At 45.7% G+C, this 70739-nt stretch overlaps 3 protein-coding genes across 3 annotated transcripts in view; all 3 read left to right on the top strand.

Moving 5' to 3' along the window:
- The window catches only part of LOC116628012 (protein disulfide-isomerase-like protein of the testis), a 33783-nt gene extending 13957 nt beyond the window's left edge, over nucleotides 1-19826 (top strand). The window contains exons 3-11 of the mRNA XM_032398038.1: nucleotides 4832-4965; nucleotides 5870-6007; nucleotides 8926-9036; nucleotides 9120-9245; nucleotides 12001-12198; nucleotides 14526-14646; nucleotides 16707-16885; nucleotides 18270-18359; nucleotides 19590-19826. Of these exons, the coding sequence (XP_032253929.1) occupies nucleotides 4832-4965; nucleotides 5870-6007; nucleotides 8926-9036; nucleotides 9120-9245; nucleotides 12001-12198; nucleotides 14526-14646; nucleotides 16707-16885; nucleotides 18270-18359; nucleotides 19590-19826 (1334 nt within the window). The remainder of the gene's footprint in view (nucleotides 1-4831; nucleotides 4966-5869; nucleotides 6008-8925; nucleotides 9037-9119; nucleotides 9246-12000; nucleotides 12199-14525; nucleotides 14647-16706; nucleotides 16886-18269; nucleotides 18360-19589) is intronic.
- A 6003-nt stretch (nucleotides 19827-25829) lies between these two features.
- Nucleotides 25830-40171, top strand: LOC116628022 (uromodulin). Its single transcript, XM_032398062.1, has 11 exons — nucleotides 25830-25840; nucleotides 27351-27548; nucleotides 28912-29688; nucleotides 29790-29897; nucleotides 31139-31347; nucleotides 32304-32452; nucleotides 34346-34591; nucleotides 37113-37275; nucleotides 37867-37948; nucleotides 38659-38700; nucleotides 39848-40171. The coding sequence occupies exons 2-11, from the start codon at nucleotides 27455-27457 to the stop codon at nucleotides 39907-39909; spliced, it is 1932 nt and encodes a 643-aa protein (XP_032253953.1). The 5' UTR covers nucleotides 25830-25840; nucleotides 27351-27454; the 3' UTR covers nucleotides 39910-40171.
- A 5202-nt stretch (nucleotides 40172-45373) lies between these two features.
- Nucleotides 45374-61880, top strand: LOC116628020 (pancreatic secretory granule membrane major glycoprotein GP2-like). The gene is made up of 10 exons (XM_032398059.1): nucleotides 45374-45507; nucleotides 48971-49357; nucleotides 50226-50336; nucleotides 52499-52710; nucleotides 53199-53347; nucleotides 54541-54786; nucleotides 55842-56004; nucleotides 56863-56947; nucleotides 58156-58200; nucleotides 61347-61880. Exons 1-10 carry the CDS (start codon nucleotides 45408-45410, stop codon nucleotides 61403-61405), a joined length of 1557 nt encoding a protein of 518 aa, XP_032253950.1. The 5' UTR covers nucleotides 45374-45407; the 3' UTR covers nucleotides 61406-61880.
- Nucleotides 61881-70739: the final 8859 nt, after the last annotated feature.

Here is a 70739-nt window from a genome sequence, read left to right as displayed (position 1 = left end):
AGCAAGTCTGCAATAAGCCTGTTTGAGTTTTGTTGCAAAAACTAAAGGGCCGAGAGAGAGCTACCACCTGCAGGGGCTGCAGTTCTCATAGCGGACACAAGGGGGCATGAGACACAGGCCAGACTTGCAGGGGAAGGAGCCGCAAAAGCGCCAACTTCAAGGCGGATTACGTACAAAACCAGGCAGTGCAGTGGCTCCCAAGGGACTTGTGGGACAATGGTGGCCTGGGGGGTGGGGGTGCGGGGGGGGGACGTGAGGTCTGACTCCTCTTTGAGGCAATAAAGGTGACAATGTGGCAACTTCCAGACTGTCTGAGCCCCTTTTGGTAGGAGCCAGTGCCCGGGACCACCTCTGCAATGCAGGAAAGCTACATCACCGCCTCCTCCAGGAAGTCCCCTTTGACTGCCCGGATCAGGATGCCAGCCCTCCTCTGGAGTCCCACAGCACCTATGCTTCCCCCTCAAGGCCCTCATTTCACAGAACTGATTCTGTTCTTCGTTGTCTAGCAAGAGCACAGGGCAGGAGCCAATGTCACTTCTTCTCCTGGGTCCTCGGAAGAGGCTGCCCAAACTGGCAGACACCACCTGGCTTTATATCCTTACCACATGCCTGAAGGAAGGACCATCGCTTCCCTCTTGTCAAATCTTACTTTTCTCCTCTGTGAAATGGAGATGGTGGAAGTATCTCCCTCCTAGGGTTACTGATGAGGTGAAACCAGTCTGTAAGGCACAAGCCCTGACACGGATCTGAACCATTCACTGTGCTCCATCACTCTTCTGGGCCCCTTTACATGTCACAACAACCCAGCGTGGCAGGTGCTTTTACAGATGGGAACCTGCAGAGAGAGATGGAACGACTTCCTCGAGGCCCCCCAGCTAATAAGCACTGCGACCCACAAGTGTTTTCTGCGAAGGGCCAGATAATAAATATTTTAGGGCTTAAGGCCAAGCAATCTCTTTCCCAACTACTTAACTCTGCTGATACAGTGGAAAAGCAGTCCCACATAAACCATTGGGTGTCAATAAAACTTTATTTATAAGGTCAACTGTCAGGTCAAAATTGGCCCATGGGCTGTCATTGACCAACCCCTGCTCTACGTTGTGCTGCACTCAAAATAAATGGCCAATGTGGCTCTTGTTATTATCAAACTATTAGTTTTCTGACCCTTGTGCAGTGCCTGGAACACTTAGGTTCTTCATGAATAGTTTTTGAGTTTGAATGGGATGGAACTGCAAGGACCCACTGCAGGCAGACTTGGGGTAAGGAACCAGCCCATATTTCTACTAGGCTTGCCCATCCCTCCTCCTCTTCAGTGTTACCTCCAACCAGGGAGAGAGGCAATGGGGTGCTGGGAGGGAGCCAGGGCCTGGATTTAGGACAAACACTAGTTATGAGAATTTGAGCCAGCCTTCCAATTTCTCATTTCCTAAACAGGATGAATAATGCCAGTTCTGCCAACTAGACAGGGCTTCCCTGAGCTAAGAGGGGCGACAGAGCTTTACTGGTCCCCTGCACCAGCTTTTATGAAAACCTTCCCAGGAGGCAAGTAGGGTTTAGTCCTTGTTGGGTCAAAGCTAGAGTTCTGATTCTCCTCTAGTCTCCCAAGGATTGATGATGGGAAACTTGGTCATGCCCCTCTCTCTGGAGGGAGGGAAACTCAGGTTGGCTCCAGGGCCTCAGTTAATGATGCATTCCCAGCTTGTGCTTGGAAATATGCAGTGGAGAGACAGCCCCAGTCAATCATTGACATAGCGTTCACACCTCAGTTGTTACCGCGTCCTCTGGCTCAGAGCCAAGTGCCAGGGGAGACACCTGCCCAACGGGGGCAGTGACCAATCTGCAGGCATTCAGGAACAAATTATTTGTCAAATTCAGAGCTACCTCAGCCCCACGGGGTTCAGAGGGGCAAAGAGAGCTCAGACATCCCAGAGAAGATGGCCCAAGATCAAGTTCCTTCAAGCCAGCTTATGGTATGATTCATCCACCTCATTCATCCTATAATTATTTCTTGAGCACCTAGTATGAGCCAGACATTACAGGAGCTAGTGAACAAGCGAGCCAAAAATCATAATTTCAGAAAAAGATTCAGTGAAGAAAATGCAACAGGTCATAAACTAGAGAATGATAGGATTGATGGGAGGGGGGTGGTGGTGGTAAGAAAAGTCCAAACCTCAAACGAAATAAGCCAGAGGAGTTGCCCTGACCACTGAGGAAAAGGTAGCTCAGGCAGAGGGCCTGGCGGACACCAAAGCCCGGTGTGCTGGAGGATGGGGGTGTGGCTGCATTGTGGACCGCAGGAGAAGTGGCACAAAATGAGATCAGAGTGATGGTTCTGATGACCTGAAATTCAAATGCATTTGGAGGAGTTTTGTTCACCTTTTTTAGTATTTTCAGGACTTTGGAACCTGTTCCTTCCAGAACACTTATAATTTTTTTTTCAGACAAATGCCTACAAGAGAAACTGTTTCCCTGCTATGTGCTTGTTTCTTCCTGAAAGATGGCTGGGAACACTGAAAATAGAAACTCAGCTTTGGGGCTGAATCCAGGAGGAGAGGGGGACTGCAGCAGGGTGGAGTGCTGTGGTCTGGGGGTGGCATGAAGCCTCCCCCACCCCTCTCTGTCCCTTGAGGCCAGGACATCATCCTTCTATGAACTTCTATGGGCCTGACTCATTGTGGCTTTTAAGATGGCCTGATCGGTATCTACTAAAGCTGAATGCAGCATCCCCTATGACCAGAAATTCTACTCCTGGGCATGTACCCAACAGAAATGCATCCAACGTGCCCCCAGAGACATGCACGAAAATTAATTCTTAATAGTCCCAAACTGGAAACAACCCAAATGATCACCAACAGAGGATGGATAAGTAAATTATAGAATATTCACACGACAGAATGCTACACAGCACATGCAACAATATGGATGAATCTCACAAACGTAACAAAGCCAGACCCCAAAACACATACTGTGTGATTCCACTTGTGTGAAGTTCAAGAGCAGGCAGACTAATGCCTGCTGTTAGAAGTCAGAAGAGTGGTTACACTCAGGTAGGGGTGGGTGAGGGGCTGGCAGGGGGCACAATGGGACTTCTAAGAGCCTGGTAATGGTCTCTCTTGATCTGGTTGGTACTCAGGTGTGTTCATTCTGCAAAAATTCACCAAACTATACATTATAATTTGTACACCTTTCTGTATGCAAATACACTTCATTGTAAGTTTTTTATTTTTAAAAGATTTTATTTATTTATTTATTTATTTGAGATAGAGAGCGAGAGTGAGAGAGAGAGCGAGCACAAGCGGGGGGAGCGGCAGGCAGAGGGAGAAGCAGACTCCCCACTGAGCAGGGAGCACAATGTGGGGCTCGATCCCAGGGCCCTGGGGTCATGACCTGAGCTGAAGGCAGACGCTTAACTAACTGAGTCACCCAGGCGCCCCTCATTATAAGTTTTTTAAATGGCCTTATTAAGTTCTTAGGAAGTGTAAGCAAAGACACTGAAAATAGAGTCCTTTGCAGTTGATTTACCCACTCTCATTCATCAAGCCCCATGCAGCAATTTGTCCTGCACAGGCTGCTTGCTCTGCCTGGAAGCCTTTCGCTCTCCTTCCTTCTTCAATTCCGTTCTTCTTATTGTTGCCTACTTATTAACTCCTATGCATCCTTCAGTATTCAGCTCATAAGTGATCTCCTCCAGGAAGCCCTCCTTGACTTCACAGTCTAGGTCACGTATCTTTGCTACAGACTCATTGAACTTTGCTTTTGAATACTTACTTTGGGTGTGATTATATACTTGTTTGTGTAATTACTTGACAACTGTCCTACTCAAAAGAATGAGAGCTGCAAAACAGTGGGACTGTGTTTGCTTCTGCTTACCATTATATCCCCAGGACCAAGCACAGTACTTGATAACATAATAGGCACTCAGTACATATTTGTCAAATGAGTGAATGAGTGAAGGAATGAATGATGAATGAAGGAATAAAGTCCTATAGATGAAGTCCAAAGCTACTCACAATAAACATTGCTTTATCTCAAAAATTCAGTTTAAATCCTCCATTCTATTCTATAGCAGTCTTTGATAGAAAATAATATTTTACATTATCTACCATCATGTGGAATTGATGATCCTAACAAACACATGTCCATCTGTAGCTTAATGTAATTCTAGCACACTGTTACATCTCCCCAGATATGGTATATGTTTCCCAATTTTAAAAGCTAAGATTTTTGTGTGCTTGGCACCTCCCATATGATACCTGAGAAATGGAAGTCAGGATCTATGACCTTAGTGGACATCTGCATCTCAGCTGAGGAACTGGAAGCAGGATAATAACAGGCGATAATGTAATTTCCCCAAGGTCACAGAGCTAGCTGGTATTTTTATTTACATTTCATCCATTTATATTTCTTAAAATAAATCCACCTTCCTGTCACTTTGGAAGGGGTAGATAAGAAGACTGAGCATGCTTCCTTCTGGGTTTAATTCCGAGGTTCACTAGTGGGTGGCTATTGGCAAGTCTAACCTCAATTTCCTCATCTGCAAAATGGGGAGAGTAAGAATATCCCATAGGGTAGGGTTGTTGCGGGGATGTAATATATGCAAATGGCTTAGCACAATGCCTTGTCCTTGGTAAGTGGTCCGTGAAGTTAGCTGCTGCTGTTAATGTTCATGCCTTGGGGCTGGAGCGGGAAGGAGTGGAAGGACTGACCTTGGCCTTCAATGGGTGGGAACCCAAGACCAGAGGCTTCTGCTCATTAAACTTGGAGAAAACAGGCCTTGGTCCAATTCAAGAGGAAACTGCTATGGGATCCATTTAACTGTCTCTCTCTCTAGGAGTGGTTGAATCTACTGCCTTGGTCGTTTGGCTGAGAAGACAAATTAGCCAGAAAGCATTTTTGTTCAATAACACCCAGCAGGTGGTAGAGTTTGTGAAATCTAGGCCTTTGGTCATCATTGGCTTCTTCCAGGTACTGGGGTCAAGAGGTGGGAGGTGGCTTTTTGACTGGTGAGGAGTCCTGTGTCTGCGTGGGGGTGGGGTAAGGAGAGGTCTTCCATTTGGGTTAATACCATACCCATTTTTCCTTTTCCAATGAGCTGGTTTTCCAAGTAAATGCAGTGTTAAAATGAAGAAGGAAAGAATGGAAGGTGACGTGGTAGGAGAAGCTAACCAGAAAGGTGGACAGGAATGCAGAGAGAGGAGAGGAGATTGACGTTTATTAAATTGGTTTTGATAGTATAACTGATCTTGTGGAGGTCCATTTAAAATATCGCTGAATAATAAATAATTTGCAAATCGCTTTTCCTTGTGGAGAATGAGTTTCTTATACATCTTTACTCATTTCCTGTAACTTGGATGGCTCCTCCCTTCCCCCAGCGGAAGTCAGAACTTTGGCATTATATTTTTACACAGGGAGTGTATGTACCTCTTTCTGTCTCATCTCACTTTTTGACAGCCCCAATTTTCTTTCAAGTTATAGAATGAAGGCTGTGACTACAGCCATATCTTGATACCAAGTTTATATTTGGTGATCCATGTGGTCAAACCAGCTGCCTTTTCTGAAAGCAATTAAGGAATAAATGTTTAAAAGTCTCAACCTGTGTTAGAACAGCCTTACTCTAGATACTTGGAAAAACTTGGATTTATCAATTCTTTTCATTAATCTCTGTGGATTTGCCTATTTTGGCTTTAGTCATAGCCACAGAAGTATTCTGAGTATGTAACATTCATGAAAGGGGACTTAGGGAACCCAGGAAAACCCTAGAACTTGGAAAGGTGAGGAGATAAATTGGTCACCATTTCCACCTTGACCTTAAATAAGCCAGACGTTTTGCTTTCTACCAAAACCTCACCAAACATCCTTCCCCAAACAGGATTTAGAGGACGAAGTAGCAGAGTTGTTCTATGATATGATCAAAGACTTCCCAGAACTAACGTTTGGAGTGATATCAATTAGCAATGCTATTGGACGTTTCCACGTCATCCTTGACAGTGTTTTGGTGTTCAAAAAGGTAAGACTTGGATTTTATTGCTAGTGAAGGGTCTCCAGCTCAAAATAGTGGACTATGCATGTATCTACAGGCTTTGGGTACAAATTCTGGTTCTGCCACTTGTGAGCTAAGTGGCATTGGACTAGGCAGCTTTTGTGAGATCACAGTCTCCCAGAGTTTCTCTGGCCTTTCTAGACATCTTCCATTGTTAGCTCCTCCTCTTTTCTGAGCCAGTAAATGCCATTCATTAAGGCTCAGTCCTCTGCCCTGTGTTTTCTTCTGGTCCCTGCTCTCTCACCCACCCTCCATCAGCAATTACCACCCATACACCTATGACTTACAAATCTCCCATTTCCAGCCAGACTGCTCTATCTCCAGACTTTCATATCCATTACCAGATGTCTCCACATGACCAAGCCTAACATTATAATCTCCCCTCCAAATCCTCTTTCAGTGTTTTTTCTTTTTCTCTCAATGAATGGTGTCACCATTTCTCCAATGTCCCATCTGAGCAAAGCCAGAATACCCAGGCATTATTCTAACCCCTCCCTCTTCTCCATCCTTCACAACCAGTCCATCACCCCAAACCTATTGGTTTTAAATCCAAACTATCCCTTGAGTCTATTTCTCCTGCTACCATCCTAAGTCAAGTGACCATCATCTCCCATAGCTTAATGCAACATCCACCCAACTGGTCTACCACATTCTCTCTTATCCCCTAAAGAGTAATCTTTCCAAAACTCAAAAGTGATGGCCACCTACCTCCTTCCCACCAAAAGCCCTTTAATGGCTTCCTATTATTCTTAGGATAAAGACTCAAGTCCCTAATAAGGCCCACAAGTCCTTCCTCAGTCTAGCCTCTATTACACTTCTTCCTTCTCTCCCTCTCTGGGATCTGAGAATAGATCATCCGAGCTGTCTAATAGGGCAACTACTAGTCACATATGACTATTTACATTAAAACTAATTAAATCAACATTTTAGCTCCTCAATCAAACTAGCTACATGTGGATAGTGGCTACTGTATTGGACAGCATAGATTTACAGAGCATTTCCATCATCACAGAAAGTTCTATTGAACAGTGTACTCTAGAAACTGTAGGCTGGTTCCTGGAACATGCCTTACTCCCTCAGCACACAAAGCCAAATCCTTATAATAATCATGTTATTTATAGATATGGCTTAGAGAGGTTAGGTTACTTGCCCAGGGCCACATAGGAGGTGGGTAAAGTGATACCCAGACCTGCTTAAGACTGTGAGCCACTTCATTTTTACTTGGGCTCTTAGAATTAATTACAAGGTTTTAAGTTGAGAATAAATTAACCTGATTTGTGTCTGGGAATGGGACAGCATAGAGTCCCAAAGGAGATCCAAATACATATGGAAATCTAGTCTATGATAAAGATGATATTTTAGATCAGTAGGGAAAATATGTTATTCAATGACTAGTGTTGAGAGGATTGGGTAGCCATCTAGAAAAAAAAAAATAAAGCTAAATCAGTATATCCTCCTTCCACAGAGTTAAATCGAAGACTGATTTCCGATTTAAAAATATAACAAAGAAACAACAGGGGACTTTGCTTTCTAAACTTGGAGCTGGAAAGTCCTTTTATAAAGCATGACAAAAACCCCAGCAACTATGAAAAGAAATACTGATAAATTTGGACCACATAAAAAGTTAAAAGTTCCACAGAATAAACCTCATCACAGTATCAAAAACCAAAGAGCAAACTTGAAAAATGCACTTAGGACAGAGTCAGTCTATTTTAATGGTTAAGAGCATGAGCTCTAGAGTCAGGCCACTGGGTTGGAATCTTGGCTCCCCCTCTCACTCACTTAGCAACCTTGGGCAAGTCACTTCACTTTTCTGTGCCTTGATGTCCTCAACTGTATAATGCGAGAAATAATGATTCATAACTCAGTGGAATATTATGAGGATTAAATGAGTTCTTGCATATAACATATTTAGAACTGTGGTTGGTACAATATGAGCTCTCCATAAGTCGGATTAACATTATCAGACTATTGTCATGACCAGAAAAGAGTTTCAGCTTTGTCCAAAGGACAACAGGGGCTGTGAAGTATTTGAGCAAGACAATGACATGAGTTGCTTTCTAAGAGCATCACTCTGGCTAAAGGTGGGGGGTGGGTTGGAGGGAAGCAAGGGGAGAAACTGGAAGACCATTAGGCAGATTTTGCAGGAGTCCAGGAAAGAGGTTTGGACTAGAGGGTAGGCTCTGTGAAGGTGAAGAGAAAGAGACAGCATAGGGAGAAATCAGCCGGAGAGAGCTCCTTCCCCCACAGATTCCCTCCTTCTCCTTCCCCCACAGATTTTGATCCCGAGCTACAGAGAATTATTTCCTTCCCTGTGTTAATCCCAGTCCTTCTGAGAAGCAGTCATCAAGCAGGATTAGACATGCAAAAGATTAGGGGGAATGCCTGTGAAAGGAAACAGAGGGAGCTGGGGGAGACTCATCAGGCCACTATGTAGGTCTGACCCTTTGGAAGGAAGGAAGGTCCCCTGCCTGCAGAGAAGTTCTAAGAAAGCTGGTCAACGTCACCTACCAGAGAAGTCCTGCATCTCCCAGAAATGGGCTTGCCTTAGTATCACTGACACAGGGTCATTGGTTAGGAGCAGTGTGTAAGAAACTGCATCAGCACAACTATTTGGATGGATTTCAAAACGAAGCAACTGGCTACCCATTGACCACACTCCCTGCTTTGTAGATTGGAGATTTTCACAGCCGCCACAGACCCATATTCCACTGACAGGCTAATCCGCCAGGCCGTTCATATTTACCAAGTACCTAGATTATGGATTACACTCGTCACTATGGTGTTCTCCTTTTGTCCATGGGGAAAATTGTGCTATTTATATTTATTAAGTGCCTACATTATGGAAGCTACTACCCTCCAATACTTTTCTCCTTTTGTCCAAGGGAAAAATTGTGAAACGCGAGGAGCTTATTAATGACATTACCAACAAACATGTCCTCAATCAAGTCATAAAAGAGCACCTCACAGATTTTGTTATTGAATACAACACCGAGGTCAGTGAGCCAAAGGGTTCCTGGGAGAAGGGTAGGGTGGGGCAGCTGTGTGCATAGATGACCTGTTTCCCTGGTAATTTCAGAACAAGGACCTGATTTATGAATTGCACATCCTGAATCACATGCTGCTCTTCGCCTCCAAAAGCTCAGAGTCATTTGGTATGATAATGCAGCATTATAAGTTGGCATCAAAGGAATTTACAAACAAGGTTTGTAGAAAGTGCTATTGCCCTTGTTGGATGGGTATCCAGGACCCAGAGACGCTAATGTCATTTGCCTGCCCTGCTGATTGTAAATTGAGCCCAGGATGATTTGTATATCCATTTGCATACCAGTTTCCTTATTTGCATATTGATGCTACATATTATTTCCTACTTAATTTTAAACCAGGCTCCCTCCCTTCTTCCTGCCCAGTGTCTCTTCCTTTTTTTTGCCATACCTATGCTTCTTCTTTCCTCATCTCTTTGGGTTTTTTTGTTTGTTTTTTAAGATTTTATTTATTTGACAGAGAGAGACACAGCGAGAGAGGGAACACAAGCAGGGGGAGTGGGAGAGGGAGAAGCAGGCTCTCCACGGTGTAGGGAGCCCGATGCGGGGCTTGATCCCAGGACCCTGGGATTATGACCTGAACCAAAGGCAGACGCTTAATGACTGAGCCACCCAAGCGCCCCTTTCCTCGTCTTTTTGAAAAGTCTACTATGGGAACATGGATAGTTTGGCTGCTTTTTTGATGGACGATGCTCTAGCAGGAGTGAGGGGCTGTAGTGTGGGTGGTCTTTGGCCTGGACGTGAGGGGGAGGCGAGAACACCCCTGCCTGAGGTCAGGGAGTATGAACAGCCTACAGGTGTGAAGCAGCACAGGTTGTCTGATAGTAACTGCTGAGACAAAAGGCTTTAGCATTGCACAGACCTGGTTCAAATTCTCTTCCTCTTAGAAGCCATTTTGTTCGTGAGTTTCTTAGCCACTGAGTTTCAATGTAAAATGGAGAACTTCATGGAAGAAGTAGAGGTGTCACAGGTAAAGCAATGAGCAAATGTACAGTGAACAGTGCTATCATCGTTAGAAACAAGTCTGTTTTTCTCAAGCACCATACCTATATGTACCACCACCTGGACTATGGGGGGAATTTACTTCACTTTTCTCTCTATTTTTTGTAAAAAGTACAGTAATGGCATATTATTTTCCTTTTGATGAAAATTACTCTAAAATTCAAATGAAACAATTAAAAACTTTGAAACCCAAAATAAACACACAGTAAAGCCACTAGGGTGTGAACATAGTTAATGTTCATGCTACATCCCACCACACTATTCTCTAGGGAGTTTGTTCCAATTACAGAAATACCTCTTGTAAATAAATTTCCTGGTTTATTCAATTTTAAATTTTTGATGTAATTCAGCTGATCACGATCTGATTGCTTCCATCTATTTCTCTTATAGTAGTCAATATGTAGACATATTTCTTCCAGATTATTATTTTTTTATTTAACTCTTTAATCTAGGTGGAGTTTGTTTGGGCATATATTGTGAGATAAGGTTCTAAAATAGCCTTTACCCCAGCTATCTACCTTCCTGAATGCCATTTGATTGTAATCAATTTTAGAGCCAAAGATAAATGGATGAATATTATTCAGACAGGTCATTCCCCCATATCTTATCTTGTTCATGGCTAGTCAATATTAGTTGAAAGTATACAAGGATGGTTCTAATGCTTTGCTTTGTTTTCCACTCCACAGCAGAGGGAAGAGCATTGGGCACATAATAGGGCCCTTAATATTTTGATGAATGACCTGAGGGTATCAGTGTTTGCTGTGGCCTCCCTGCTTCCTCTCTTACTTCTTCTCTGCAACCAGAGTCATCTTTTAAAAATTATCGTAGCACTTTCTGGCTCTCACTATTCTTTAGTGGTCTTCCATCTTATTCAGATAAAAGCCAGCCTCCTTACTGGAGCTCTGATCTCATCTCACACATCTCTAACTTTGTCTCCCTTGACTCTCCCTCATGGTGCTGAAGCCACACTGGTCTTTCCTTTCTATTCTAGAACATTCTAAGCTCCCCGACCCTAGGCCTTTGCATTGACAGTTTCCACTGCCTGATTCATGTTCCCCTGACTTGTTAACTCATCACCCAGGTCCCAGCTAAAATGTCACCTCCTCAGATACTCCTGACCTTCCTACCTAACAACAGGCTCTGACCTCACTCCACCTGTATGGTCATTCTCTATCATGGTGCTCTGTTTTACTGTCTAATTGACACTCATTGCTATCTGAATTTATTAATTTTTTACTCCTTTGTTGCCTGTCTTTTCCACTAGAACATAAACTCCATGAGGGCAGATCTTATCTGCCTTGGGCAGTTTATATCCCCAGTGCTTAGCAAAATGCCTAGTAGGCACTCTGCGAATATTTGTTGAATGATGAGTGAATGAAGTCATGAATTTCCTTGACAGAAGAATAATCTAGAATAATAATGAGCTGACATGTATTGAGCATTTTTACCTCCCAGTTACTGAACCAAGCCTTTATACACATTGTCCTGTTTAATTCTCTCAGCAACCCTATAAGGTGGATACTCTTATAATCACCACATTACAGGTAAGGAAACAGGCATAGAGAGGGTCAGTGACTGTTTTGCCCAAGGACCTTGATGAAAGCTCAGGACACCTCCTGACTTCCTATGGTTGTGTGGATGGTACCCTGCACAAGGATGGTGAAACCAGGCTGGTGGCCAATCCCTGTCTGTGCCCTGGGGCACAGGGCTGCCCCTGCCTGATGGAAAGGAGCCTCTTTGTTCTGTCTTTCAGATGCAAATAGCCATAGACCCTGCTATTCGCATTCCCTTAGTGCTCTCCCAAGGTTTCCCAAGTTTCTCTCCCTCAGTAAGGGATTCCTTAGCTAATTTCAATCTTTACCCTTTTCATGACCTCCAATCCCAGAGAGACTCAGGTTTTATTTTATTTGGTAGATCCTTTTCATCCTTGTGGATGCAGATGAACGCAGAAACGGAAATATCTTCAAATACTTCAGGATTACAGAGGTTAATATGCCATGTGTCCAAATCCTAAACTTAAGCTCTGATGCAAGGTACAAAATGCCTTCTGAGGAGATAACCTATGAAAATCTCAAGAAATTTGGCCACAGCTTCCTGAATAGAAGTGCCAAGGTACGTTTGTTTTTAGACAAAGTTTACTCAGAACCTCAAAATTTCGTAATTTTGCTGGCTTTGGTCATCTGAATGGGGAGGCAGAATCTCATGGTTCAAAGTGGGGAAATACCTGTATCTCTCCATCGCCAATCTTTTCAACTTTTGACCTCTCTTGACCCTATAATTCCACCATTAATTCTTTATTTTGAAAGGCATTTCCTTTGCAGGAACTCCCAACTGAAATGCAGGAGCTCCCAGGGCCAACATTCTCTGAAAGAAGACACTTTTCCTCCTTCCTTTGAAGGATAGATAGATTTTTGGGGAGAGGAGATAGGGTGGCGAGGTATTAAGCAATCAGGATTTAGCCTCAAAGGTTTCATGTACCTCTTATTGGGAGATTAGAAATGAGCCTGTTTTGCTAAAAGGGAGGAGAGGCTGTAGAAGGATCAGACATAACACAGTATCTCCTGTTTATGTAGCACTTATAATGTCCCCCAGCCACCCTGCTGAATTAGATGACCATATTTTTTATTTTCCAAATGGGACCACTTTTGAGACTAATGGGGGGGGGGGGAGTGTGCATTCTTTAAAAGTATTCTGGAACAACAGGAATAAATTGGAACTTTCCAAGCAAATCAGAATATTTGGTCACCTTCCCTCTGAGGATTCCCATTACCTTCTGCCCATTCCTGTACAGATACTCCTTCTCAAGTGAAAACCGTTTTTTCTCTGATGCACAACATCATCACAGGCCAAGTGGTGAGGCTGGTATCTTCCATGTCATTTCTTCTCCTCCTCCCTTCAAAACCCCAGATCCCATGCATTTGGACTTTAGATCGCCTGCTCCCTCCCTCCATTTCTGTCCTCTAGTCATGTCCCTTTCACTGTCGGGGGACTTAAGTTCCTCATTGCAGACTTGCCCTCCATCTCTTCTCTGCCATCATTTCCAGAGATGCCAGTATCCAAAACCCTGGTTTCTCTCTTTTCTCATAATTGGTGTGTCCATGCCATCCCAGCCACCTGCCTGTGGCCACACACTAGAGATGGCAGCCCCTCTGAAAATCTGATTTCAAGCTTCCCATCTTCTTAATTCTTTTTTCTAATATCCACATCGCTACAATTCTTTGCGCTTCTCATGGCCTCCAATCTCCTGATCCCCTTTCACAATCTCTTTTCTGCCTTCCTTCATGAACTTGGGATTCCACGGTTCACAGCTCTGCTGATGATTCCCTTAACTTCCTTATTCCTTTATCCACCTTCTACCTTCTTTACACCCTGTAGAATTTACAAGGCAAAACCACAACTCTGGTTGAACTGACTTAATGTCCCTATTTCTTCCAGGCCAATGCTGGAGAAAAAGAACACCACCATGAGGCAGGCTGGCCTCATAGAATCACAAACCTCCCATGGGCTCTCTGAAATGTCCTGACATCTCTGTATAAATTTCTCTTAGTGTGTTCATTCTCTGAATCTCCGAGTCTTTGTCTTCATACCCCATTCCTATTCCAGTCTCAGCTGAGTACAAGACCATGTATCATTAAGACAGGGGCCCCTCATTTTCCATAACCACATCTACAAACCTACCTGGAGCTCTACCTCAGGAGGTGTCTGTCTCCTCCTCCCATGCTCTTGCAATAGAGATGACCCTTCACATGACTTACAAGATGTCACATGCCTGATCTGGCCCATTTCTAATTTCCATCTTTTTCATCATTTCCCATCTCCCATGCCCAGCCTCCACCCTCCTTTATGCTCCCTCAGAAAGAATCTTCCCTTCTAAAGGCTGGTGTGGGGATGAGGGAAGTATTGTAAATCTGAGTTAACTGGATAAAGAACAGAGAGCAGGAATGAGGAGTGGGGAAGGCCCTCCAGGCAGAGGAATGGCATAAACAAAAGCCTGAGGTGGAAGAAGGCTAGCCCTTTGGGTAAATAGAAGATCAGTATGGTTGAAGAAAGCAAGGAAAGAATGGTAATGAGCTTGGTGAGGCTGGTAGGAGCCAAAGTGTGATAAAGGCTTTATAGGTCATGTAAATTATCTTGGGTTTGATTCTGGGAGTAATTGGGAACAGCTAAATTTGGGGGGGAGGGAGGGACAAACCAGTTAAGATGTTGAAGACATGAACCCCACTCTAGAATTCATCCCAGTTTGAAGCCCTGCCTCCTCCCCAACCCTCTGATCTCAATTTGCCCTGAATAATCCAGTCTGGACATCAAGCATTTCAAACTCTTTCCCAAGGTGGTTATAAGAACAAGAGAAAATTTTCCATTGTTTCCTGTCAGGGCAGAGAGCCCCAAATGCCAACCCCTTTCTGGAGACTGTTAGACCTCTCAAATTTGCTTCCTAGAAACATCAATCCAGTGAAGACATTCCAAAATATTGGGACCAGGGGCCAGTTAAGCAGCTCGTTGGGAAGAACTTCAACATAGTGGTCTTTGACAAGGAAAGGGATGTATTTGTGATGTTCTGTAAGTATCTCTGCAGAGGCCATAGAAGGCAATGGCCCAGACATTACTCTTCAAGTGCTGTTCCTGAATTCTGGGGCCTCCAAATCTCCAAAATCTATCAAAGCATCATGCCAAGGATGGTCTTCAAACATCCAAAGAGTTTGGATCAAGATGCTATCAGCTACAATGCAACTCTCCCCGAAAATCTAATTCTTGGAACATACCTTCCATATAATCCAGTCCTGTGGCTTTTATAGCAATAATAATGCTGATGGCTAACAATGATTCGATGCTATGGTATACCAGGCCTTTTGCTAAGCCATTCTATACTTTATCTCATTTAATCCTCACAACATGCTTTTGAAAGTAGCTACTATTATTGCTCCCACTTTGCACAGGACTAAACAGAGTCTCAGGGAGGTGAAGAAACTTCCAAAGTCAGGCAGCAAGTAAGTGCTGCAACTGGGATTGGATCCTGGGCAGCCTAACCCCAGTGCCTCGGCTGGTCACTGCTGTAAAGAACAGCAGTTCTGGCTTTATGTAACTTATCAAATGGCCCATATTTAACCTACCTGAGTTGGTGTGGCCAAGCCAGAGACTCAAATCATGCAGGTAAAGGGCTTAGCAGTGTCTGGCATATTGCAAGTACTTGATAAATGACAGCTATTATTATTCCTATTGTTGTAATTATTTCCAGTACTTGCCTAAGAACTATTGCCCTTTCTCTGCTGTTTCTGATTTGCACATGAGAGTCATAGCCAGGGACCTCTTTCCCACCCTGAGACACAGAGAAGGATAATGCTGAAGTTACTTCAGACATCTCTTGTATTTTACCATTTATCGAGCACTGACATTAAGCCGGGCATGAGTTGGCTGTGTACACACCTGCTCTTATTTCCTCCTCAAAACAAGCCTCTTAGGAAGGTCCAGTGTATTTCCCCACGATACAAATCAAGGAACTTAGCCTCGGAAAGATTAATTACCTTACCTCAAGTCACACAGTAAATAACTTGAAGGCAAAAGTTCAAATCAAGCTCTGATGTCATTCCTTCCTGAGGGCTGCACTGCATCATGCAGGCCTTTAAAAATCTCATTGAAATGGACTCTCATCTACAGGGCGAGGTGTTTAAAGTCCATGTGGTTGAATAACCATGATCTGTTGCCTTTAAGTGAGAGGAAGGGCAGCTTTTCTATACTTAACTGACACCAGAGCTAGGAGAATGCCCATTTGGTTCTGGTAAAAGGCAAAAGGAGCCTCATTTTCTTGGAAGTAGGCTTGTCAGATTGGCCCCCTGGGACTGCGACCATTATGCCCCCTCCTGCTCCAACCCAGGCCCATCCGGCTCCAAGGGAGCTGTGGGGAGAACAGATGGTCATGGAAGCACTTGGTTTCTAAATGGAGGGATGATCATCCAAATGTAGAGTGTCGGGGCCCTTGAGGCCACCCCTCCCATAGAGCCAGAAACTTTAAGGGGATGATGAGCAGGGAAGGTTAGAGCTGGTCCCTGATTCTCTCCAGAGGCCTAGGTGCCTGGGCCTGACTCAAAGCTAAAGGAATGGCCCCTAAAGACTAAAAGGCAGTGTGGTATAATGGTCACCAGTCAAAGCAGCCTGACTTCAAATCCCACTTCCTCTGCTTAACTACCTGGGTGACCTTGGGCTGTGAGCTTAACCTCTGTTGAAAAACTCTTGTGTTCTCTCTCTCTCTCTCTCTCTCACACACACACACACACACACACGATTTCTGGCAGAACATGAGGAATTGTCTAGTGTAATGTTTTTTCCTTCAACTGGAGTGGAAAGCCATGTTAAAAAAAAAAACAGAAGAAAACGTCCCAGCATGCTCAAAGTGTTAGTGGCTGGGTAGCGGGGACAAGATTATTTTTTTTTCTAATTTATTTAATAATGACCAGGTACTGTGGTTGAAATGTAAAATAAGGTAATATACTATTCAAAGAAAGACGGAATGCAATTTGCAAAATAGCAGGACCATTAGTAGAACACGGTGACAGTGTTTCTGGGGTAGCGCTGGCTTTCAGTCTTTATTAGTGTGAGCTTGCACAACATCCCTTCTCTTCCAGATGCACCCTGGTCGGAAAAGTGTAAGGCACTATTCCCAGTGTTGGAGGAATTGGGCAAAAAGTATCAAAACCACTCGACAGTCACCATTGCCAAGATGGACATCACGGCAAATGACATTCAGCTGATGTACCTAGACCGGTACCCCTTCTTCAGGCTCTTCCCCACTGACTCTCAACAAGTGAGGGGCTCTTGGGACCCACATACCTGAAAATATCATTATGTCATTATCATGGACCCAGTTTCTCCTGATCTCCAGCTCTGCCTTCTACCAAATCAGCTTCATTCTCAGCTCCAGCCCCCATTATCCTCTCGTGTTCAATTTGAAGAGTGTTTTCCATTAGCTTCCCCCAAGGTCCCAAGACTTCCTAGAATTGGGTCCAGCTTGGGTCAGCTGTTCTTCCCTGACCCAGTCATTGTTATCAGGAAGATGTGGGTGTCTTGATAAGTCAGGCCTGGTTCCCTCTGGTACTAGGGCTGAGCTCTACCCAGACTATGGAATAAGATGGGGGTGGGGGGAACTCCACGTGAATCTTGGGGGTGGGGTGCTATGAGAAGAAGGAAGAACACATGATAGAAAAACAGGTCAATGTCTTTTACATACCAGTATCACAATCACCAAGCTTTGCCAGTGTCATGGAACATACTCTCTGTGCTGCTTTGGCACCTGGGGAAGGGTGTCCATCAAAGCACTGCAAGCAAAGGTTCCTGCCCCAAGAAGAGTATGACTGAGAGTGGAAGAGAAGTCATGATGTGGGCCCACTTCCACTTGCAACTGGAATTGAAGGGGATAGATTCTGGAGCGCAGATATTCCATGCAGACATGGAATTTTAAAGAATGCTGAAGATTTAAATCAGATTAGCAGAGGGGTGTGAACTATAGGCAGGAAGTATAATAGACATGAGAAGGTGGGCAGAAGGGTGGCCACAGCACTGTGAAGGAGAGGCCATCCTTCTGGTACAAAACATGCACGTGGGTGAGTTGTGGAAAATGAGGCTGGGTTGAGAGGGTGGAGCTGTCACAGATCTCCCATTATCTGAAAAGGAGTGTAGACAACCAGTGGGTGGTAAGCAGCTTCATAATCTTCTTAAAGACTGAAAGATGAAAGGGAACTAGGGATGGCTAAGCAATGATCATGTATCAGAAGCTTTGTAAAATAATAACTAGTCATAATAATAATAATAACTATATGTAGTGCTCACTGTGAGTCAGGTACTGTTTTAAGTGCTTTTCATATAGTAACTCATTAAATTCTCATAATAACATATGTCGTAGGTAATGTTATCATCTTTACATTCCAGTAGCGAAACTGAGTCATAGAGAGGTTACACAGGGTTTGAGCCCTGACAGTGTGGCTCTGAGGTCCGTGCTCTGAACCTATGATGGAGGAATTTTTATTACCCTTATGTTAGAGCCATGCTAATGGAGGCTCGGAGAGGCTAAGGAATCTGCTCATTGTACTCAGGTTGTTAGGAATTTGACCCTGGATTTATCTTATGTAGCAATCCCTGAATATTTTGCAGGAAGAAGCTACCATTTTGACCTTGTTCTGTTTTCTTCCTAGGCTGTACTGTATACAGGAGAACACACCCTGATGGGCTTTTCTGATTTCCTGGAAAGTCAAATCAAGATCAGGATTGAGGATGAGGATGAGGTAAGGCAAAAACGGCAGTACCCAGGATTATTCTGTTCCACAAAGAATCATCAAGAACTCAAACAACTAGGGAAGAGTGTGCCAAGAGTCCCATAATCTTGTGCTCTCTGGAGCTCTCTGACGATGGGTGAACAATGACCTATACTGAATGACTTTATTTCAAGGGCACTTACTACAAGGAAGCAGAAATAGCAGACTTTAGAAACAGACGGAAAGACTGTAAGGTCTCCTAAGGCTGCTTCCCTGGGTCCACTGTTCCCGAGTTGGTAACCAGATGTCTTGATGGATCCAGCTCTTTGGCATTATTTTCCTGATGGATGGGATAACCATCCCCATTCTCTCCGAATCCCCAATCCCATTCATGCCTCAGTGAGGCCATCTGCAGGAAGGTGCCATCTATATTAGTTAGGACCCTTTCAGTTGCAAATGTCAGAAACAATACTCTTTGGTTTAAGCAATAATGGGAACTTCATCCACATAACTGGTAAGAACATCAGGCACAGGTGGATCCAGGAGCTCAAACTCATTTTCTGTCTATCCATCTCTGCTTTCCTGTATGTTGGCTTTATTCCCAAGCAGTCACTTCCCCACGGACGATCAAAGATGGCCCCACAGTTTTAAGCTAATACCCTCCCAGCTTAGAAAGCAAGCACCTGGGGTGCCTGGGTGGGTCAGTCGGCTAAGTGTCTGCCTTCTGTTTGGGTCATAATCCCAGGGTCCTGGGATCAAGCCCCGCTTCGGGCTCCCTGCTCATCGGAGAGCCTACTTCTCCCTCTGCCTGCCTCTCCCCGTGCTTGTGGGTGGTGGTCTCTCTCTCTCTCCCTCTCTCTGTAAAAAAAAAAAAAAAAAAAAAAAAGAGAAAGAAAAAGAAAAGAAAGCAAGCACCTACTTCTTCGTAGTCCTAACAAATGTCCTGGATAGGGATTTCATGAGAGGCCTGGGTCACACATCCAGCCCTGGAGCTAGACCTGGGGCAGCCACACGTGTGGCCTTCGAGTGGAGGAATGGGGTTTTCCAAAGGCCCTATTTCTGGAGGGGCAAAACCATGGTTGGGAACTTCTTCACCTAAGCCAAATGGGCCTTTGCATCTATGAGGATCCTCCAAGTGCCTCTCTCTGGGCATTTCCCGTAAAAGAAGGCTTGGTAATTACAATCACAATTATCACATATTTCTTGCCTCTTTATTTCTTTATCCTATTTCTTCCCTCCTTCCCTTCTTTTCTTGAATAGCTGTTGTCTGTTGAGCAAAGTGAAGTGACAGAAGAGGAGGCATTAGCTAAGGAAAAGAAGGTACCTTTTATCAAGGAAGAGTTACCTGACCAGAAGTTGCCTGAGCTAGAGAATGTGACTGTGCTGGAAGAGCCAGCTGGACAGAAGGAAACAGCCGAGGAGGAGAAGGAGAAGGTGGCTAAGCCAAAGGGACCTCCAAAACAAGGGAAGAAACCAAAAGTGAAGGAAGAACTGTAGCTTCTTCAAAGCCAAGAGCCATTTCCCAGATGCTGGTATCATTTTCTAAGGGGAATCTACTCCAGAAAAATTATATATCGTTGTGGTGGATGGAGGCTAGATGATTAAAAACTCCTGAATGTCTTTGGCCCTGTTCTGCTCATTGCCTTTTTCCTGGTTGGAGCTACCTTAGAAGAGCCATTTGGTCTGGAATTCATACAGGGTTGCAAGCAAAGCCATAACTGCAACAATTAATGAGTATTTACAGCATGCTGCTCAGTCATGCAATTCTCACAACATCACTTTCATTACCCCCATTTTACATATGGGGAAACTGAGGCAGAGAGGTTAAGCAACTTGTCAGGATCACACAAGTTAGGAAGCCCTTGAGATATGATCCTAGGCACTCTCACCCCAGAGACTGCATTTAACCACTATGCACACACCATCTCCACTAGGTTGGAGTCCCCAGGGTGGGGACTGATTTATTTATGCTGCATTTTGACACAGTAAGAAAGAGATCCAGCCCCAAACATGTCCCCAGTCTTCTATATCTCAGTAAGTGACGCACTCTCTTAAGCAGCAACGTGCTAGCATAATGCTCAAGTCCCTTCGTTTACTACCATAAAAGTAACTCCACCAATTGGTGTGACTCCACCCACTTGCACTGACTCCACCCCTTCCATCCAGTGACGTGCCCCACGCATCTCCGCATGACTCCACCCACTTCTTTCCATGTGACTCCACCCACTTCCCTCCACCTCCTCCCACCATTCTCAGCCCTGGAAGTCTCCCGAATTGTGTGCTTCTACTGCCATTCTGTACCTCCCTGCCCAACACCCATCCATATTCCATAAAGTTGCTGAAATGATCTTTTAAAAAGCCATAGTCTTGAAGGCTTGCAACACCACCTGTTTTAACTCTATAATGGAATCTTGATCGCTTTTAGAATAAGATCCAGTCTGTTTTACCATGCCTTCAAGGCCTGGAAAGTTCTGGCCCCACAGATCTCTTCTCCTTTTTCTTCTCTCCCTCTCATTTTCTAGGCTTCAGCCATGCTTCCTGTCTATTCTTTGAACAGTTCAAGTGCTCTCTCTCCTCATGGTTGTTACTTCTGCCTAAATGCACACGCAATACACTCCCACAGATCTTCATGCAGATGTATTTTTCATCCTTCAAACCTCAGTTCAAATGTCACCACCTAAAGAGGCCTTCCTAGATACCAATATTTGAAAGCATCTTATTTTGCTGTGCACTAATATACTGCTTGCTTCCCCCACTGGTGGGTAAGTCCCTGGAGAGCAGATATATCTATTTTATTCCACTGTATTTCCAATGCCTAGAACACTGCTTAGACACACTAGATGCTCAGTAAATAAGTATCCATAGATCAAATGAAATTTCATATCAGGCAGCACCCCACCTCTGAGATACATGATTTCACTGTCATCCCAAAAGGGGGAGGTGCTGACAGTGTTGCCTGGAGACACAAATTAGATTCTGTATTAGTTTCCTATTATTGCTCTGATAAATTGCCACAAATTTAGTGGCTCGAAGAAGTACCAACTTTCTTATAGCTCTGAAGGCCAGAAATCAGAAGTCAATTTCACTGAGCTAAAGTCAAGGTGTCATCAGGGTTGGTCCCCTATGGAAGAATCCCTTGACTTGCCTTTTCTAGCTCTGGAGACTGCCTGCATTCCCTAGCTCACAGGCCTGCCCAGACAACCTTACATCACGATCCTGAACTTAAATCCTACTGCAAGGCCCCTTTTGTCATGTCAGGTACCATTCACAGCTGCTGGGGATTAGGACGTAGACATACTGGGAAGTCATCATTCAGCTGACCACAGATTTCATGCTGCTGATTTGTGATAATCATTTTGGCCAAGTGATAATAGGGCTCCTCTTGGGAAAAGAGGGGCCTATTATTTTACAGACCAAGGTCTCTACAAACCGTCTGGGCCTTTCTACTTTCCACCCGTCATGTAAGAGAAAGGCTGTTTGTACTCCTTCAGGCCTCCTGACCCAGCTCCTGGGCCTCCCTCTTCCCCCCCTAAACCTGGCCTGTCCACATCCAGATGAAGCCCTGGGGCGCTGGAACTCACCTGAGCCAGACTGCCCCAACAGGGGCAGGTGTTAGTATTCAGGACATGGTGTGAGGCTCACCTGCCTCAGCCTTCAGGCTATGTGGCTGCTAGTCAAAGGAGGGGTTCATGGGGACTGTTAAGAATAAATCACGCGGAACAGAGTCCCTGACTGGCCACCAGCCAGAGAATGCATGTGCTACCTGCAGGTCCCCCATATGTATCTAGGGCCTCAGGAAGTGGGGGCTCAGGTTGGGATAAGCAGTTATAGGTAAGTAAGGCCAATGATGACCCTTCTGTTGGGAGAGTTGTCTCCCTTGGCTCATTTTTGACCCTCCCCCCCCGCCCCGCCCCAACACACACTACTCTCACAAAAATCCTTTCTATTCTGTTGAGCAAATTTCTCCACACCTTAGCTTCACTCCCTCAAAAAAAGACCTGAAACCATTTATCCCTCATGGCTGAGCACAGAATGCTTTTTACCCCAAGGAGTGCAACGCATCATAGAAGTAAATCTGAATAAGATAAGGGCTATAGTATAGATTTACCACGGGCTAGCTGGGTAATCTCATGGAAGCTACTCAATATTTCTGAACTACAATCTTCTTGGTAACGTGTGTTGTGGCTCATTATCTGAGACAGTAAATGTAAAAGCATTCAACATAGTCTCTGACCCAAGAGAGGCACTCAGTAAGTGACAACTGTCAAGATTATTAAGATCAAGTTTCTTACCCATGTTTAAAAGTTAAGAGGGGAAGAGCATTCCAAGAAGATGGGAACTTTTGATAAACTGAGTAAGGTTTGTTCAGAAACAAATATTTTTTGGCTACTTTTCTGGAAGTAAGCTAAAGAAAAAAAAACAGCTATTGAATTTGGCAACGTGGATGTCTTTGGTGATCCTGATGAGCAAGGTCAACGGAGCTGGCAGTTCAGGAAGCTTACCAGCGTGAATGTGAGTGGAAAGTGTGCAGATAAATCTTTTGTGAAGTTCGGCTATGAAAGGATGGAAAACACGATGGTGGCTGGAGGGAGTGTGGGGTCAAAGGAAGCTTTCTACAGAAGGGACTAGCAGAAAAAAATAATTAAAAAAGGAAAGAAGAAAGAAAGAAAGAAAAAGAGAAAGAAAGGAAAAGAAAGAAGAAAAGAAAGAAAGAAAGAAAAAGGAAAGATAGAAAGAAAAAAAAAAGAAAGAAAGGACTAGCAGATGAGAATACTCCAAGTGCTTATGAGAAGAGGAAGTTACAGGAGGAAGGAGTAGGTGAAGGTGAGGAAAAAAGGTTATCAGCCCAGGAAGAAGGATGCTGCTTCCATCAGGGGCGAGGAGAAGTGGAAGATGAATCCAGAGACAGGAAGACAGAGAAGTTGAGGGAGGCAATGCTTAGTGACTCCAGTGAGAATGCCATGATGTCATTAAATGTGTGGGGCTGGGCGACGGTAGGAATTTTGAAGAAAGAGTGGAAAAACAACCAACTAGAGGAACACCACAGGATGCTCCAGCTGTGTTGAGGGCAGGTGATGCTTACTGTTTTAAAATGTAAGTTTTGTTATTATTATATGACAAGGCTAACAGATGAGAAGATGAATGCCATTGAAAACATAGTTGATTAGATTCCCAGATCACAAGAGGAGGGGGCACACGAAGTACCAGGGTCAGTCAGGAGGCCAAGGGATAGGGGAAACATGAGCAAGAGCCTTTCTTGTGGTTCCCATAGGAAGGAACAGGAGAGGCAGGGAAGCAGGTTGAGGACTGGATAGTTTGAATAATTTCAGCAGGTCTTGGGATGAGGGACCGGTCCCGGTTGTCTGGTGCCTGGCCCTGGGGTGATGAAGGCAGGGGAATAGTGGCCCTGAGTGTGAGAGCCCCCAGCAAAGGAGGGCTGGTGGTGGTGGTGCGGGGGGCCCTCTGGGTGGTCGGTTTGCATACAGAAGGCAGATCTCTAGCCAGCTGTTGGCAATCTCTAGGAATTAGTTAGCCTGGGAGGGGCAATCCCTCCAGGGTCAGCAAAGCCCCAAGATGTACAAGCATCAAATACAGAAACTGGAAAATGTGGTTATTAGACTTATGAGTAATCGATAACACAAATGCCCCATATTCCTGCCTATGGCCTTTGCCCAGACAACTCCAGGAGCCACCCGGAGCCTCCATTTTAATCCTTTAAAGACACCCGAACTCGGGTTTAGACAGGGCCTCATATGCACCAACCAGAAATTATATTCACCATCCAAAAATGGAGAAAAAGAATATTAAGAACTTTTATTTTCTTCTTAAGCAGTAGGGGGAAAAAAAGAAAGAAAGGACACAGCCAATTCAGAAAAGAAGAATAAGTAACACACATGAAAAGATAATGATTTCCCTTTTCACTGAAGAATTACAAAAGTAAGCAATGAGATTTCTCACTTCTTTTTTTTGACAAAGATGAAGGAAAATGTACAACGCTCAGGATTGGTACTATGGGATTGTAAACTAGTTTATTTTTTTTAAGATTTTATTTATTTATTTGAGAGAGAGAGAGAGAGAGAGAGAGAGCGCACGAGTGGGGGGAGGGGCATAAGGAGAGGGAGAAGCAGACTCCCCGCTGAGCAGGGAGCCCAACACAGAGCTCCATCTCAGGACCCCAATATCATGGCCTGAGCCGAAGTCAGATGCTTAATTGACTGAGACACCCAGGCGCCCCTAAACTAGTTTATTTAAAAAAAAAATCTCTCTCTGGGGGTGCTGTTTGGGAAGAGGTATCAAACTTCTTAAAACTGCACCACCTCTTTGACCCAGAAATTTTACTCCTACAAAATTATCCTGAGGAGATGACTGCATAGTGCTGATGGTTACCCTACCACTAAATGAGACAGGATAAGAAAGATCCTGAAAAAGTAAATGCAATGGGTCATTGTTCTATTTCCTGCTCAGCCCAAGTTTACACATACTCAATTTTTCTCTATGGGACTGACTCTTAGACTGGATTGCCATCTACATGGGACTGGGTCAGGAGCCATGGGGTTGAGCCCAGTCTCTGCCATTTCGACCCCTGTGACTGTACATCAGCAAAGCAGCACTGACAGTGACTTCCACGGGTAGAATTGTTACATCACCTCTGTTCTTGCACCTTCTCCTTTAACCACCATAACAACTCTAAGAGATGGGTGCTTTCCTTTTACAGACAACAAAAATGACCTCAGGAAGATTATTAAAGAAATGAGTCCTCTGGCACACAATAAATGGCTGATCAGGAGCCAGGCGGACGGACTCAAAAGTCAGTCTACTCAGTCACAAAGTTACCCACCTCCCAAGGGGGCCTATACTCATGGGAACTCAGATTCTTTGTTTCACAGAGTGGGTCTGGTCTGGTGATGTCTCAGTTATCTTCAGGCTTTGACTTTCAACCATTGTCACCTCCTCTCCTGCTCATGTCCGGACCATAGAGGAGCTTGCTGAGCCCATGAGGATGGAGTGTGCTTCAGCAGGGTGCCCTCCCCAGGGCAGGAAACCCAAATGGCCACAGGTGCATGTCCTAATGGGGGCAATAAAAACCCCCTTTTGCCCCAGCGCAGCCTGGCTTCAGATACTGGCCTCTGCCTGGCTCCTTAGGTCCACCTTGTCCTTCTCAATGACCAAGAAAACGCCTAGTACCTTGGCACTGCTTTTCCGGTTAATTTCTAACTAAGGAATCTCTTTATATCAAAAGGTGCAAAACAGAGGCCTTATATTTGCGGGCACAAGTTTGACCCCCAATGTCAGTCATTTGGGGCGTCCACATATTAGGAAAAAGAACAATAATCTGACAGCCTAGGAAAGGAAAACACTGTGCCCACAGGGGAAAATATTCTACCCTCAAGAAAACAATCTCAAGAAACAGAACCAGAGAATAATTGGAGGAAAGACTGCCAGCCAGGGGCAGATGTATATATAGGAGGCACACACTTGGAAACGGACTAATTCTACCTCTCTGGCTTCAGGTAAGGCTATCTATGGCTCTCTCTTCTCCTAGCCACTTCTCCCCCACCTAGTTCTCTGCTAATTCCCATTCTGTTTGGGAGAGGGGGGGAAGGAAATGAAGAGATTGGACACCTGGGTCAGACCTAGATTGGGTCATTGCTCTGCTGACTATTGGCTTCATTATCTTCAGTTGGTCAATCTCCCTCCCTTCGAGGCTGCGCTTTACTAATAACAATGACTACTATTTCTTCACTCATTCAACAAATATTAGCAAAGTGCCTACTGTGTACTAGGCACTGGGGATATAGCAGTGAACAATAGCATTTGCTGTGTGCCAGGCCCTGCTTTGCTTATATCATCTTAGTTAATCCCCATGACAATATGCAGTCAGTTATCATCTGCCACAGTGTTTTCACGACCCATTAGTAGATCATGAAATCGTTTGTGGGTTATATCCAAAATTTTCTTTTAATTAAATGTTAGAGACTATGTCAGTAAGCAATGCATACAATACTAAGATTTTTATAAAACTTATATTTTGTGTGTGTGTGTGTGCATGTGTGCGTGCATGTGTGTACCCATGCACATACACAAGCAACTACACCAGGTTATGGCAAAAAGTATTTTCCTTATAGCAGATCGTGATCATAAAGGCTTGGAAAACACAGCTCCAGAACACAAGTTCTCTGATCACAGGGACTTCAAACTGAGCCTGGCACATCATAGGCACTCAGTTTGTGAAAGCAATGATCCATATTTCATAGATAAGGAAACTAATTATTAGCAAGTTGAAATACCTTGCCCAGTGTTACACTGTCAGTGATTAATAAAACAGGGATTTGGATCCTGGTGGCAGGCTCCAGGTCCCACACATTTAACCACCACTTACTACCCTAGTTTGCTGCTGTAAAAATTGAGGCAATAGTAATACCCACCTAGGATTATTTCACCAATTGAGTGAAATAATAAGTGACTGCTCTGGAAACACCAAAATCCATTGTGAAGGTTAATCATCTCTGGAGTTGCTTATCTAAAGCAACTTCTTTACAATATGGGTTGCATGAAGTCAGGGATCTTGCCTGTCCTATTCATGGCCTTCCTCGGTGTGTAGCTCCCTGTTTGGCACATGGTAGCTACTCAGTAAATGTTTGTTGAATGGATAAATGGATCTGGGCAAGTTGAAAGTATCCCAGCAGGGGATCAGGAGTGGCTGTGAAAACCTAAAGCTGCCTCCAGTAAGATGAGGAGTCCAGAACACACTACCCCATCTTGCTGCTTCCTGTTCCAAAGGAGACTCCGTTCTTCCAGATTCGCTGAGACTGGGGGAGCAGAGGCTAATATGGGGGTGGGAGGATGGGTGGGGTCACAGAAGGGAAAAACAACAAAGCAAGGGCCACAACACTGTACACTTCTTGTAGTTCATATAAATGGCATCTTCTGGAGTTGTGCAGTGCAGGACCTAAGCACTCCTCCCAACTGTGGGGAAGTGAGTTAGATCATGCATTTATCCCATCCATCTCTGTTCCACAGGACTCCAGGCATCACAGACAGGGAGGAAATCCCAAGGGGTCAACCTGTCCTTGCCTTTGGGCAGGTTCTCCCCAGACCAGAAGAAGCTGTGAAGAGCAGAAAGAATGGGGCAGCTTTCCTCTCTGATCTCGGTGTGGATGGTAGTCATGGTAACCTCTTGGGTCATCACAGCTGCATCCACTGACACCTTGGAAGCAAGTAAGTGGGGGGGAGGGGGGTGTTTGTGTGTGTGTGTGTGTGTGTGTGTGTGTGTGTGTGCAGGGAACAATGCTGCTGTTAACAGAGGAGGTCTGGCTTCCTCTCCTATCATGCTTAGAATTTATTTTTTTTTTAAAGATTTTATTTATTTATTTGACAGAGAGAGAGACACAGCAAGAGAGGGAACACAAGCAGGGAGAGTGGGAGAGGGAGAAGCAGGCTTCCCGCCGAGTAGGGAGCCCGATGTGGGGTTCAATCCCAGGACCCTGGGATCACGACCTGAGCCAAAGGCAGACGCTTAACAACTGAGCCACCCAGGCGCTCCTCTAAATCCATTTTTTATACTTTAACGTATACAGGATTCACATGGGAGTTTTGCTAAAATGCAGATTCTGATTCAGTAGGCCCTGCATAGGGCCTGAAATTCTGCATTTCTGACAAGCTCTCAGGTAATACTGATGCTGTGGTCCTTGGATCACACATTGGAGGCAAGAGACTACCACTAGGTCCCCTGGCAATTTACTGGAAGGTCAAGATCTGAACACACCAAAGTGGCTCCCAAACACCTCCCCCTGCATTCTTAAGAGGTCATTCCATTGGGTCTTGCATTATCTAGCTTTCAGCTTCTCCCTGGGGAAGGGAGCTGGGCGTCTCCCCTGAGCTGGAGTACTTTGGGGCACAGTAAATGCCATTTCAGTGTCATGGTAAAGAGGTTAAGAGCATATACTCTGTGGTCCTGCCACCTAGGTTTCTGTCCTGGCTCTGCTGCTTACTAACAGAGCAAGTGGCTTAAACCCTCTGAACCTCAGTTTGCTTATCTTTAAAATAAGGGTAAATACAAAAGCGATCCCACAGGGCCATTGGGGAGGATTCAATGAGATAATGAGTGAAAAGCATACATCCCAGTGTCTGGCATATTGTAAGTGCTTAATAAACGACAGCTCGTTATCTTCACTGTGTTTATTGTCATGGAGGATGTCACACAAAGTGCTACTGTCAGGGAGAGTTGGGGAAGTCTTCAGAGGGGAGGCAGGGAAGATCTGAGCAAAAGGCATTAAATGTTCAAAGGTGGGGAAGGGGCGACAGGGTCACCTAAATCCTACCAAAGTGTCAAGAACTCTTTATTATTCCTCTGGATGTGGAAGCGTGGATATTTTAAAAGAAGACATACTTTGAAAGCAATGCTTAACAGAGAAGAATGCACAGTGGAAGCATCGGGGGAGTTTTGTTTAGTTGTTTTGGAGGGAGTCATCCAGGGACCAAGTCTTAAAAGAACATGGTGCCCTAATGGATGCAGGAGGACTCTCTGAGTGACCACTGGCCCAGCTGCCCCCACTCTGAGGCCGGACTCTTCTGTCCACAGGAAACTGCTCTGAATGTCACAGCAATGCCACCTGCATGGAGGACGGGACTGTCACAACATGCTCCTGCCAGGTGGGTTTCACTGGTAACGGCCTTGTGTGCGTGGACCTGGATGAATGTGTCATCCCTGGGGCCCACAACTGCTCCGAGGACAGCAGCTGCGTGAACATGCCGGGCTCCTACTTGTGCACCTGCCCTGATGGCTTCCGACTGACGCCCGGGCTGGGCTGCACCGACGTGGATGAGTGCGCTGAGCCCGGGCTCAGCCACTGCCACGCCCTGGCCACCTGTGTCAATAGCAAGGGCAATTACTCGTGTGTCTGTCCTGAGGGCTATCTGGGGGACGGGAAACACTGCGAGTGCTCCCCGGGCTCCTGTGGGCCGGGACTGGACTGCGTGCCCGAGGGTGACGCGCTGGTATGCGCGGACCCATGCCAAGAGTACCGCATCCTGGATGAGTACTGGCGCAGTGCCGAGCACGGGGCGGGTTACACCTGCGACGTGGGCCTGAGCGGCTGGTACCGCTTCATGGGGCCGGGCGGTGTGCGCCTGGCGGAGACCTGTGTGCCGGTCCTGCACTGTAACACGGCCGCGCCCATGTGGCTCAATGGCACGCACCCGTCCAGTGACGAGGGCATAGTGAGCCGCACAGCCTGCGCGCACTGGAGTGGCCACTGCTGCCTGTGGGACGCGCCTGTCCAAGTGAAGGCCTGTGCTGGTGGCTACTATGTCTACAACCTGAGCGCGCCCACCGAGTGCTATCTGGCCTACTGCACAGGTGAGTGGGCGTCTCCCCCTACCCCCCACTCCAGACCTGGGTGGGCCCCACGGGAGACCGGGGAGCATCCCTGTTGACTGACAGTGTCTGTGATCCTGCAGACCCCAGCTCCGTGTTGGGGACATGTGAGGAGTGCAGTATAGACGAGGACTGCAAGTCAGATGATGGCACATGGAGCTGCCAGTGCAAACAGGACTTCAACATCACTGGTGAGACCAGTAGGAGGAGGGCAATGTGTTGAGAAATGTCAGCAAGTGGGGGAGGCACACATTCCTATGCGTGAGTTGGGGACATATGGGGATGATGCAGGGATGCATATCATCCCATCTGAGTGAAAAGTGGGTCCAGTAATATCTGTTAAAACCAGGAGAAGCTCTCTGGGCTCGTGGGATCCCTTTAGTGGACCCCAAAGCTCCCAGAGCTTGAGGAACCTCCTTAGCCCCAGCCTTCTTCCTGAGGCTCCCACACCATAGTACAGGTGGCTGCCACTTGTTGGCCAAAGGCTGCCTAAGCTGGATTTCTGCAGCTCAAGAACACAGGACTGGTGACCAGCCTGCGGTTTCTAGGGCTGCGCCCTCCTCTGATCAGCAGAGGATCCTGAGCAGGGCTCTGTGGGTCTCCAAGCCTCAGTTTCCCCATATGTACAATGACTGAAGCAGGATAGTATTTCCCAAACTTCAGTCATGATTTTAGTACCAATTTTATAATTTCGTTTTATCCAAGTACTACCTAGACTGTGGTTTTTATTATTAACTTGTTCTTCTTTAAATTGGTTGAATCCTTCTTCTTTTAAATAAACTTGGGACACTTACGGCCACTGCTGCATCTATCTGTGGCAAGTAACTCTTACCTTAGATAGAAGGTAACAGTAAAAATGAATACAATGAAAGAAAATTATTAAATTCCAGCAGCTGTGTAATACTTCAATTTAAAAAAGTTAAAAAAAAATCCACCTGGATGTCACTGTGTGCCCCAAACACTTAGCCTGATGTCTGCACTCCATTGTTTTAAAAGGGAAATTAGCAAGTATATAGCATTAAAAACATTAGTAGCTAGTGTGGACTATCTCTTTGATATAGAAAGGATGGAAAGATACTGCGATTAATGTGTTAGTGTGTTTGTTGTTTTGTTTTACTGAGATTCAGTGTATTTAATGCTGGGGGTGGGGGGCAGTGAATGACCTGAAAATAATACTGTTTTTTGCATACAATCCACACTTAGGGTAACATGGAGCTGATGGTTGGCTATTTGGATCCATCCAGTGATGCTGGGAATCCAGTCTTGCGTCTCCATCCCTCTGAGAGAGGAGACCACAGCAAGATGAGACGGGGCTAAACTGAGTGCCCCCAGCTAGTGGTCAGCCTGCCCAGCTGGGCCTGGGCCCCGGGGATGTGCTTGATGCTGAACTGTGGTCCCAGGTTTCCAATCCTGCCTTCCCTGCCCATTTCAGATCTCGCCCTCCTGGAGCGCAGGCTGGAGTGTGGAGCCAATGACATCAAGGTGTCCCTGAGCAAGTGCCAGCTGAAGAGCCTGGGCTTTGAGAAGGTTTTCATGTACCTGCGTGACAGCCAGTGCTCAGGCTTCCGTGAGAGGGGCGACCGGGACTGGATATCTGTGGTGACCCCAGCCAGGGGTGGCCCCTGTGGGACAGTGATGATGGTATGTCCTGGCCAACATGGGACAGGGTTGGAGCACTGCCTGGTTCAAGCCCCAGCTTTACCACTTCCTAGTCATATGAGCCTGGCTGTGCCTCAGTTTCCTCAACTGTAAAATGGAATAATGATACTAGTACCTACTTCACAGGGTTGTTAAGAGGATTAAATGAGTTAATGTGTGTGAAGTGACTGAGACACCGGCAGGCACAGTGTAAGTGCTCAATAAATGTTAGCTTTAAATAAAGAGAATGATCCATAGTGACAGTGCCCCATTTTACAGATGGGAACGGAAGGGCCCAGATAGGACAGTGATTCTTCTCAGCCAGGAGGTATCAGCACTGGGCTCAGAAGCAGGTCTGCCTGTCTTGGGTGGTCCTCAGAGGCAAGGTCTGCATCACCACTGTTCAGACAACCAGGACCTCACCTCCAGAAACTTCCTCAAAAGGGACCCAGAGTTCAATATTGGAGTGGAATACTGCTTCTACAACTCCCTCATCCCCCAGAAAGAAAAGGAAAGAAGACAAAAGAAAGGAAGACAGAAATTGTTATTTGCTTAGCACAGCGTTTGAAATTCCAGCATTAATAACGAGTCTGGAGGTGGTTTTTAGTGTTTTTAGTGTTTGAGAGGAAGCGTGGCCTAATTTGGAGAGCCCAGGCTTATTAGATCCCACATACTGTGGGCAAGTTACTCAAGAGTTACTCAGCTTCTATGAACCCCCATCTCCTCATCATGAGGCAGGGAGATAGTAGCCCTGCCTCTTAGGGTCATTGAAGAGGCTAATGCAGTCATGCAGGAGGAGTGTTTAGCTCAGGGCCTAGTTCATAAATGGTTGCTGTCCTTGTAACTTTTGATTATGACAGCTGGGAGGGCAGCTCACAGGTGGCCATAGAAACCCCTTTGACTTTGAGTCCTACTCAGATTCTCATGCCCCTTTCTCCCACTCCCACCCCCCAATACAGAGGAATGAAACCCATGCCACATATAGCAACACCCTCTACCTGGCAGATGAGATCATCATCCGTGACCGCAACATCAAAATCAACTTTGCGTGTTCCTACCCCCTGGACATGAAAGTCAGCTTGAAGACCTCCATGCAGCCAATGGTCAGGTGCGGCCAGAGAGGGTCCCCAGTGCCCCTGGCCATCTCTACCCCCACAACCTCTTAACCACCACGCCCTCAGCTTCCCTGTTAACTGCCATCCATATGTTGCTGGGTGGGGGAGTTGGGAGGCAGTATTTTCCAATGGAGGAGCCCAGTCTGGAAGGAAGGAGCCCAGATTCAAATCCAGGCTCTGTCACATACTAACCAGATGGCTCTAGAAATTGACAGCCCCACTCTGGGTGTCAGTCCTCTCATCTGTGAAATGGATTTAACAGTACTCGTACTGCCTTTCTTAGAAGCGCAACAGTGCTTGGCATGTGTGAATTAAATATTAGGGCCTCTGGCTTATCAGAGGGGCAGGGTGGTTGGACCAGATGGAAGGAGGGAGGGCTCTTGGTCCAGACCTGCTATTTATATGATATATAAATCATGCCATATTTGGACCTTAGTTTCCTTCCTTCTCTATAAATAGGAACTTGATAAAAAAAGGGGTTTATAAATTATGCCTCTTAGAGTTTGAGGGTCTTTAAGGAAGTACGTTTGGGGAGGCCTACAGGGTGAACCAGAGAAGTTCCACCCATATTGGGTGTCACATGAGATTTTATTATTAAAAAAAGTAGTAAAAGGATCCTGTTGCTAAATAAAATTGGAAATCTCTGACTAGGACGAATCACAGGCCAAAGATGCGAATGTGATGTTGGAAAAAATTACAGTTGTAACTATAACAAGCACTTATCAAGAGCTGACTGTATGTCAGGCATTGTGTTAACTGCCCTACAGGAAACCTCTCACTTAAATCTTAAGAGTACCTTAAGAGCTGTAAATATTACTATTATTAGTAGTGTTCCCATTATACAGATGTGGAAATTGAGGCTCAGAGAAGACTGAGTAACCTGTCCAAAGTTAGAGTCTAGTAAGTGGCAGAGCTGGGATTCAAACCTAGGGCATTGTGCCTAGAGCCCCCACTCTACCATGACCTTCATTATGAAGCTCATCCATGGCTACACGTTCTTTGGGCCAACCAGACTAGGGGAGGGCACTAGGCACTGATGAGGGTGCATGGCTGACCTGGGGGAAGAAGGTTGCTCATTGTCTGCCTTTGGCTGGAGAACCACCTGGCCAAGCAGTGCCCTGGAGCACTGTGGCCGTGTCTCAGGCCTGACAGACTTCAAGGAGCAACACATCTATATGGAGATGTCTCTCCGGTTTGAGCTGGAAATCTTGCCCTAGTCCAAATCTGAGTCCAAACCAATAACCCAGTTCTCACCTGCAAAATGGACTTCTACATTACTGAGTTTTTATCATGTGCCTTATTTCCTAGCATTATCAGTCTTACAGTGTCCTTTATTGGCTCATTCTGTGAAGTCTCATCAGTGTAGCTGTTTTCAATGTGGTGAAAAATAACCCATTTACAAAAAACCCCTATCTTCTGCTGTAGGTGGACCCAGAACTCTGACCTAGGCCTGTAGGACTGATAGCCATCCCTTTTAACTGCTCCAGGTTAAGACCAAAGAAGGAATGTAGGTGACTCCCTTGAGAATTTGTTTATTGGACTCCTTGAAGGCAAGGGCCCCCAAGTGAAGGGGATGGGCATGCTACAAAAAATGTGGTCTGTGAATCAGCAGCAGCAGCATCCATGGGAGCTTGTTAAAAATGCAGAACCTTGAGCCCCACCTGAACCTACCAAACCAGAACCTGCATTTCAACAAGATCCTGAGGTGACCCATGTCTGCTCATCACAGTTGGCAGCCATTGCAGTGGTTGGCGGGTTCCAGTCCTCCTGCTAAATAAACACGCAGAGAGCTGCCAGGGATGGCCTGGGACTGCAGACCAGAAGGGGTGGCCCATCTGTTGCTGTTCTCAGCTCTGGTTTTCTCACCAGCTCCTCTCCCCCTGTAGCGTCCTAAACATCAGCGTGGGAGGGACAGGCATGTTCACCGTGCGGATGGCACTCTTCCAGAGCCCTGCCTACACACAGCCCTACGAAGGTTCCTCCGTGACCCTGGCCACAGAGGCCTTTCTCTACGTGGGCACCGTGCTGGATGGGGGTGACCTGTCCCGGTTTGCACTGCTGATGACCAACTGCTACGCTACACCCAGCGGCAATGCCACAGACCCCCTGAAGTACTTCATCATCCAGAACAGGTAAGTTCCATAGATGGAATTCTGGGGCAGGAGGGGGCAGCCTTTGGATTTGGATTTGGGGGAAAGCACATCTTTATATTCACAATGTCTAGCTGAAATTTAGCATCACCATCCGTTATGAACATAGGCAACAAACCACAGTATTAGCAGGACACGTGAAAACATTTACACATGTCAGTACTTTTTAGTTACTAGAGTATTAGAGTTTCTACTAGAAATTATTATTTAATGTATTATCAAATATACATCCTTATAAATATATGTGTTTATATATAATAGATACATAAACATAAAATGCATATATCAAATGCTCTAATATTTTAAGAACTATGCTTCAGTTGAACTGGTTTCCTTTATAATCTTAGGTACTTTATGTACTTAAAACATTATTTTTGAAGAGGGAGGCATGGGCTTCACCAGAAGGTTGGAGGTGTCCAGGACTCAAGAAAAGGTTAAGAAACCTGATTGAAAGGTGCACTCACCCAGGGTAGGAAGCAAGATGGCACTTGGCTGGGAGGAGTGAGCTGGAGACACAGTTAACCAAGGACCAGTTGTAAAAGGGGGGACACAGGTGGCACTGGAGAACCGTGGACCACACTGTGAGGAAGTAATTCACGTCATTCAAATCAGAATAGATGTCTTTGGAAGCTTACTGTGTGCCAGGCTCTGTGCATAGCACAGTGAATAGAAGGGACAAAACTCTCTGCCCTCATACAGCTGATATTCCAAGAGGGGGGACCAATAATTAAACAAGAGAAATCTGTAGCATGTCAGATAAGTGGTAAGGGGGCTATAGGAAAAACCCAAAGCAGGGAAAGGGGAGGGGCATATGCTATTTAATAGCATAGTCAGAAAAAGCATCCCCCAAAGGCACTGACCTATTCCTGTTTCGGTTCTTAGAACCTGCCTGGTTACATCAAGGGAAGAGTTATCAGTTGGGTGCTCATCTGACACTTATACCTCTCTGTTATTGCTCATTCCCTTTGCAACAGAAAGAAGTCTTTTTAGGGCCTTCTGCTGTGACGGGAGCTAAGATTTAATAGCACTGTTTTACTTTGTATAAATAAGATTTAATAGCACTGTTTTACTTTGTATTTATCTATAAATGGTCATGTTGTGCTTATGGCAAGTGATGCTGGTTTGCTATTTGTGGTCAGGATCTAAAGATTCTTCTAAAAAATAGATGTATTCCAATAAAAATATATGTATATTTAAAGCAAATAGCAAGTAAATTATAACAATACAGATGCTGGGAAACACAGGAAAACATACACGAAGATGGTTTCTAGGTAAGGCCAAAAAAGCAAATTTGGAAAGGGGCATTGATGGAGATTGGAGCATCATGGAGATTTGGGTCCACATCTTGGCTTTGCTATTTCTTAGTCTGGAGACACAATTCATCTCATCTCTCCAAATATTCATGTTCTCATATGTGAAATGGACATAAATAATACCTACTGTGCAGGGATTTGTAAACTTTTTTTTCCTGAGTAAAAACATTGAGCATGTATGTTGTGGGACACTTGGAAAGTTTTGGAAAAGAAGCAGGAAGAAATGCTGAGTGTGCCTGTGTTTTTCTGTCTGGGCATGTGTGGGAGCTGGGTTGGGGACCACCAGTCCAAGAGGGGTGGCGAACATCCCAGGACGTGTAAAGAAGAGCCGGCTGAGGAGACAGCAAGGGGCTGGAGGGGACACTTGGATGCCCTGCTCAGGTTGCGTGCATGGGGCTTTCAGGGGGTGGGTCCCCTGAACCTCAGAGCTTCTATTGTGCCAAGTGGAGTCTGCACTTTTACAAACAGATCTGAATTGTTTGCACAAAGCAGGGAGTTCCCTTCCCATTCTTCGTCTGTGCAGTCAGCATTCCACCCCTCTCCTAAATCTATTTTGAGCAAATCTTATGTAAAATAGTGGAGAAAATGCCCAATTTGCCTGCCCTTGTACCCTGATCCAGCCCAGCACACACACGAGTCTCTTCATGTGCAATTTTGAGTTTCGGTGCAATTGTGTATGTCTATAGATGGGCACCGCGTGCGCACGCACACGCACACGCACACACACACACACTCACTCCCTTTTGGTCACGGCCCCTCAGGACTTAGAAGTGTCCACTGTTATCATCAGAACCGGGCACATAGGAGATAGCCAACAAATGGTAGCTAATGATCCTGAATGTCATTTCCTGGGAAATCAGAGGTGCTGACTTTATAGCATAGTTTCAACCCTGTGCTGATGACATTTTTATTTCAGCGTTATATATATGCATTAAGATATGTAGCATCTACTATGTGTCACATACTGTAGTACGCTCTTGGAAAAGTTAACTCATTTAATCTTCCCAGCTATCTTATGATATGGGTTACAAACAGTATTTCCTGTATATAGATGGGGAAACTGGGGCACAGAGAGATTAAGTTGCTCAAGGACACATAGCTAATAGGTGGTGGAGTGAGATTTGAACCCAGGAAGTTTGGCTCCAGAGTAGCTGCTTAACCAACCACGTTATATGACTTAACCCTCCCAGATGTCCACGCACTAAGGACTCAACCATCCAGGTGGTGGAGAACGGGGAGTCCCCTCAGGGCCGATTTTCTGTTCAGATGTTCCGTTTTGCCGGGAACTACGACCTGGTCTACTTGCACTGTGAAGTGTATCTGTGCGACACCTTTACTGAAAAATGCAAACCTGTGAGTTGCCTCTCCTCCCTCAGGCTGCCTGCCATGATTTCCCCCTTGCCCGTCTCCCATAACCAGACATTTGGCCACAAGGTCTAAAAGAAAACAAACATTTCTGCTGTGTTTCTCTTTTAGTCCAGGAATAGAATGAGCAGTAAGAAGGGGTGGGCAGAGCACGGTAGGAGACCTAAGCTGTTGGGAAATCAGGCGGAATCGGTGCAGTGTGACAGGCTGGTAAATGCTCTGGCTTATCTGCAGGCTTGTGTTCTGGTAATAGCAGCTGACATTTTAAAGCACCAGGTGCACCTTATCTCTGTTAACTTTTTAATTCTTTGCAGTAACTAAAGGGGAGGCATTTTATTAGCTCCCTTTTCTATACGGGGAGAGCAGCTCAGAGAACTTAAGTGACTTTCCTAAGATCATAAACCTAACAGAAGGTAGAGGTGGGGCATGAGCCCAAGTATACAGATCTCCTGACAACTCCTGCCTCGACCCTCCTCAAGCCCCAACCTGAGGCAGGAGGAGGCCCCTGTGAGGAGTGCAGCCCACTCCCCATGGCAGTCTCCCTCATGGAAGGCTTTCTTTGTTGCCCTCTTCCTGCAGACCTGCTCCGGGACCAGATTCCAAGGTGGGGGCAGCATAGATCAAACCCATGTCCTGAACCTGGGTCCCATCACACGGAAAAGTAAGAGAGCCACTCCCTCCTCCATGTTTCTGGTGGGGAATATTCTCTGGAGATGATAAGGGATGACAGAACCTGGCACGTGGAACTTACTGGGTTCTGAAGAAACTGAACAAGTGGATTCTGTGGGGCAAGGTGGACTATAAGCTGCCTTCCAAAATTTTACCAGTTCCTAGTCATTCATTCATTCCATTGCGCAAATTTGTTTTTGTACCTCCTGTGTGCTAGGCCCTGTGCTAGTGTTTGGGGATCTTGTGGTGAGCAAAAGCAGAGACAGACCCGGTTCACATGTAGCTTATAGACCAGTGGAGCAGTCATTATTCAGACTGAGGAGAGATTAACCAAGAGGTGTCAGGGAAAGGGAGTGAGGGGAAGGGTGGTGGGGCTAAGGGGGTGGGTAGCCCAGCCTGCTAGAAGAATTGAGAAAAGGCCAGGCAGGCTGGAAAGGGGAGGAGATTGGTATGGGATGAGCTGATGCAGGTGGGCCCAGACCATGTGGGGACATATAGTTGTTGCTAAAGTTTGGGGTCTTTCTCCTGAAAGTAGCAGGGAACTCCTGAAGGGTCCAAAGCAGGGAAGTGACATGATCGGATCCGGGTTTCAAAAAGACCACTCTAGCTGCAAAGAGAAGAGCAAACTGAAGGGATATCTCTCAGGCTTCTTGCCATCTGCATGCCCTCTCCTTGCATTGATCCTTCTCTTTCCCTTTACAGGTGTCCAAGCAGTAGTCTCGAGGGCTGCTTCCAGCAGCCTGGGTAAGTTCAGGTCCTCTTTCCAGGGAGACCTCCACTAGAACCTTTCTCTGGGGCTTTTATATGTGGGCGCAGAATGTGCTGGAGTGCCTGGCCTGCTTGGCCTGAGCTCTGAAGAGGTGACTGCATCTATAGAAACGCCTGGTTCTGGGGCTGTCCATATGCACATACACCTGTGCAGTCCCACAGTAGTACATATGTGCACACACACACAGGCGTGCCCAGACGCAGAATGTATATCATCCAGACATGTTTGCACACATACACACACCAGGTCACATGCATATGCTCATATTTGCACACAGATGCACAGATAGCTGGAGTTGCATGCATGCATATTTGCAGGGACAGACATACACATACTTATACAAACTTATACCCAGTAGACATGCACACACTAGGTCTGTACCTTGAGCACTTCCTGAAGCTTTGTGATTCATCTCTAACACCTTTTTTAGGATTCACTCAACAGGTGACAAATACATGTTGAGTGCTACTACATGCCAAGGACCAGGCTTAGTTCCGGGATGAACATCACAGACAAACAAGAAACCCTGTTTCTCTGCCTCTCTGACCACAAAGGCTAGGGACAGGTGGCATTTTATGGCCTTTGATTTTCACAGACACTGACTTGTCTGAAAATCTGGATGAAAAGTGAATTCATGTAACTGTTGCCCTTCTTGGCTCCTGGCATCTAGATCTGAAGGAGTTGTTATACCAACCTAGTGTTTTACCTGAGCTAGGCCAACTCTGTACCAACTCTGTAGTGAGCTTGGAGCTGAAGATTCAAGATGTTCCTAAGAGGCTTGTCCTCTGTGAATATCCCAAGGTCACCAAGGATGGTTGAGTAGGTTGGGCACTGTACATGAATGTCCTTTTGAGGGGCTACCAATCCTAGTGCTAGAAGAAAGGCTGTCTTCTTCAATCTGGTCCACCTGGGAGGGCACCTTTTTCCTATTTTTCCACCCCAAGTGGCACCTTGTTCTAATTGGTTTTCAGGGCAGATAAAGAGAAAGTTTCCCTTTTCTAACTGATCAGTCCAGACAGGGTGTCCTTTCCTAATTGGTCGGTCTAAAGGTGGCATCTTATGTTAGTTTTGCACACAGGCACATCAGTGCTAGCAGCAGCCCTATAATTGCTTTCTTTGCAGGGTTCCTGAAGGTCTGGCTGCCTCTGCTTCTGTGGGCCACATTGACCCTGATGTCTCAGTGACTGGCAGCTGGAAACCCTGTGCTCTGTGGCTTCATTTCCTGCTGGCTGGGAATGATGCAGCTTAGTGCTCCAGCCACAGAAAAGGGAGCTCATACTTCAGTCAACCTGCTCCTCTTTCCCCCCTTTTAATCCTCACTGTCGCAAAATATCCTGTATCTTTAAATTCTGCCTTCTCTCAAAATGGGACTTGTGACGTGTCTGCACATAAGGTCCCATGTCTCCTTAAAGAATGTGGCAAAATAATAATAATTTTAAAAGCTCAGTCTTTGAAGTCATTCATTCATTCAGCAAGTATTTATCGAGCACCTACTATATACAGGAACTGGTCAGAGTGCTGAGGATCCTGTGGTGAGAAAAACCAGACTGCATCCCTGCACTCATGGAGTTCACACCCTGGTTGGAGAGACTGGCTTCAACTGGTTCTGCTGTGTAGTCAGATAAAATACATGATGTCTCTGAGTGTCATCCATCCAGTCTTTCATTCATCCATCCATCCATCCATTTATTCAAGAAATATTTGCCGAGCATCCTATGCGCCAGCCCTGTGCTAGCTGCTGGGGATATAGCAGGGGATGAGCCCCACACAGCCCCTCCCCTCCTGGAGCTTACAGTCTGGCAGGAAAGGGAGAACTTGAATGGTGATTACAATGTGGCAGGCGTGGGGGAAATAGCAGACGTGGAAGGTGTAACTGGGGGCCGCTGCTGTTGTATAATGGGGATAATAATGATGCTTTCACAGGGTCCATTCAACTTTGCAGAGACATTTATGTGAGCACCCAGTATGTGCCAGGTACCGTGACAGGTGCTGGGGAGACACTAGTGAATAAGACAGACACAGTCCCTGTCTTCAGAAGTCTCACAGTCTTTAGAGGTGATGTACTGACCCGTCCTAGGGACCTCCTCCCTCCACTGCACTTGTCCTTCTCCATCCAGAAGATGGAGGCCTGTGTATAGAGCCACAGCAGCAGTGGAGAGCAGACCCACTACCCACATTGGGCAGGGCCGCTTCATGAGGGGGCCTCCAGGAGGCTCACTGAAGGCACAGTCAGAAACCAAGAGGCTGCTGGGCCCAAGAGACCCAGATATTCCAAGGGACTTCTTTGTCAAGGCCAGCGGAAGCCGATGCTGATGGGAAATGTCTGCCCTGACACCAGCTGCTTCCCAGGACTCCAGCTGCGGCTTTCCAGGACAGACCAAGGCCCTGTTGCGTTAGTTGAGTCTTCTGACCTCAGGGAAAACCACACGTGTGTATCAGCAAACAGGGGCTATGGGGACGTGTATCTGGAGTTAAAGGACCTCACAGGCGGACACGCAGACATGCACCGAATCCCCATACCTGCTGCCTTTACAGAAGAGCTTTATGTAGGAGGACTTCGGTGCTGAGCCCCACCCTGTCTATGGTCAATCTGTGGTCAGTGGAGCCTGGCTGGATTGTGTGCAGATTCACTTTGACCCAGGTACACTAGAACATGAAGAAAAATAAAAACAAGGGCCAAAGGCAAGAGCCAGGGAAAAGAAAACATCAGAATTAATCCCTTTGTCCCTCTGTTACTTTTCTTTTCTTTTCCTTTCTTTCCTTTTTCTTTACTTTCTTGTTTTTTTATCCTTTAGGTATTCAGCTCAATATTCAATAGGTATTTTAAACATAAATTCAATGCCAGGCACTTTTATAGGCACTACGGAAAAAGCAAGTAATCAAAACAGAGACCTTGATGGTAAAGAGCTCAGGTTTAAAAGGGGGGAATACATTTAAACAATATGTGAAATGTCAGGTGGGGACAAGCACTTTGGGGAAAAAAAAACAAGGAAGAGAATAGAGCTACGGGGTGTTATTTTATATAGGATGGTCAGGGAAAGTCTCTCTGATAAGCAGAAGCTGAGAGAAGTAAGAGAACGAACCAGGGGGTTATCTGAGGAAGAACATTACAGGCAAGTGCAAAGGCCCTAAGGCAGGATCTTGTGTCTTCCCAGCAAGGTTTCACTGAGACTTGGACAACCATAAATTTTGAGGCATCACTCACAGGAGAGGCTCTGATGCACGTATGTTATTTTTTTTTCCATTTGTTTACTCAACAAGTACTTACTAGGTGTTGGTTAGAACTGCAGACAAGATCCCTGTCCACAAAGAACTTACAGCCTTCAGAGGGAGACAGATAAATTAGTAGGTAATTGAGTGGGATTGGAATCAGCCCAGAGAGGAACAGGAGCAGAGAAAAGATGCACCAGCAAGCCTGTGGTGTTCAGGAAAGTCTTCCTGGGAGAGGTGGACCTAAATATGTGGTAGGAGGCCGGGCATAGTATGATCTAGGCAGAGAGAATAGCACATGCAAAGGTCGGGAGGTGGGGAAGAGTTCAGAGAGCCACAGATTGGCTGGAGCATAGAATGTGTGGGGGAGAAGCTGTAGGTGAGGTAGGAGCTGTGGCCAGGGGTCAGATCCCAGGAAGCATGAAATGGCGGGAGTGGGGGATAATGCTGAGAGGTGATGCTATGGCATCTGGTTGCAGGAGAGGTAACAGAATCAAAGGGGGACAAAGAATGAAAGCAAGGAGACCCACTAGGCACCTGTTAAAAATCACCCTCATAAGATGACGGTAGCCTGAATTAGGGTTGGTGAAATGGGGCTAAAGAAGGAAAGACAGATTCAAGAAATACTTGAAAACTGAGTGACAAGTTGTGGTAATTACTGGAAATGTGAGACTGAGGGAGAAAGGAAGGAACCAGGTTTCCAGCTTGGGTGACCAGGTGCATAGCGGTGCCATGGATTAAGACAGACGATGTAATGAAAAGGGAGAGATTTGGAGAATGGATGAGTTCAGATTTGAACCTGCTGAGTTAAAAGTGCCTCAAGCATCTCAGCCCAAGGAGAGAAGTCCAGCAGGCAGCTGGGTGGATGGATCCGATGTTCAAGGGAGTGGTCCAGGATGGAGATACAGATCTGAAACTCACCAGCCTGTAAAAGGTACTAGAAACCAGGAGATAACTTGACACCTTCCAGTGAGAGTTTATGGAGTGATGAGAAAAATGGGATCTATTGAGGACATCTGAAGGAAGAGGATAATGACAGAGCAAGAATATCCAAATCAAGAAAACAATAGCACAGGGGAGTCAGGGAGATGCAGAGTGTCTGGAGGAAGTAGCAAAAAAATGTACTGACAAGGGGCCAGAAAAAAATGCCTTAAGACATGGCCTTAGCAAGGCAGCTCTAACCACATGGTTTAGACTGGAATGGAGGAGTTGGAAGAGGGAAGGAGGAACTGATTGTTTTGTGGGCCCAGATGAATTTTGGAATCCTGCATTTGTGGTGGTTATAAGTTCCACATTTAGGGGATTTGTCTCCAAATGCACTAGGAGTAGAGAAGGTGGCTTGTAGCACCTTTTCTTTGCCCAGGCTGGGGTTTTGCTGAAAAGTGTTACCAATGCCAGGACTCCTGTGCTCCCTGCCTTCAGTAGCCTTGGCTCCTTAAGGAGTCCCAGAGAAACAAGAACAGGCAATGACCACTTGTTCTGCAAAAGCTTCGACTCCCTTATTAATGCCACAATACCATGCCATGGAAGCCAGGTCCAAGCCTGACATTTCCCAGTCCAAGATCTACGGCTTCCTCTCTGTTCCATACCTTCCAATCTCTAGGGTAGCCCACATATTAGGAGGGATTGGAGGAGAGGTGATTCTGACACTTATTTGGTCTGTCCTTTGGTATTATTCCATGATTCAGCATCACCAAACTGGCCCTTCCCATACTCCTCAACACTGAGTATCTGAAGGTGGGTAGAGTCTACGGACCAAAAATAGGAAAACACCCATCTCCCACTTCCTTATTTATTCCCTTGCTCTAACTAGCCCCAAGTGGAGTGGCATCCAGACAGAAGCAGAAGTGTTCTAAGGTGATTAGCTAAGAACACAAGGTACAATTGGAAATCTATTGTGCAAACAGTGCCTGTTTGATTTCTCTCACTTCCCTTTGGGTGTTAAGCTCCCTTTTGATTAGTGTTTGGTTTCTGGTAATGAATATGGCACCAGCTTCACTGGTTTATGGAGGGGGGCATTCTTCCGCTCTTTTCTGTGGTAAATCACTTATCTTACCTACGCCCAACAAGACCAATGTATACCTGGGAGATTAACTCCAGTCCTATCTGGGCACCAATCATGGAGAGCCACGTGGGTTGGAAACTGCAATAAAAGTATGGTACACAGCAGGCTCTCCCACGGCTGACCAGAGGAGGACAGCTCTGTGTTCTTATCACAAGGTAAGTCCTATTGCAAGCCCCAGCAGGCTTTTCTTCCAATCTTGGGGGCTCCGCCACTTCCCTTGACCCACTGGATGTGCTAGGGTTGTTTGTTTCTGGAAACTTTCAGAACTTTCAGCCCGGTCAAGTGCTCCAGATGTCACTCTGTGTCCAGCTCAACCATGATTCCCACCACCTGCTGGCTACTCCAGGTCTAAAGATGCCCCCTCACCCTGTCCCTCCTCCAGGAACATAGGCACCTACTTGGGATCTCATCCCTAAGAATTACCAGCCCTGGGTGCTCTCTCCTAACATATTCATGGTATCCCCTCCAGAAACAGATGTCTAGCTTGAGTCTTCCAGAGGCTTTAAGAAGTCATCAAAGATTTGCCCGTTGGAGGGAAGTTTCCCAGAAGGGGGACTGTTACTAACTTGAGTGTTGGCAGGCTCTTCACAGCTCTTCGTTTCTGCCCTCCCCATCCCCATTTACTTATTCATTATTGCTCAGACCTTTATTGAGCACCCCCTGTGTGCCAGACACCATGCTAGGAACAAGCAATGGGGGCACAGTCTGACATGGTCCCACCCTCACAGGAAATCTGTATGCATCTAGGACACTTCAGGAGTCTCTTAGGACAGTGCCCAATACACCAGAACTAAGAAAGCAGCTGTTACTTTTGTCTGTAGATATTCATAGCACTGTAACTTTCCCTCTGTCCAGTCTCCCAGAACCTATACCCCTACTTGAGTTGGAACCAACCTGAGGGATTCTAGGATGTCCTGCAGTGCCAGCCAGCTCTAAGCTTACCTTTGGTTTTCTTGCTGTCAATCTCATCCCCTTGGCAAGCCTCCTACCCTCATTACCCCACCTCCTCTCTGCAAGTCACGCCTGCTTTAAAACAATACAGCCCTTCACGAAAGAAGTCATGGGTCCATTTCTGCAAACATGGGCCTGTGGCCTTAAGCAAGCTATTTAACTTCGAGCATAGTGCCTGCATGTAGAAGGAGCTCAGTCAATATTTCTGGGATTGATATGCTCTGAGTCCCATCTCCCTCTTTATCTGTAAGTGGGAGCAAGAATAGTACTTTCCCTGGTGGGGGGTTCAGAGCCTTAAATGAGCTAACGTATCCGAGGGGCTGAGTACAAGTCATGGTGCTGAACTGATGTGAATTCCCTTCTTAAGCTTATCCCCAGAGGAATGACCTCTGTCACCCTCATTGTATCTGAGTCTCTCCCTTCCCCTAGCTGCATGGAGAGTCTGCACGCTGCTGAATGACCTGCACGTCTCAGCTTATGGAAAGGATGGGCTCTTATGTCTTGTGGCTGGCCTTGGCCTCCTGCACTCTGACCCTGTCATCTACAGAACAGCAAGGTGTGTGCTCTGCTCACCTGGAATCTCAGATGCCCCGTAATACCTGGGGAGAGGGGGAGCGCAGAGAGGGCAGTTCAGGGTCAGTGAGGGGAACAGGGACGGGACATGTCTAAAGCGAAGATTTAGCAGCTAGAAGTCAAGGGGTGCAAAATGAGGGAAACTAGAATACAGCAATAAACTCTCAAAGAGCCAAATCGGAAATCCCCCATGCAAGGACCATGGAGTTGGTTAACGTAACTTCCCATGCCCAGAATATGTACAGCTCAGAGAGCCCAGATTCATGGGGACATGAATCACCTAGTCACTCTGTGCCTTTGCTTTGGCAAGCACCTTCTCCTTCATCTGAAGGTTTGCTCATACGTACAAAGAAAGGACTAGAGGTACTGATCTCTCCATGATCATTTCAAAGATCTGTGGACTGGGCATCTTAGATGCTTGTAGGAAGGGTCCTCAGGCTTAACACCAGGCTGAAATTTCTGCCTGTGTCACCTGTGGAGGGGGCTGTGGGGAGGGGAAGGAGGGACTCAGCTCATGGCCTCCCTTGGGAAAACACAGTGTGTGTGTGTGTGTGTGTGTGGGAAATAATCCAAGAACAACAAGTACAGTGACTCCTTTCCTTAAAATAAGTACATATGTAAGCAAGGCTTGAAAATCTCTTTTTCAAAAAAGTCCCTCTAATGTGTATTACAAGAATGTGATCCTGTGTGTGTACTCGGTCCATAATTCAGGCGTTCACATTGTTCAATAAATCAGAACTGGAGAAGAGAACCAGCCTGAACTCCTACTAGGCCTCAGGGGCTGTGTTTGGCATTTTATACTTATTATCTCATTTAATCCTCTAGCAATGCTTTAGGGCTTTATTTCTCTAAAACGGGGGATACATCCTGAGAGGAGTACAGTGGTGCATGGCAAACTCTTAAAGAATTTTTTAATGGCTATGTATATTTTTTCATGTGTATCAGAAATGTGTAACTAAAAGGGGAACCCTCCTACACTGTTGGTGGGAATACAAGCTGGTGCAGCCACTCTGGAAAACAGTATGGAGGTTACTCAAAAAGTTGAAAATAGAGCTACCCTATGACCCAGCAATTGCACTACTGGGTCTTTGCCCCAAACATACAAATGTAGTGATCCAAAGGGATCATGCACCATCAAACATGCAGCCCAATGTTTTTAGCAGCAATGTCCACAATAGCCAAACTATGGAAAGAGTCTAGATGTCCATCAACAGATGAATGGATAAAGAAGATGTGGTATATATACATATATATATATATATACATACAGACACACACACACACACATACACACACACACACACACACACACAATGGAATATTATGCAGCCATCAAAAAAATGAAATCTTGCCATTTGCAATGATGTGGATGGAACTGCAGGGTATTATGCTAAGCTAAATAAGTCAATCAGAGAAAGACAATTACCATATGATCTCACTGATATGTGGAATTTGAGAAACAAGGCAGAGGATCATAGGGGAAGGAAGGGAAAAATGAAACAGGATGAAACCGGAGAGGGAGACAAACCATAAGAGACTCTTAATCTCAGGAAACAAACTGAGGGTTGCTGGAGTGGAGGGGGGTGGGAGGGATGGGGTGGCTGGGTGATGGACACTGGGGAGGGTATGTGCTATGGTGAGCACTGTGAATTGTGTAAGACTGATGAATCACAGACCTGTACCCCTGAAACAAAAATATATTATATGTTAATTAAAAAAAAAGAAATGTGTAACTAGTATATCATACCTACGGTATCACAGATATTATGCCTTAAGATGAAACAAATTTATAGAGAGTCATTGAAAGAAACATATTAAGCAGATAATTGGACAGGCGGACACAGATGTGGCAAACATTGTGACTTGAGGCTTAGGAATGGAGGGAGTTTGGGAACCACTAACTTGCAGGTGTTGTTTTGCAGACGAGTCTCAGGGGAGTCAAATCACCTGTCAAGGTCATCCTTGATGACCTAAATCCAGCAGGTGTGGAGCTGGATTTAAACCCAGACTGACCAATACACCCCTTCACTTCTCAGCCTCCTCATAGATCATAGTTCCTGAATCTGTTAAAAACCATGAGATCGGGGTGCCTGGGTGGCTCAGTTAGTTAAGTGTCTGTCTTTGGCTCTGGTCATGATCCCAGGATCCTGAGATAGAGCCCCACATCAGGCTCCCTGCTCAGTGGTGAATCTGCTTCTCCCTCTCCCTCTACCCCTCCCCCCAACTCCTGCGCTCTCACTCTCACTCAAATAAATAAATAAAATCTTAAAAACAAAAACAAAAAACATGATATCAAGGGCTCCTGGGTGGCTCAGTCGGTTAAGAGGCCAACTCCTGATTTCGGCTCAGGTCATGCTCTCAGGGTGGTGGGATCGAGCCCCGCATGGGGCTCTGTGCTCAGCGGGGAGTCTGCTTGGGATTCTCTCCCTTCCCCTTTCCCTCTGTCCCTCTCTTCTCCTCTGTCTCTCTCAAAAATAAATAAATAAATCTAAAAAAAGCCCCATGAGATGAGCAAAATCAGAAATGGTCCTGCTAGAGCAGTGGTTCTCCACTGGGGGTGATTTGGGCAATGCTTGGAGATAATTTCCAGGAGGAAGGAACTACAGGAATCTAGTGAGAAGGGCCCAGGAAAGCTGTTAAACATCCTGCAATGCACGGGACAGCCACCCACAACACAGAATTATCTAGCCCCAAACATCAGTAGGGCCCAGGTTGAGAAATCTTGTGTTAGATCTATATCTATTAGTAAGGGGGAAATGTCTATGATGTATTAAGTAAAATATGTAAGTGGGAAAAAAAAGTTGTACAGCATTAAACCCATTTTTAAAAATCCCTATATTTTAAACATATGCATAGAAAGAGTCTGAAGACTCTACAGCAAATTTATGGTTAAATGACCATAAATTTGCTGCATAGAAAGAGTCTGAAGACTATACAGCAAATTTATGGTTAAATGACCATAAATTCATGACCTGAGCCGAAGGTAGATGCTTAACAACTGAGCCACCCAGGCGCCCTGCCCTTGGTGTTCTTAATGCCTATAATATATCACACACAAAGTCCTCATTATTATTCTGACCCTAAGGTGATGAAGGCCGACATGTGATGAATGGGTTGTGTGCCTCATTTCTTCATTAGGGTCCTTATGCACCTTTAAAATTCAAAACAGAGTGTGTGGGGGACATCTGGGTGGCTCAGTGGCTTAAGCATCCAACTCTTGATTTCCGCTCAGGTCATGATCCAAAGTCGTGAGATTGAACCCCACGTTGGGCTCCGCACTGAGTGTGGAGCCTGATTGAGATTCTCTCTCTCTCTCTCTCTGCCTGCCCCCTCCCACTCTAAAACAAAACAAAACGAGAATGTGTGTGTATGTGTGGAGGGGGAGGGTTAAAATCCTGTGGGCTCTGAGGATGCTCAGTAAACCCAAGCGCACTGTTGCTTTCCAGATGACAGAAACTCCACCCACATTCGTTCCTATGACCCCTGCGAGAGTTACACCCGCCTGGATGAACCCTCACGGAGTATGGAGTACACAGGACAGGGCCAGCTGTGTGACAGGGACAAGAATGGCTGGTACCGCTTTGTGGGAGACGGAGGAGTGAGGTTGCCAGAGACCTGTGTCCCAATGTACCGATGCCAGACAGCTGCCCCTATGTGGCTGAATGGGACTCACCCCACCCTGGAGGAGGGCATTGTCACCCGCACCGCTTGTGCCCACTGGAGCGGCAACTGCTGTCTCTGGAAGAGTGAGGTGCAGGTGAAGGCCTGCCCGGGCAAGTACCATGTGTACCAGCTGCAGGGCACCCCCGAGTGTAATCTGAGGTACTGCACAGGTAAGTGGCCAACAGCCGGGGATGGCTGGGGGGCGGGGCCCCCTGGTGAGGAGCCCAGGCATCAGCAGTGAGTGAGGCAGATCGGGAGACGAAGCGGAACAGCCTGGACTCAGCTCCTGCGTGTTACTGCCCAGTGGGGATGTCACCCAAGGTTGCCGGGCCTTCCAACATTTCAAGGAAAGCCAGAAATTCAGAGTTGAGGGCAAAATCTCCTGATATAAATATATATCTCCATATGCGTAGCATGATATGAAGAACACAAGCTCATTCAGATTTAGATCCCATTTGGGCAGTTTAATTTACCCCCTGAGCTTTAGTTTTCTGATCTGAAAAAATGGATGATGGCAAAAGTCACAGCCAATGCATAGTGTCCCTGCTCCAATCCAAGTGCTTTAGACTATGAACTCATTTAATGCTCTCACCAGCCTCATGAGATACAAGTACTATATAACTACACCTGATGAGAGGTCTGGGGCACAGAGAGGTTAAGCAGCTGTCCCAATGTCACAGAGCAGGAACATGACAGAGCTGGGATTTGAACCCAGATACTCTAGTTCCATGATCTATATACCTAACCATTATGCTACCCCGTTTCATACACTTACCATGAGAACTGAATGAGCTAATTTGTGGAAAGTCCTCAAGCAGCGTCTGCCACGTAGTAAGCCTTAGGATGGCAGCCTCTAGGTTCTCACTTCACTGGATTGGGAGTCAGAAAATCTGAGTTTGAGGCTTGACCCTTCCACTATGTATCGCACACCCTTGGGCAGGACTTCTGGGCCCTGGTAGAATGACAGAGTTGGCCTTGGTGGCCTCAGATCGCTTTGTTCTGCATTCTAATCCTCTTCCTCTGTGCCTCACCCCGGAGACCCCTACACTGCAAAGAACAAGTGTGAGAACGCCTGCCGCCCGGAGGAGGAGTGCAGCTTTCTCAATGGCACCTGGGGCTGTTACTGCAGACAGGACCTCAACATCTCTGGTGAGTGGCTCAGCAGGGCTGGACAGTGGGAACGATGCTGGTCTGAGCAGGCAAGGCAGCAAGGAGGGAGTTGCAGAGGGTCAGGACAAGGTGTGGACCAGAGTCAGTGGGGATGGAACGGAGGTCAGGGAAAAGGTTCTCAAAGCCATCTGCAAGGATGGGAGAGCAGGGATGGAACAAACTGCCAGGTCAGTCTTTGGATCACAGCCTCAGGAAGCAGCTCTGGCATAGGTGAGCTTGGCCCATGAGGGACAAAGGTACTAAGGACAAGAACTCTGCAAGTGTGGGAGCTGCATTCAAATATCTGCAGAGTCTGCATGTGAGGACACGGGCAGACTCCTATGCCAGTCCTGGATTTGCGACGTAGTAGCTCTCTGGGGCCTGGGACAAGGCACCTAGACTTTCTGAGCCTTAATGTCCTCATCTGTAAAATGGGACTAAGATAATAGTAAAAATAAGCACCATACAGGGCAAGCAGTCCAAATGGGCAGGCTTTTAAGGTGATAAGGTTCTTGTCCCAGGAGGTAAACAAGAAGAGGCACATGACTCATGGATACAGATGCCATAAACAAGCCCTAAGCCCTGGATGGGGGTTGGATGAATTTCCCAATGAGATTATTTCCTTCCCTCCTAGAATTCTAATTAGGGCCTTTGACTCTTGCCCTTCGCACAAGCATGCCTTCCTCTGAGCACACTCCCAGTCCCTGTGGAAAAGAAAGTGTTCTAGACAGTGGGGCAAGAACAAGCATGTGTTTGGAAAACTGGGCTGCAGTGTGGACCAAGTGGTGCTTGGGTGTGCCTAGCAGGAGTGGGGTGGGGATGAGGGGCAGGACTGGAAGGAAACAACCCTGCTCTCCATGAAGGCTCTTTCCGCTCATTGGGTGGACAAGCCCCCAGAGGCTCGGGGTTGTCTCCCAGGATTTGGGCCATCACAGAATCAGATGTTGGATTTCAAGGATGCTCTTCCTGTACCTGGAGACTCCAAGGGCATCCTTGGCAGGTCCTCTCCGATTGGGTGGGCGGGTGGCCTGCCTCGAGTCTTCATTAGTGGCTACTCAGCAAGTCCCCATTGCTTCCAGGCACAACCCAATTGTGATCTGGCTTTTGCTTACTTCTCCATCTCTCACACTCCACCCCCACCCATTCTAAGTTCCTGTACCTCTGAGATCCACATCTCTGTACACACACCATCCTCTCTCCCATCACCACACTTTTGCCTCTGCTGTTCCCTTAGCCAGGGGTGCCCTCACTTGCCCTATGCACCTGCAAAACTCCTACTCCTGACCAAGTTCCAGGCCTCAGTGAATCCTTCCCTGACGTAACTGACAGATTCAGATATACCTTCTTGTGTTTCCCTCTGCACCTAGAACTTACTTCGGTTAGTATTTTCATCATACTGCACCTTAATAAGCTGTTGACATGCTGATTCTGACACAAGACCAAGCAACCTTCATGGGCTGGGTCCATGTTGTCTTTATTTTTGTGTTGAATGTGCCTCACACATGGACAAGGTGGTTGGTTAGTAAATGTATTTGAATCAATGCATTCATGAATACAATCAAAATGGTATTTCTCTTCATTTACTATCTACCCCCCATCAGAATGTTAGCTCCATAAATAAGGGTGGGGATTTTGTCAGTTTTGACAAACACTGTATCCCCAGTATCTAGAACAGTGCAGACAGTAAATGCTCAAGATGCATTTCATGCATAAATGCTGAATGAATGAATGGAATGAATCAGTGAATGAACGAATGAATGAAAGAAATGAGCAATGGCTCTGAACCTGGTCAGATATGCTGGCTTCACAAAGCCAGGGAGTAGGAGTAGTATGTATCTACCCCTGATTCTAATCTGGAATGCAGGAGAGCCCTGCTTCTCTAGAGACCCCGCTCCCCAGAGACCCTGATCCCCAATCCCCAAGACATGAAAGCCCTCCCTATACCTGCACATAGAATGCTTAGAAATCTTGGACCAGGGGCTTTTTTGCCAACCTCACCCACTACAAGCCTAGGTGTGAATCCCACCTAGGTCTCAGGCCCCTATTAGTCTACCCAACTCCCCACTGGGTATGATGGCTTTTCCAAAGGGCAGGGAATGTGGGCTCTGCCCACTGCTTCCAGAGCCCTGTCCACTCCACCTATCCCCTTCTCAACTTTCCAGATGTCCACAGTTTGCAGCCTCAGCTGAACTGTGGGGCTGAGGAGATCAAGGTGTCACTGGACAAGTGTCAGCTGGGAGGCCTGGGTTTTGGGGACAAGGTCATTGCCTACCTGCGAGACTGGAACTGCAACAGCATCACACAAAAAGAGGAGAGAAATTGGATATCCGTGACTAGCCCTACTGAGGCTAGGGCCTGCGGAAACATTCTGGAGGTGAATGGTGTTTACACCACTGCTGCCAGAGGGCGGGAGTTGGGCTGTGGGAGCTATCTCAGTAGCTATGAGACCTTAGACAAGTCACTTAGCCTTTCTGGGCCTCTAGTAGTATGTGAGATTACACATGTTGGTTCACATAAAGAGCTTAGAACAGGTTTGCTGCTTGAGCTGAATAAATGTAAGCTATGATTATGATTATTTTAATTAGGGGTGATGTGGGAGGGGTCGACATGGGAGCAAGCATGGTGGTTGCTGACTGTCCCCAAGGGCCAAAAATTATTGTTCTAGTTTTTGACCTGGGATTCTCACTCCCCTTCCCATAAGGCATTAGAGCCACTAAGGGAAGAGGCCCACATGCTTCCTGGAGATCAGAAGGCAGGGTGGCAGCATGATGGAGAGTATCAACCTTGCAGTCAGGCAGGCCTGAGTTCTAGATACACCTGCACACACATAAACATATATGTGGTCTTGTTTTTATGCCAAAGAGAAATAGAACCCATGCCATCTACAAAAACACCCTCTCCGTGGCCAATGAGTTCATCATCAGAGACACCATCCTCAACATCAATTTCCAGTGTGCCTACCCACTGGACATGAAAGTCAGCCTCCAAACTGCCCTGCAGCCCATTATAAGGTATGGCACTGACCCTTGCCCTTTGATCTATAACCCTGACACTGATCACATTCACTTCAGGCAAAGCTTAAGATGTCCTCAGATTGCTGCCTACCTCCTACAGGAGCTCTCACTCTTTCCATCATTCATTCTGCAAATATTTGTTGATCATAGATTAATGTTCAGCATGCACAAGGCAGACATAGAATATTTTGTGGCTATTAAAGATTATTATTAAGAAGCAATGCAGCAACATGAAATAATGTTAATTAAATATGCTAAGGAACAAAAACACACCACAGTTTCATTTATCTTGAGGAAGACAGGAATTAAGCAACTAATTATACCAATCATTATTTACAAGTGAGATGAATGCAATGTGGGAGAAGCACAGGGTGCTGTGGGATCAGGGAACAAGGGTCCCTGATCTAATCTTTGTGGGGTGGGGATGGTGGGAACAGGAAGCCTTCCCCGCAGATGTGGGATTTAAGCCAGGATCAGCTTTGATTGGATAAACAGCACCCTCAATTCACTAGAAGTAGAACCAAGTAGCAATTTGGGTGGGGATCCATTTGGAAGAGGCTTTCATCTATTTTGGTCACTACTGTCTCCCTGTGGAATGGATTCCTCAGCATTTAGATACAATAGACTTGCTGGGGGATTTTCTGAGGGTGTCAGAACTCCATGGTGCCCTTTCCATCCCCTCATTGCCTCCTGGGCTCACAGAGTAGCACAATTAGGACTAGTAATTTTCTAGTTCAGTGGTTTTCAGACTGTATTGTGTTGGGGCCCCAAGTTTCATAATAAATAAAAATTAAAGCCATTCCTCTTTTAAAATGGATGTTTCACTGGATGATTCCCTGGTGGAGGGAGGAGAACTGCTGCTAAAAGCGGTGAACCCACAGGACTGATCCCATTGTACAGGGGGGAAAACAGAGGTGTGCACTTGCAGTTATTCTGTGAGTGAAGGAGATATGAGTGATCTGTGAGGCAGGGAGAATGGGTGGAGATCCCAGAGACACACTCGTCTGCTTGTCAAGTTTAGTGCCTAGCAGATACTAAATGCTTGTTTTAAATGGGTGATTGAATAGTTCCTTTAGGAACCAAAGATGTGCCTTCACCTTAATAGCCTCACACAAGTGCAGGGCTGGATTTATTTTGTTCTCACTGGTGGAAACCTAATGTTTCCACTTTTATGGCTTTCCTCTTCTCAGTTCTCTGAACATCAGTGTGGACGGGGATGGAGAGTTCACTGTCAGGATGGCCCTGTTCCAAGACCAGAACTATACGTCTCCTTACGAAGGGGCCGTAGCTGTGCTGGCTGTTGAGTCCATGCTCTATGTGGGAGCCATCCTGGAGAGAGGGGACATCCCCCGGTTTAACCTGTTGTTGAGGAACTGCTATGCCACGCCTACTGAAGACAAGGCTGACCCTGTGAAATATTTCATCATCAGAAATGGGTAACGGGCAACTCCGGGTTATCTTTTGGCCTGAAAAGGATTTTGGGGGGAGAGAGATCACCATGGCCCTGCCTGGCAGTTGTGTAAACTGGCTTACCTCTTTTGGAAAATAATTTGGCATTACATATCATGACCATACTTTTGACCCAGGAATATCACTCCTGACATTTTAGCCTAAAGCATTAATACAAAATAGGTCAGCAAGATAGAGAAATGCCAATTATTTTTCATTTCAGTATCCTTTGTAACTTTGGAAATAGGTTCACAGTTCAAAAATAGAGATCCATTAAGTAATGATGGGCTACTATACAGATATTAACACTGACTAATCAAGATGAAAATGGCATGACAAGTGTTATGGGACAAAATATCATTGAAATTGCTAACTGGCAAAAACAAAGGGAAAAGGCATATCCATAGATCATGATTCAAACCATGGTAAGTAACAATATTAGCTAATATTTATCACTGAGCTTAGTTATGTGCCATGCACTGTGTCACTAAATGCTCACATCAACCCCAAGAGGTATGGATTACTGTCTCCGCTCTAGACAAGAAAAGTGAGGCTCAGACAGGTTAAGGCATCTGCTAATGATATTTAGCTAGAAAGTGGTTCTGGCTGGAATGTGAAGCAGTCTGTTTCACCTCAGAGACTGTACCCCACAAAACTGAAACCACATGGGCTGATGAATAAATGTCTTAGAGGGGGCGCCTGGGTGGCTCAGTTGGTTAAGCATCTGCCTTTGGCTCAGGTCATGATCTCAGGGTCCTGGGATCGAGCCCCATGTTGGGCTCTGCGCTCAGTGGGGAGTCTGCTTCTCCCTCTCCCTCTGCTCCTCCCCACCCCTCATGCTCTCTCTCTGTCTCAAAAAAATAAACCTCTTGGAGGAAACCTGAAGGAATAAAAGTCTATGTCAGGATGGAGGGAATCAGGGAACTCTTTAATTCTCTGTGATGATGTTTTCATACTGGATACAGATTAAAGATACAGCCAAGGGCCTCAGGTCCCTTAAGCTGTTCTAAAAGTTAGACCCTTGCCCCTGTCACCCTCCCAGCTGCCCAAATCAATATGATTCCACCATCCATGTGGAGGAGAATGGGGTGTCCTCAGAAAGCCGGTTCTCAGTTCAGATGTTCATGTTTGCTGGAAATTATGACCTAGTTTTCCTGCATTGTGAGATTCATCTCTGCGATTCCCTTAATGAACAGTGCCAGCCGGTGAGTAACTCAGAGTGAACTATTCAGAGTTTCATATGGGGCCTGGTACCTGGTAGTCTCACCATATATATTTACTGGAATTATGGATGGATGGAAAGGAGGGAGGGAGGGGAAGAGAGAAGGAGGAGAAGAAAGAAAAAAGGATAAATGGATGGACATTCAATCTCCAAAAAGCCCATGTGTATATAATTATTGTGTCCCCAGGAAGCAGATTAGACAAAGGAGCCTGCCCACTAAGTTTCCTTGGCACAAGACATATTTTGAATGATTTCATAATAGTTGACTTTTTAAGTGCTTATTCCATGTCAGGAATTGCACTAAAACTTTTCATATGCTTTATCTAATTAAATTCTCACAACAACCCTTAAGTAGATTCTTTTATTGACCTCATGGTACAGATGAGGACACTGAGCTTCAGAGAGGTCTTTTGCCCAAGGGCAACACAGCTAGAAAACATCAGAGCTGGGAGGTAACTCCAGTGTCCATGCTCTTAACCCCTGTTTGGTACTGCGGGCTAGTAGTTGGCATTTGTTGAGTGCTGACTATGTGCCTGGGTGTTACAGACACATTCATTTTAACCTTTACAACCAAGAAGGTACTACTTAATAGTAATAGAGAGGTGAAGTCATTAGTCCCAAATTAGACAGCTAGAAGAGAGTGGAGATGAGATTCAAACCCATGTTTGTTTGACTTGACAGTAAGAATTTTCTAGATTGAGAAAACCACAGCCTCAGAGTCAGGGCCACATGGTGGGTGGGGTCCCATTCTTGGGCCAGATTCTTGTCCCATTGCAGGGACAGCCTGGATAGGAACTGTGACTTTAAATTTTGATATAATGAGATTTCTCCATCCCCACAGTCTTGCTCAAGAAGTCAACTCCGCAGTGAAGTAGTGGCTATCAACCCAGCCCAGGTTCTAGATTTGGGACCCATCACTCGGAGAGGTGAGTGGCTAACTTCTGGTGAGAAGGCCAGCTGGTCAAGTTCTGAGAGTTAACCACAGATGCCTGGGGTCACCACCCTAACAACCTAGAGCCTTTTCTGCCTCCTCACTGCAGCCCCCACCAGTGAATCTATCTTTCCATGAGGTACTCTGGATAATAATAATAGCATTTGCCATTTGTGCTGAGCCTCCTATGTGCTAGAGACCAGGCTAAGCTTTACAGGCAAGAAACTGAAGTTTGGAGAGATTAAGTGGCTCACCCCAATCACTCAGCTCATGAGGAGCTGGAGTTAGAATTGAACCCAGCTCAGACTGATTCCACAGCATATGTCCTTTCCCTTATTCCTCCTGCCAGGTCCCCTTACCTCAGCCCCTTTTGGGTGAAGTCTAGGTTCTAACCCAACTTTGTTTTCTGGTGAATGACTGTTTTTCAAAATCCAGTTATAATATTCTGGGGCATGATGTAGGGGAAGCTTTCTAACTGCCCCACAAATGCTTACCCATCCTACCCATGGGTTAGCACTACTGTGGTGGTTTTTACTCCTGCTGGAATGGAGGAGTCAAAAAACCCAGAAGAAGGTAAGCAATTTTTTTTTGTCCTAAAGAAATTAGGACGCAGTAATGCTAGTAACAACAGCAATGACAGTAATAGTAATAACACATGTGGCTGGCACCATACAAAACATTTATATGCATCATCACATGGAAGGCTCACAACAGCCTAAGGAGGTAAGCACTATTTCCACTTCCATTCTCCAGGTGAGTAAACTGAGGCTGTCTTGTAAAAAAGGCTTTGCCCTGAGTTGTCCTGCCTCTTTACTGAGCCCTCAACTTGAAGCTTCATGTGGTATCACAGGGTAGTTGAAGGGTTAGGAACTTTCATTTTGGAATCAGAGAGATGGAGGTTCAAATCCCAGCTTTACTACCTACAACAAGGTCAACTTAGCCTTGGTCAACTGAGCCTCAGTCTTCTCCTCTGTTGAATGGGGACACAAATATTTTCCTCACAAATCTGCTGGAAGAACTAAGTTTCAAATGCATGAAATGGGCTTAGAAATGGAACTGCTAAATAAAAGACACCTCAACAGTGTGGGTGGCCAGGTCAGTGGCCGTGGTGGCCAGGTCCAGGAGGACTTGGAGCAGCTACGGCCACAGTGCCAGTCACAGGCACATGACTGAGGAAACCTTCACCTCTGCTCTTGTCCCCAGGCACTCCATCTCTTGGCATCGCGAACGGAACCCCCAGCTCTGCAGGTACATCGTTATCTCCTGCCTATCCTGCTGCCCTCCCTCCCAACCCGCTCTTCTTCCTCTTTTCAATTCAGTGCACATTGATTTAGCCTGTGCTAGTGACTATGGACACTGAAATGAATCAGTCCCAAGTGTGGTTCTTGAGATGCTCATAGTCTAGCGCAGGGGCCAGTCATTTAACAATAAATACTTATTGGGTGCCCACCATGTGCCAGGCATTGTTTTAGATGCTGCAGATATAATAGTGAACAGGATAGACCAGGTGCCTGCCCTCATGGAGCTTATGTTACAGTGTGGGAAACAGGCAATAAAAAGTTAACAGGATAATTTAGAAAGAAAAGAGGGTGATATGATAGAAAGTTACCAACATGGGTAATAGCGTCTTAAAAAAGACAGTCGTTTATTTTACTCACATGTAAATGAAGTCCAGAGGCAAGCAATCCAGGGCTCCTGGAGTGGCACCACAAGGTCATCAAGAATCAAGTTCTTTTAAGCTGTCCCCCTCCACATTCTTCATCCTCACGGTCCAAGATGGCAGCCAGAGCTCCAATCTTCATATCTAGTCAGCAGGATGGAAGGAATATGGAAAAAGTCACAGACCGTTAAGGAACATTCCTGGAAGCTGACACCTTATACTTCCACTTACATCTCATTGGCCAAGGCTTAGTCACACCTGGCTGCAAAGGAACCTGGGAAATGTAATCTTTATTCTGGGTGGCCATGTCCTGAACCAATGTTTGATGGTTCTATTTATAAGGCAAGAAGGAAAAATAAATATCAGAATGGGTAAATGGCCAGAAAAATGTTCAGAGGAGGTGATATTTTTTTTTTTTTTAAAGATTTTATTTATTTATTTGAGAGAGAGAGAATGAGAGACAGAGAGCACGAGAGGGAAGAGGGCAGAGGGAGAAGCAGACTCCCTGCTGAGCAGGGAGCCCGATGTGGGACTCGATCCCGGGACTCCAGGATCATGACCTGAGCCGAAGGCAGTTGCTTAACCAACTGAGCCACCCAGGCAGCCCCAAGAGGAGGTGATATTTGAATGCAATGAGAAAAAGGAACCAGGTTTGCAAATAATAAAGGAACAAGCCCTATAGGCAGAATGAACAACAATTGCAAAAATGAGACACTCATATAAGCAAATAAATCATAAGCAAGTAGATAGTGTGGCAGGAGCACATAGAAGAGTAATTAACCGTACTAGATAAGGTCAGGCAAGAATTTCAGCAGGTGGCAATATCTGAATGGGGTTTTGGTGGGTGACCTGGAGTTTAACAGGGAGACCAATCCAAGAAATGTATTTTGGACCAAAGGGAAAGCAATGCTACTAAGATTTTACTGCCCCCTCTTCCCAATACACAAATGACCTATATTGGTGAACCCACACATGAAAAAAGTTCTTTCCATCCTTAATTCTCCAGTTAGATAACAGCCTAAAAGTTTCCAAATAAGGTCAAGATGGCCTCTCCACACTTAGTGCTAATATTCAGACAACACTCAGAAAAGTAGCGCTCATCAGAGAGAGGGGTTAGAGCTCAGACCAAAAGGAGCTTGAGAGCAGACCTCACGTCTCGTTCACTTCTCCCAATATTTCAGGTTAGTGCAGTGCCTGCAGCAGCCTGGTTTCCCAGTAGAGTTTGCGAAACTGACTAATTTCTAGAGTGGGCAGTGGATTCTGGAGCCTTCTGGAAGAAAAGGGGAGCAATCTTATGTGGTATGAGACCACCACAAGAGGGCACTTATGGTGTTCATTGTTTGCTATCTCCCACAAACATGTTTGACGTTTTAAAATTAACTGAACATCAGCCTGTGTTTCATAAATACAAACTGGTTGTCATACACTAATATTTCAAAAAAATTATGATATTCTTCACTCCCTTCTAGGACATCACCAAGTTACTTTGAAATTTATGGGATGGAGAAGTTATAATCTCGTAGTACAGTGGGAGGGGGTACACATGCCTCCCCAAGGCCCCCAAATACAAGGCATCTATCACTCAGGATCCACACCCTTCATTAACACTGAGCATATGGTCATTTTCAGAGGAGGTATGATCCCAACCCTCCCAGATCTTAGAGTCTAATATTCAAAACTGACACTTATATGGTGTTTATTATGTGCCAGGCAATGTTCTAAATGCTTGATATGAATTTACTCACTTAAGCCTTAAAAAAGTCACATGAGGTAATAACTGCTTGTGATATTTCAATTTTGCGTACAGATAAACTCAGTCATGGTGAGATGGTGAGGCTCAGTAACTTGCCTGGGCCTGCACAACTAGTTGTAGAGCTGTGATTCTTTCTTTTTTTTTTTTTTTTAAGATTTTATTTATTTATTTGACAGAGAGAGAGCGTGCACAAGTGAGGGGGAGAGGGAGAGGGAGAAGCAGACTCTCTGCTGAATAGGGAGCCCGATGCAGGGCTCGATCCCAGGACCCTGAGATCATGACCTGAGCCAAAGGCAGACGCTTAACCGACTGAGCCACCCAGGCACACCTAGAGCTGGGATTCTGAGCTAAGAAGTCAGGCCTCAGAGGTTTTTTAAACTCTGTGTCTTTCTGCCTCTTTAGTATTAGCATAAGTATTGTTAGCTGCTATGACAAACAATCCTCAACTTTCTGTGCCTTTACACAATAGTTTATTTCCCACTAAATCACTGGGGGATGCAGTTCTGTGCTTTGCAGTCATTAGGAAGTCAGGCTCTTACCTTCTGGTAACTTCTGGCAACTCCACTGTCCCCGGCAAGTCCTCTGCTGGATCCTTGGCATCTGGTCCCTAGATGGTGGATGAGAGAGTATGGAAAATTATGTAGGAGGTTTTAAGGACCAGGTCTAGAAATGGCATGTATAATTTTTACCCATATTCCACTGGTCCGATTCAATCATGTGATCTCACCTACCTTCAAAGGAGGCTGGGGAAAAATTGCCTTCCAATGTGCCCAAAGGAATATGAAAAAGTGTTTGATGATTAGATACCTTTGCCTCTACCACATGACCCCTTTGCCACTTCCCAGGGGCTGTAACCTAGAACAGATATTAAGGATACTTTGCCTTTCTTGTCCTTGTAAGGTAGAGGATAGAAAGGCTAGCTTGCTTTGGCTGTTAACTTCCAAAGCCCAACACTTGACAGACATCTCTCTTATATTTCAGGGTTCCTGGTGGCCTGGCCCATGCTTCTCCTGCCTGTGCTCCTGGCTGGGCTGTTCTGAGAGCTCAGATTAGCAACTGGTCTTGAAGCTCATGTTCTTCCCTCTGGTGATGGCTTCCAGTCACCCATCGGTTATGCCGGTTCTCTCTCCAAATCACATAGAAAATCTTGGTGTTTATAGACTCTGGGCCAGGCTAGGTTTGGGGAAAGGGAAGATATTTCCCTTGTTCAACACTCTCTGTGCCTTTATATTCCTCTTTTTCTCATGGTGGGGGCCCTGTTGGCCTGGCCTGGCCTGACTTCCTCATTTATTAGCAGGATCTTGGAGCCAGAATTGCTCCGTGCCTCTGTGGCTCCAGCCTTCACCAGAAATATATTACGTGTTAGTCCGTAACTCCAGGGAAGAGGGGCTGTGTCATTGGGCGGTGCAGGGGAGAAAGAGGAAGAGCTTGTAAAAAAGGCACCTCCCATGGTTCCTTCCCAAGAACCCCCTGTTCTTACTGCTGATGAATTGAACAGACTGATCCTTGCTTTAACCTGTGTCCTCTGATGTATTTCCATCATGGTCTCAATAGTGGCCATGGGAATAAGTTGTAAAGGGTCCACTTTTGGAGACTCTACTCCAGGGAAGACTGGTTCCCATTGCTCCTCTGTCCCCCACCATACCGTAGACATGCTTTGATGTGCCTAGGAGTAGGCAAAAACCTACCCTAGGACGCAAATGCTGGAGGAACTGTTGATTTGGATGCAGGGATGCTGTCACTCCAGAATATACCTCTAGCTGTGAATAGTGGTGCACTTGCTCTGAAGTAAACAAGAAGTCCCAGCGGAAAATGCTGTGTCGATCCTGCCATGGGGATATAGGAGCAGCGCCTGGGGGATGAGTGAAGTCCCTTTCTGGAAACCTCTGATGGGCCCTCATAAAACACTCCACAAAGATGCCACAAATAGAGAACGCTTCCCCTTCCCATAGCTATACACAAGGCCCCTCCAAGTTGGCCTCAGGAAAAAATGATCAGATCAGGACCAGGCCACAGGGGAGTGGAGCCTGTTTATCTGCCAGGAGGAGACTTTCCAAAGTGCTCTCATGTTCAGAGATAGTGTGGTTGCAAGAAACAGAAACGCACTCTAATTAAATCAGGCAAAAGGAGAATTATCAGAATATACGAGCAAATAGTCCAAGAACAGAAGATACAACCTGGCTGTAAAGGAAAACTACCAGAAACCAAGGTTTGTCTGTCTTTCCATCTGTCGGTCTTCCTGAAACCACACAGCCTTTACATCTGCTTATCTTTGTGTGTCTTCTTTATTCCCCCTGCGCTGAAACTAGCTCTTCCTGTTCATTCATCATGCCTTAATTAAATATGGACATTGAAGCTTCATCTCACTTCCTAATTCAGGGGCCACAGAAACCAACTAGCACTTGGTATCCTACATTCAAATTGTACAAGGGAGAATGTGATTTCCCTGTTTGGTCAGAATGCTTCCCTTGGTCCAAACATCTGAGGGCAGGTGAGTGGCCTCATCTAATGCAAACATAGCCAATGGGGCCAACCTGAGGAGGCAGGTCTCGAACACATGGCAGTATTTCTTGGATAGACGCCCCAAAGGTCTACTCTAATAGTGACTTTTTTTTTTTAAGATTTTATTTATTTATTTGACAGAGAGAGACACAGCGAGAGAGGGAACACAAGCAGGCGGAGTGGGAGAGGGAGAAGCAGGCTTCCCGTGGAGCAGGGAGCCCGACATGGGGCTCGATCCCAGGACCCCGGGATCACGACCTGAGCCAAAGGCAGACGCCCAATGACTGAGCCACCCAGGCGCCCCTAATAGTGACTTTTTAAAAAGAGAATTTCTTGGGAGGAATTGCTTCTTGTTTCCCAGTATGTCAGGGGATTCAAAGTTATTACATTTCAAGGGAGGGGTACACTGGGAATGCACCTGAAATACAGATCAGGGGCCCTAACCTCTTCCCTTCTCTGGGGTTCATCTTCTCCCTCTTACAGAATAAAGGGGCTGGACTAGAACAAGATTATCTAATATTTATAGTGGAACCCTTTCTTTAAATACAATTCTACATGAATACCCAATATGTAGACATTAAATACAAATAGACTCTTGTTGATGTCAGGTAGGGGGCTTAGCTCTCCCATCTGTGATTCCCTCATCCTCCAGCTCTCAAAGAAACTCCATGATAACCCATAGGGTTACCAAGGGCAAAGTTCTGGAACTTCCTGGGACATATCACATCTGATATCTCTTCCAGTGTAAAGCACATGGGATTCTACTTAACCAGAGCCAACCCTGGCTGTCTAACTATGTATGTATGTATGTATCTATCTATCTATCTATCTATCCATCATCCATCCATCACAAACTCTCCCACCTTACCCATCCCCCTTGCTCTCTCCACCTATCTACCTATATATTTATAATCTACCTAGCTAGTTACAGCTTTTTGTTTTCTGCAGATGGGCATACTAAATGAATAACAATCTCTGAATGTCCAGTCCACTTTATTCATTTGGGCAACACTTAATCTGCTGAGCAATTGTTACATCCCAGACCTAAGGGCCCAGGTACAATAATGAATGAAACACAGTCCCTGCCTTTAGAGGTTCACAATCTGGTGCAACACAAACACACACAAAGGCACTCATGCGCAGGTCCCATTCAAGTACGCATACCCCCTGACCCTCAGACACAGGAGGCATAAACACATACCAACCTCATGTGCCCAAAGACATTTCCACACACAGAGATCCTCACCAGGGCCCTCAGGCCTAGTCACTTATGTATTTATTGCCATGAATAACTTAGTTAACAGGTAACATTTTTAGCCTGTCCTATGCACCAAGCATTATTCTAAGTGCATTATGGGCAATGCAACATTCCACCCTCCCCTTAGATACTGAAGGTAGGAACTACTATTATTCCCACTTTAGAGATGAGTAACCAAGGCTTAAAGAAGGCAATTACTCACCTAAGGTCCTATAGCTTTTATTTTTTTTTAATATCTTATTTATTTATTTGACAGAGAGAGACACAGTGAGAGAGGGAACACAAGCAGGGGGAGTGGGAGAGGGAGAAGCAGGCTTCCTGCTGAGCAGGGAGCCCGATGCGGGGCTCGATCCCAGGACCCTGGGATCATGACCTGAGCTGAAGGCAGACGCTTAACGACTGAGGACCTATAGCTTTTAAATGATGAATTCAGGGCTTGGGCCTTGGTAGCCTGAATTTGGAGGATATGCTTTAATAGACACGGTATTCTGCCTCTGTTTATACACAAAGCCCCCCTATAGACAGGAGGCACTCATTTTCATACACATGCCACCATCCACACATGTGCCCGCTTGCATACAGGCACATGGGAACACATACATACGCAGTGACACGTGTGGACACACACACATTTGCCAATACAGAGGCCCTCACACATACACAGGCACTGACATTCATGGATACACAGATGCTAGCATGCACACTAATCTGTGCATGGTCATTTAGATGCAGACACATATACCTTAGTACAGAAAAAAAACACATTCTATGCTACACACACATGTACACACACACTCATAGATACATAAACATATGCATACATACCTACAAGACACAGGACCTGGATCCCACTCCCCAAGGCCAGGACCCTGGCCATGTCTCCTCTCCCATTAGCTTTCCTCTCCTCCTTCCCCTAGTCCTGCCCAGATGGGCACTGGGACAAGAAGTCCAAACCAGGGGGCACAGTGAAAATAGACTCTGGACCCAGCATCTGGGAGTTCTGGACTAAAAGGATGAAAGAGACAATGAGATAGGACCTGACCCACAATCAGGGAAACTGGCATCTCTCTTCCGGGGGAGCACCTAGAAGCAGCAGGTGGAAGATGCAAGGAGGGTAGGCAGCCCTGCTCTCCAGCAGCTTAAGGTCTGCTTGGGAAACCAGGGCATACAAATTCTAGGCAGCCAAAGCTAAACAGTGTGAGATCAAGACAGACATTGCTGCAAGATGTGGAAAAGGGAGAAGTCCACTCTTCCTCTGGAGAAGAGGGAAGGATCTGTCCCACAGAGTTTAGTCCCTTCACTTTCCAGATGGAAACGGAGATCCAGAAAAGAGAAGTGGGATATTCATTCTTAATCCTATAAAGGATCCTCTAAGATGTGCTGTCACCAGTTAGGCATAAAATGGGGAGAAAGGGGACCCCTGAAAGCTGGTCATCTAAAGGAGATTTGGAATGGGGGTCCCAGAGGGTAAGTTCCACCCAACCTAACTCATTTCATAATCCTCCTCACCCCTTCTTCTTCAAACTGTTCCTCCTATAAAAGGCTAGAAATCACCCTTTTGCTTTCCTTCCTCATCACAGAAGATTCTCCTTTCTAAAACTTTACTAAATCCATCCACTTTTCTTCAACCCCACTGACCCTGATCATCTCTAAACTAATGTCCTCTCTCACCTGACTGATATAATAGCTTCCCAGGTGGGCTTTCTCCAGTCTCACCCAGTCTCACCCCTCCCAATCCATTCTCTACCCGGAAGCTAGTGAGCATTTACAGCAAGCTCACTTCTCTCTTTATATCCCTCCAGCAGCTCTTAACCTTCTGTCTGATGAGGTTGGCCTGCTAGAGGGCAGACAAAATCCTCCACAGCTGAGCCATGACTGTTCTCTCCAGCTTCAGATCTTACACTTACTTATCCCTCTCATACCTCATGTTTCAGCTGCCCTGAATTTCCACAGTTCCCTGACTCGTCCTAGTTCACACTGCTCTGCCTTCACATGTGCTCTTCTTGCTGCGTGGAAGGCCCTTTCCCCAAGGGATGACATCCCTAATCAGCTCTAGGGTTATTTCTCCTGTGACGCTATCCTAACTCTCCTCCCTGGCCTAGATCTGATCACACTCCTCTTGTGACCCCTTCTCTACAGAACCTTATTATCACATGCACCATCTGCATCTGAAATGATCTATTTTTACATCTGCCCTCCATCCCCCACCCTAGACTGTTAGTTCCTTGAGGACAGGGGCTTTGCCATATTCAAATATTACCGGCTGACTAAATGAAGACACAGGCTGCACTCTTCTTTATTCTTTTACTTCCAATATAATCACACTGTCATCTATCAGGAGAGAAGGGAACCACTTAATTGCAGAAATAAAGCAGACTTTCTCACTTGGATAATCATGATGAAAGGACCAAATCAGAATCTGAGACAAGATTTCTTGGCTCTCTCCCAGACTCTCACCCCATCGCATTGTCAGCTGATCTTACAAAGGGTTGCTTTCCTTCCCCCTTTAGTTCTCATCTTCCTTGGCCTCAGGGGAGTATTGACTGAAAGTCTGGGTGCTTTTTCTTCTTTTTTTCATTGAGGAGGGCTGCAATGGAGCTGATAGAGTGGTTATTGGTGGGGAGTAAATTGAGGGAACTCAAGAGTAATCACTACTTAGCAGCAGGGGAAAAAAACAAAAAAGCAAAACAAAACCTATAAAGAGTTTGGAAGACTGTTGACCTTAAAAGTAAAACAGCTAGTTATTTACCAGCAAAATGGGCTTATTCAGGAATAGCAAAGGAATTGCAACTGAGGACATGGAGAGCTATGGCAAACCATTGGTGAGGTGGGAGATCAAAGGAAGGAAATAAGAAAAGGAGGAAGTTGGGAGGGGCTGCTTTGAAAAGAAGTCCATTGGAGGAAAGTGAGAATCAGGGTGGTGATGGTTCCTCATTGGCTGAGTTGTGGTATTTTCTCATCAGCTGAGTTTGTTGCTGGGCAGGGAGACATTCTTCCTTCCTCCTGATGGAGCAGTAAAGTGTAGGCTTCTTCCTATACTCTAGGAATGCAAGATATATCTCTTCCTGTTAGGGTCGCAATTGAGGACAGTGGTAGGGCATTAGAGCTCCCCCTTCTGGTCTCCTGATTCCATTTAAAATGAGGTCTACTTTACTCATTTTCACAAGACTAAGTCCAGAATTTAATGCATATCACAGCTGCAGGGGAGGAAACATAACTTTCCCTCTATACTTCTAGATTCTTGGCTGAGACAATTCCCCTCAATTAAAAAAAAAAAAAAAATTAACAGGAGAAAAACAAACAGAAGTTTAATAACATGTATACTTCCTGTATACATGGGAGATACCCAGGAAAACTGAGTAATTCTCTGATACGGCTCAAAACCATCACTTTTTTAAAAAGATTTATTTATTTATTTATTTATTTGAGAGAGAGAGCGCAGGCGTGCTGTGTGCACATGAGTGGGGGGAGGGGCAAGGGAGAAGGGGAGAGAGAGCAACAGATTCCCTGCTGAGGACAGAGCCCAACGCAGGGCCCTGAGATCATGACCTGAGCCAAAATGAAGAGTCCAATGCTCAACTGACTGAGCCATCCAGGCACCCCGAAACCATCACTTTAAATATCATCTCCAGCTAAAGATAAAAGAACATGTTATGGGTGGGGAGTTGGTTATGGGAAGTTACCAAGAAAAGTGCAGTAAACAAGGGTAAGTTTGTTATGCAGATTTAACTCTTTGCCTTCTCCACTGATAAGAGTTTCTGGAGATTTAGAGTCGTCCTCTTTGACACAGAGAGGGAGACACCCTTTCAAATGGAAATTTCCCTTATTAACTGTTAAGTCTTACATAAAGGGTGACTTCTACGCAGTTTTTAGAGCTGCTTCTGCGTCTGCATTTTTTATCTTTAAAAAAAAAAATAACTAGTTCAAAATAATCCTTATGCCAAAAAGGCATATTTTGGGGTGGCAAATTCTGTTCCCCTTCACAGCCAATCAGCAATCAAATCTTAGAAAGTCACAGAGAGGGACTGTCAAGCATAGAAAGCATTTGTTGTGGATTCCATCTTAAAATACCAGACTCTGGAAACCCCTGTCTGAGAGAGGAATTAGTTTTGTTTCATAGAATACTTTTATGTGGCGATTTGGGTTTGCAGGGAAAGGGAGGGGTCTGGTTGTACACATTTCATTTCAATGCCTAAACCTGGCTCCAAATTCATTGAGAAGAGCTACAATTTTAAAGGGCAGAACTCTTGGGCTCTGGGTCCCAAACTACCCATGCAAACACTCCCAATCCTTATATTTCACGATGGGAGTAGTAGGTTGCTAGAGAAATAAAGGAGATAAAGGATGTGAAGTCACTTTGCAATGCATGAAGTATCATACAGATGATAACTGCAGCATTATCATTATCATCATCACCTACTGTTTTTCCCATTCTAATGTATTAAGCTGCTTCTTTTTTTTTTTTTTTTAAAGATTTTATTTATTTGAGACAGAATGAGAGAGAGAGAGCACATGAGAGGGGGGAGGGTCAGAGGGAGAAGCAGGCTCCCTGCTCAGCAGGGAGCCCGATGCGGGACTCGATCCAGGGACTCGATCCAGGGACTCCAGGATCATGACCTGAGCCGAAGGCAGTCGCTTAACCAACTGAGCCACCCAGGCGCCCCTATTAAGCTGCTTCTAACATCTCTTTATTTGCCCTCTTTTTTTTTTTTGAAAGACTGGGAGGGGGGAGGGGCAGAGGGAAAGAGAATCTTAAGGGGGGCTTGATCTCAGGACCCTGAGATCATGACCTGAGCCGAAATCAAGAGTCAGATGCTTAACCGACTGAGCCACCCAGTTGCTCCTCTTCATTTGCCCTCTTACCTCCTAGATATGACCAAGAGGAGACCATTTTTTAGAATCTTTGTGTTTGCCAGGAACAGGACTCTGGGGAGCATGTGGAAGGGACCATCCCCTCCCTCAGCACATGGAATAATACTTTATGAGCACTTAATATGTGTAAACCAGTGCACCCAACACTTTACATTTATTATCTAACTTAACCCCCGCAATAATCCTTTGAGATAGGTGATGTTCCCACTTCACAGAGGAAAAAACTGAGGCACAAAGGGGTTTAAGATGCTCTTCAACATCATATAGATAGCAAATGCCTGTCATTTACTCAGTGCATATAGGTGAGTCAGCACTTCCAATTTCATATTTTACAGATGAAGAAGGTGTGATTAAGGAACAGTACATAACTTGTTCAAGGTTGCACAGTGAGGAGGTGACAGACTTCACGACTGGAACTCAGATTTCCTTAAATTTAAAATATGTGCTCCTTTTTCTATGCCACACAACCTCCCTGCAGGACCCATGAGGCTCTGCAATGACAACTAAAAACCTACCTCAGAATCATAGCAAGACCTACGCACGTGTATTTATACGTGTGTGCGCATGTATGTGTGTATGTGTGTGTGCCACTAATTAACTGTGGCAAGGCTAAATGATCAAAAAAACAAACAAACCACTCTTCCTGAGATATCCTGAAGCTCCTCTCACCCTCAACAGAAACTCAGAAGAGTCACAGAACCTAGGAGACCCAGAGGAGATTTACAGATGATCTAATCCTACCCTCTTTGTGATCAGAGTGCCCTGAACCAGGAATCGAGATTCATATTTCAGGCTGACTTCTGCTGATGTGTGAGTTTAAGAATGCCACTTAACTTCCCTCAGGCCATCTGTAAATTAAGATAATAACATCCCCTCTGCTACACTTAATGGTCTATGACTCTGTCATTGACAGGCTGTGGCTGTCAAACCTTCTGGCCCCAGCATGGCCCTCTCTTGTTCAGCCTGGGGCTGTCTCAAGGCAGATTCCCATTGATAAACTTAGTCTCAAAACCCTCGGTTGTTCAGAACCCAGGAGAGCGCCTCTCTGGTTCTGAAATGCCAGGCAAGGAGGCAGCTCCAAACTCAAGAGATGGCTTGGGAGCAAACTCTTCCTCCCTTGTTCCTTCAAGCACTTTCTGAAGAGCCTGGTGTGCCAGACCTTTTGTCAGCCTTTTTTCGCTCTTCGGGAACTCAGTGGAACTGGTTACCTTGTCAAGTGTTCCCCTCTGGTTGCAGTTTTTCAGGTGGAAAAGTAGCACTTAGGGCCTTGTCCTCAAAATATTCATGGCTGTGTTGCTCCTGCTGATGGTGACAGTCATGTGATCATGATGAAAAAGGCAATGTCACTTTGTAGCCACATAGTGCTTTTGCTGTATTTGATTGGTGCATAATACACACATCATGCACATATCCCATGTACACAACTTGATGAATTTTAACAGAGTGAAAACATGCAACCAGTACCCAGTTTGAGAAACAGAACAGTAACCACTCCCCAAGAAGCCCCCTTCCTGCCCCTCCAGTTACAACCCCTCCCAAAGGCAACCACTATCCCAGCTACTAGCACCACGGAGTAGTTTTGTCTTTTTTTGAGTTTTATATAAGAGGACTCATATAATATCTATCTTTTGAGCCTGACTTCTTTTTTTAACTTTATTTTTTTAATTCAATTAATTAACATATAATGTATTATTAGTTTCAGAGGTAGAGGTCAGTGATTCATCAGTCGAGCCTGACCATAT

Source organism: Phoca vitulina, unplaced genomic scaffold (genome assembly GCF_004348235.1).
Source record: "Phoca vitulina isolate PV1807 unplaced genomic scaffold, GSC_HSeal_1.0 scaffold109, whole genome shotgun sequence".
In the NCBI taxonomy this organism is placed as follows: Eukaryota; Metazoa; Chordata; class Mammalia; order Carnivora; family Phocidae; genus Phoca; species Phoca vitulina.
This window is presented reverse-complemented; position numbering and strand designations above follow the sequence as displayed.

What these genes read in the sequence shown, in the direction of transcription:
- LOC116628022 (XM_032398062.1), top strand. Translation starts at nt 27,455, where the DNA reads ATGGGGCAGCTTTCCTCTCTGATCTCGGTGTGGATGGTAGTCATGGTA. An exon ending in CACTGACACCTTGGAAGCAA is followed by an intron (nt 27,549 to 28,911) that starts GTAAGTGGGGGG and finishes TTCTGTCCACAG; the next exon opens with GAAACTGCTCTGAATGTCAC. An exon ending in TCCATGCAGCCAATGGTCAG is followed by an intron (nt 32,453 to 34,345) that starts GTGCGGCCAGAG and finishes CTCCCCCTGTAG; the next exon opens with CGTCCTAAACATCAGCGTGG.
- LOC116628020 (XM_032398059.1), top strand. Translation starts at nt 45,408, where the DNA reads ATGACCTGCACGTCTCAGCTTATGGAAAGGATGGGCTCTTATGTCTTG. An exon ending in ACAGGACCTCAACATCTCTG is followed by an intron (nt 50,337 to 52,498) that starts GTGAGTGGCTCA and finishes TCAACTTTCCAG; the next exon opens with ATGTCCACAGTTTGCAGCCT. An exon ending in GGGACCCATCACTCGGAGAG is followed by an intron (nt 56,948 to 58,155) that starts GTGAGTGGCTAA and finishes TCTTGTCCCCAG; the next exon opens with GCACTCCATCTCTTGGCATC.